Source organism: Dipteris shenzhenensis, chromosome 23 (assembly GCF_047967505.1).
Source record: "Dipteris shenzhenensis isolate YYH24624 ecotype China chromosome 23, Dip_SZ_1.0, whole genome shotgun sequence".
NCBI lineage: Eukaryota > Viridiplantae > Streptophyta > Polypodiopsida > Gleicheniales > Dipteridaceae > Dipteris > Dipteris shenzhenensis.
The window spans coordinates 41290562-41362650 of NC_141618.1; the positions used below are offsets into that span (position 1 = coordinate 41290562).

The window sequence follows — 72089 nt, forward strand, 5'->3', positions numbered from 1 at the left end:
TTAGTGCATGCATTCAAAGGGTGAAAGTCCACACAAACCCACCACTTATTTCCTTTCTTTGGTGTGACAACTACAGGAGACATCCATTTTGAATCATCAATAGGAAAGATGAATCCCACCTCAAGTATTTGTGTTACCTCTTTCTTTAGTGCCTCAGCTTGGATCACCCCCAATCGCCTTAAGCGTTGCACAATTGGCTTGCTTTCTGGCTGCAACTCAATCTTGTGCTCCACAAGAGAGACTGGTCGAACCTGTGAATAGCTTGTTGCAAAGAGACATGGAAAATCATCTAACATATCCAAGTACTGGAGCTTCTCACTACCTGATAGAGAATCACCAAGAAGCTCTTCATTGCCTTGGCATCGTTTATGTGCTCCACATCCTCCACATGAAGTGTCTCTACAGGATCTTCTTGCACCACCATCTTGTTCCTTCCTGACTCATCCCGATCAGCACCAAGATAAAGACCAAAGGCCACTCCTTCCACCTCACCCTCTGAGTTGGACTCCTCGGAGCTACACCCTGTCTCTTCTTCTTCATCGGGTTAAGTCAAAGCTCGAACTCTCTAATGTTGAAGACTCCTCCTTGACAACTTCCTTTTTGCGACTTCTGATGTTGTAGCGCACCTTCTTATCATTTCCCTGTAAGATCAATTCTCCAGTATCCCACTTTTGAACAGCCTTCACCTTGCATAGCCAAGGCCTTCCTATGATCAATGGATAGGCACATGCATCTGGCTTGGTAGGGATCACCTGAAAAGTAGTCGGCACAAAAATTCCACACACATCCACTTCTAGATTCTTCACAACTCCCAAGGACTTTACCCTAGTGTTGTCAGCCAATTTGATGTGATAAGGAGAGATAGTACTAGAATATTTTAAATCAGCATCTATCATGGTCTTCTCACTCATGACATTAATCGATGCACCTCCATCAATGTACACATTAGAAATCACTTGACCATCAATAATCACATCAACCACAAGTACATCATTACCAACATCTATATCTACCTTTTGAACAAAAAGAACGGAACTTTTCTTCTTTGGCACTCTTGTGCTTGCTAGCTTTCCCCATTCCTTCCGTAGTTTTGAAGACAAAGCAAGTAATTGACCAAAGGTGATATGAGCTTCCTTTTCTTTAAGGTCAGATAACAAGTTATAGCTTCTAATGCCTTGTCCTAAAGGAAAGTCTGACTGGCTAATTCTCCTTCTAGATGCCTTCTTTTTCTTACTACGGTGTTCCTCTTCCTGATGTTCCTCATCTACTTCTTCCTTGCTTTCTTCTTTATCTTTTGCTTTACCACGCCCCTATTTAGCCATCATTACCTCTCTTTCCTCATCCCCTGAAGAAGCTTCTAACAAGGATACTTGTTTTTCTTCTTTCTTTCTCAATCTAAGACACTTGGGGCGATAGTGACCTTTTTCATTACATTCATAGCAAGTGACACCACTCTTATATCGAGGCCTATCTTCACTCTTTGGTGCTCTAGGTTGTCGTGCATTAACCAAATGCAATTTCAAATCAACAAACTCTACCATCAATTGGGAGATATTATGATCTAACTCAAAGGACTTTGGTACCCATTACCTCCACCTTAGAACTTGAAGCTGTTGAAGACACAAAAGAGGATTCGATCTTTAGAGAAGTTTCTTTCTTGGTCGCAATGCGAAGTACCTCCATGTATGTTGTTGGATCTTTACTCATTACTTTGAGCGAAGACGAGGCTCCAAAGCCATAACAAATTTGCTCATCTTTAAGTGCTCCATCCCTGAGAGACTTTGAGGGGTCGATGATGCAAAGCTCGCAAAGCTGCCCCTTCATACTTTGTCCATAAAGTTTCATATCGGATTACCAATGCAGAGACCATCTCACCCTCTCCTTGATATAACCGGTCCAACTGCAACATCAAAGCATTTGGCAACTCCACTGCTACAAATCTTTGCTTCATTGTTGCCCACTACCACTTGGTCCCAATCCTCCTTGGTAGAGTGTGGCAAGGCCTCATGCCAACTCAAGGCTACACCTTCAAGAAAATCAGGCAAAATCTCTACTCGATCCTTCATGGACCATCCAGAAAGCCAGCATCCTCGAACAAAATCTCAAAGATAAGACTCCAAGTCTTTCCCTTGGGTCCCTCAGAACACTGGAATCTTCACCATGATGAAACACAAAAAGGAAACACCAAGATCCAATTAATATCCCAAACAAGATCCAAATAAGATTCCACAAAGCCTTAGTATACCAAGACCAACTTATTATGCATAACCACTTTGTTGAAAACCCTCCACAATCTGAGCCTCAATAAAATCTTTAAAAATAAGTGACCACCAACTAGGACCATGAAAACATTGTGTATACATGCATTCAAGAATCACCCTTCTCACAATTGGAAGTGCACATAACAGCTTCAAGATATTGACTCTACATCATTTGCATAGCAAAAGAAGTTGAAAGCATTGAGAATCACCACTCCATCGTTATAGTCAAAAACTGCCCAAAGATTCAACTCTTCTTCACACTAAGCTGCTAGTACATGAAACAATCCCCAATCTATCATTGTACCTGCTAACGGCATTGTCGATTCACCAACATATTCAAGAGTGCAAACATAAAGGATATGATCAAAATGACCGTGCGAATAGCTTGAGCATCACCTTCACAATCTTCAAGTTCTTTTAACCAAGCTACAATCTCTTCTAATGGAGTTCTTCCAGGCATCTTCTTTATCACATCAAAAAACACATGCCTATACTAGGCATGACATGCAATCAAGTACACCCAAGATTGTTTAGTAAGGTGGGATGAATCCAATACCAAACGTACCCAACATCTCCACCAAATGATGTGACATGAAGTTGGGGGTAATAAACTTCACGCACCTCTTCATTTCCTATTGCTTCTAAGGATTCCAACATAGATAGAGATGCATCTTGAGATGGGCTTCGTACTGATATAAGTTTCGTTGAAGACAGATAACCATTGAAGAGATATGGACAGTTTACTGAAAGGAGGTAAAAACTGCCATAGAAATAAACTGTCATATAGAAAGACTCATAACTTCTTGTCCTAGACCCAATGCAAGAAACTAATTACATGCAAGGGACATTTTTAAAGAGAGCTTCGTGCTAATATAAGTTTCATTGAAAACAGATAACCGGTTAAAGAGATATGGACAGTTTACTAAAAGGGGGTAAAAATTGCCATAGAAATAAACAGTCATATACAGAGACTCATCAATTTTTGTCCTAGACCCAATGCAAGAAACTAATTACATGGGAGGGACCTTAAACAGAGCTTCGTGCTAATATAATTTTCATTGAAATCAGACCATCGAGGAGAAAGTTATAGGCCATATACTAACAGGGGGTCTAACTGCTATATTAACTGCCATCTGCCCATGTAGATTTCGCCTAAGCAAACTACTCCCTCAAGGCTCCACAATTATCAACGATCCAATACCCCTAGAATTTGCCTAAAAGAGAGGAAAAAGCTTGCGTGGTGGCTCAGGAAACAGATGGATCATGTGTGCATAGTGAGCAGTCGAACAAGAACTACTTTAAATACTTGAATAGAGAGAGAAAAGAACATAGGAATGGAGACTCAAGGAAAATGATAAGAAGTGACTTTCATTGCCATGAGAGTTAGAATCCACTCAAATACACTCAAAATACTACAAATACAAGGGAGAAGAAGAGGTTTCATACATACAAGAGGGAGCAGAAGCTCCAAGACTACTCATAGAGAGAGAATAAACTAGAGAGAGATGGACTCAAGAGTCTACATAAGAGAATATCTACAAGAGGGAGAGAAGGCTCATTCAAGAGGCTTGAGAAGACTAGAGCTACAGCAACATGAGGCCTAATGGTGGAAGAGATGATGAAGAAGGGAGAGGAGGGCTCCTTTTATAGAGATTTTGTCACCCTCCTTCACCCATTTACAATTGCTGCCTGTAGATTCTTTTCCCCATCAATCACATAAGCCCGTATGTCACCATCCATGTCCTTTTTGGCTACTCTAGCCATGGGTCCCATCAAAAGATGCTCAAGACTCCTAAGATACTGAGAAAGTCAAGAGTCCCTCATTTTGAGTTCATGTAGATATCATCCAAGAAGACTTCCACAAAGTCCCTCAGGTATTCCTTAAGTAATCATCATACATTGGAAAGTAGTTGGGGCATTGGTTAACCCAAATATCATTACCTTGGCTGCATATACTCCCCATTCGATTGTGAAGGCAGTCTTATGTTGATCTTGGGGGGCAATTGAGACTTGGTTGTAACCCAAAAATCCATCTAGGAAGCTATAAGATTACTTTCTCGCTACCCTTTCTAGAACATGTTCCGTGAATGGCAAGGGGTAGTGGTCACGTCTCGTGGTTGCATTAACCTTCTTCAAATCCATGCATACTTTGATTTTTCCATTCTTCTTCAGGACTATCACAATGGGTGATACCCAATCTGTATGCTTGATCTCATAGATGTATCCTGCATCTATGAGTTTCTAGATTTCTTCCCTCACTATGGGTGCATATTTAGGATTCATAGGATAGGGGTGTTGCTGTATTGGCCTGCCATCATCCATCATGTAGATTGTATGATGCACTACTGCAGCCGCCGGTACTCCTTTCATGTCAGATCGGTGTGGAAGTAACTCACAAGCATTAACTCCAGGCGGTGGGGTAAATCGTAATCAGACATTAGGTCAACGGGGAAGCGTTTTGGCATCAAGTGAACAGAGTTTGACTGACGGAATCCGGCTAACATGCCAGTCGGTGGGGAAATGGGTCGGTACGATATGCTACAGCGTCGACTTGGCGGGATAGTCAAACACAATTGCACTGACTGAGATTTGGTGATTTTTGAGGATTTTACAGTTTCTGTTCATGGTTTTTTGTGATGGGGGGGTGCTACACTACCTAATCTACCTACGCAATGAAAAAAAACTTGAAAACAAACACTTTTGAAAGTCGAAATGCAAAAACTCAGAAAAGGGAAGTTCTAGAACATGAAACTACTTCAAAACTTGACAAAACTCCTTAGTTTTATTCTTTTTTTGAGGTGATTAGACCACACACACACCTTAGCAATCAAGCTTACTGTGTTCCTATCAACTTGAAACACCAAAAAGCAACCAAAACAAGCTTCCCAAGCTCACAAACGGCATTCCTACATGAAAAAATAGATTTCCATCCTCTCTCTCTCTCTCTCTCTCTCTCTCTCTCTCTCTCTTCTCTCCTAAAACTCCACTAACAAGCTCCAAGGTAAGCTTGAAAACTTATGCAATGGGTATGTAATGAAGGGAGACGAGTGCAAATGCAAATGCATGCCTTTTCTCCCTAGCAGCAGCGGCAAAAATGTGGTGGGTCTCAGCGGTGACTCACGTGTCGTGGGGTAGTTGAAGATATGCCGACGGAGCTTCCATTCCCAGCTACTCCTTGTGGAAGAAATGCATATGTGCATGAGTCATCCACAAGTGTCACTCAAGCGGCCTCTAGATTGTTGCAATGTGGCTTCACGCAAGAAAGAGGGAAGGGGAAGAGGGGAGGGGAGAGGGAGAAGGGGGAGAAGGGAGGAGGAGGAAGAGACAAAGGAGAAAGGAGTGAAGGGGGATAGAGTGACAATTACAAAGGCACTACAATGGACACAAGAGAACACCCAAAACACTCTCTTGGAAGAGAAGAGGGAGCTTGTATTCAAACTTGTGCATCAAGAATGAAGACCAAAGTCAAACTTTTGGCTTTTATACAAATCACCTTTTGAAGGGAGGGCCAACCCTTTTCCTTTTTAGCACTCTCCCTCACTTTACAACCATGGGCTCTTGGGCTGGGTGCCAAGGCATATTGCTATTCTTACTGACTCACCGTACTAGTGGAAATAGCACTTGGGTTAACCATATTAAAGTGCTTGGGACAAATCCAGTATTAGGAGGTGGTCCTGACCGGTTCCCAAATAGCACTTGTGTTAGCCTCACCATTGCTAGGCTCAGGTGATTTCAAACTCCCTGAGTGCCCTCACACCTTCACCTATTTGGTGTTCAAACCTCATGTATGTGGCTCACTAGAGTGACAAGGCTAGGCTTCCATGAGACACTCAAAGGTAATCCTCAATGTTGCTAGGAAGCCTTTTCTTTGGAATATTTGGGGAACAAACTCCCTGAGTTTGATCTGTATTTGGTGTCACTATTTCCTTTGGATGTGGAGCTGAACAATGCAAGGCGCATGCACTCTTCATGGCCAAATTTATGTCATATGTACACGCACCTACCAATACTCCCCATTTAAGTTCAAGATATCTAGCTCCCATATTCACATTCTCAACCTCAATAGCAATAGAAGGTATAGTAGGCTTATCAATGTCCCATAAAATGCAAAATCTATTCTGAATCCCTGTCAAACAAGAAGGACAAACCACTTTACCAAGAGATGCAGTGGGATGAAAGGGAGATCTTTCTACACGTATTTAGGCAGGTCGACCACCTCCACCCACACTAGACATCTATGTCATATAAGACCTTGATAATCTTTGGTAGGAGACCATGGCAAAACATGTACCATCTGCATGCCAAACATCAAAGGCGATACCTCAAGTAAGATATTTTGATGTTTGGGCTTAGTAAGTAGTACTCCATAAAATCCAGGTGCAGCAAAATACACTCCCTCCACTACATGGCCCTGCAATAGAGCCTTTATCCATTTTACAACATCATCTGCGGAGGGCATCTTTCTCAAGAAGAATATGATAGCTACATTCTCTGAATACTTTGGAACTAGAGATATATTAGGAGGCAAAGCAATCTTGTAGGTGAAAGCACGAATTGGCTTGTCTCAGACAAGTTTGTTGAAAATCTTCGTACAGTACATCATAAACATATTGCACATTTGAGGTTGCATGAGAAGTTGAATTCTTACTATCCATATTGTCACCAAAGCATCCATATGTCGACGTTTGGGATCCTGAGGAAAATCATATCGAATAATAGAGGAGGTCATAGCTTCTTGTTAAGCAAATAAGAGCCTGTTAAAAAAAGAAGAGGTAGCAAGATGAACGAGTAGGGCTAAAAAGAAACCCTCAGGAAAAAGGGAAACACAAGGTAAGGGCAACTAGAAGTTAGAAAGCCTAAGGAAATAGGGGAACACAAGGTAAGTGTAACTAGGGTAAGGGACCTTAGAAGGAAAGGACCTTAGAGGGCATTCCCACGCTTGGGATTTTGTAGCCCTATTTCTACAGATTGGCAAAGAATAGCAGCCTTCCTCCAAAATTGTCTACTCAATCGGTTGAAAAACTCAGCACCCATTAACATTGCGGAAGAGGGCAACATTAAGCATGAAGGTAGAAATGAGAGTTTTTCGAGGACTTTGGAGCCAATGTGCTCCTTCGAATTTGTTGCAAACACTTGGAATCTGCCTAAAACGTAGATAACACAGAGGAGGCTGAGACGTTCTCATGAGAGTCTCTCTCAACGCTCACCCTTTTTTTTCGTCGCATCGTGGGAATATCGTCTTAGGTAGTTACTACAAGAACGTAAAACAAACGAGACAAAAACAAGGTGGAAGAAAATTGGTCAACAAATTGTGATGCTCTGATCCTAGATCCTCCTAGCAGTAGTAAGGGAGAATGATAAGTGACTACTGGCAAACTCAAATAGACAACAAATCCAAAAGCTTGAAACATGCGTATGTGAGAAAAATCAATGCAAAGACCAAACAAGCAAAAAGCCTAACCGCAAAGAGCAGTTGAAGATATGAAAGGCTGAAGGGATGAGAGAAACATGAGGAAGGGAAGGCAAAGTGCAAGGGGAGATGTCTCCCCTTAACGTTGAGTCCCAAGTATATATTCTTGACATTCCAAACTTGTTGGATGGTCACATCTCTTACTATGTGCCATTGTTGGGCTTAGAAATCATACGCCGAGAATAACTACTCTCCACCAAAGTGGTATAGAGATTTGAATGTCTCCTTAGTAGCATTGATTTGAAATTTGACACTAAAACCTAAGATTGAGCCTCATGGTAAGGCCTGATTATTTTTTATAAAAAGGAATCCTACCCCCACCCCTACAATTCCTTCATCACCCGCCCCTCCTACTTGATGACCTCCTCGCCCTCACTAGTGTAGTCCCACACACTTTCTTTTTGGGTGGAAACCCCCTAACCATACATGCATGTGCGCATGTGTGTGCACGCGTGCACACACACACACACACATACACATATCCACCAAAAAGTGAAACACAATTCTGATAACAAATCTTCTCTTAGAAAATAGACAACGGCCCATGTTTTCCAACATATTGTAGTGACTAGTCACTCATTCTAATCATTCTACAACTACCTGCATTCTGCACTCATGCTAATTCTTGTAACTTGAGCTTCCCTCCTTTTGGCCCTCCTCCTCCAATGCCGTATCTTTGTCTCTTTGCCTCTCCTTCTAGCAATCCTCCTCCATTGCCTCTCCTTCTGACCATCCTCCTTTGCCCAGCACTACGTAGCTCTTTGCCTCTCCTTTCGACCATCCTCCTCCATCGCCTCTCCTTCTAGCCATCCTCCTCTGCCACCCTATGTAGCTCTTCACCTCTTGCCCCCAATTGCTTCATCCCGTCTCCTTCTGCACCTATTCTCCACACTTTTTGCCTCTCAATCAATGGGTTAGGCTTGTAGAGATAATGATTCTTAAAAGCTTTCCACTGACTCATGCTTGACTACATCGAGTTTCCAACTTCAAGCTCCAACAAGAAAACATGACAACTCACTTCTTGATCTTCGACATGACTTCCTCCTCCTCCTAATGCTCCTTCCCTGCTCTACTACCTCTCTGCCAGTTTTTGAAGACCTCTCTTGCCCCTTCCTCCCTTAACCGTCCTATTTGATCTTTGATGGCCTCTCCTGACTACAACACTATCGAATCCATTGCATTGCCTCCATTGTGATGCTTCATGGCACCCATCCAGTGTGGTGATTACTAGGTTTTTCCCTAGGCACCTTCCTTCTTTCTACCTTTTCTTTCCCCACAATCCCCATCCAATACAAATCATCAATGTGGTTAAAGTCATCACCGTTGATGCAAAGATGAATTACTAAGATAGTATTTCCGCAAAGTTATGATGTAGCTAGTCCAAAATTAGCTCATGTTGTTGCCTTATCCATACAATGCTTTTTTGATTGGCACCCTTTAGAGGCTCAAGCGACCATGGCCATTTCTAAGGCACATGCTCTAAAAGGAAATGCTTCATGAGGCTCAAATGGACTTTAGGGTCCACAATATCATGCATGCCCAAACTTGTAGTTTGGGGCTTGCAATGCCTCTTCAATTGTGGAAGCCATTGTAGGCTTCCACAATGCCAATAGTCCAAAGTCTCAAACTCTAGGCACACCTCTTGAGGCTCAAACTTAACTTTAAACCTAAAAAGGCTCAAACACAAGTTTTGATCCTCCAAGCAATCTCATACATGCCCAACATGTAGTTTGGTCCTACATTGCCTCTTTAATTGTGATTTGGGCATGCAAGGCAACTTTAATTGTGCCAATATCTCAAATAACTTTTAGAAGCTTGAAAGTTTGAGCCTCCTTGGCTCAAACTCAAGTTTGAGCCTCCATGTCCATCTAAGGCAAATTCATGTGAAAGAAAACACTTCACTAGGCTCATGCTTGAGACTGATCCTAGAGAGCAATGCCAGGCTTCCACATGTAGCATCCACAATCTCATGCATGCCCACACTTGTAGTTTGGGACTTGTAAGGCTTCTTCAATTGTGCCGATAGCTCAAATCAGTGGTGGCCATTTTTCCAAAACTTGTAGCTTGGGGCTTGCAGAGCCTCTTCAAGTGTGTCATTATCTCAAATACCTTTAGAGGATCAAACTTAAGTTTGAGCCTCCATAGCCATTTTTAAGACAATTCATATGAAAAGCAAGGTTCACACTTGATTCTGAGCCTAGACGCGGCCATCCTAGGCTTCCACATTGCCACTAGTTTAAAGGCTCAAACTCAAGTTTGAGCCTCCAATATATTTTGTGAAAAGGCGCACCTCTTAAGGCTCATACTTGAGCCTGAGCCTAGACAACCATGCATGACTGCACGTACATGGATGCTGAGTTCATGATGTACGAAAGGTGCTGGCCAATAGGTTGTACGAAAAGGACCGATGGCTACAATACGGGTTTTTTGATGACCTTGGAGGTGTTGAAGAGTGTACAAGGATGTACATCTCTTTTCCTTTTCTTTTGTATGGGTGGTTGCGAAAGTGGCTAAGTAAGAAGACTTTCATCTTGGCAAGGCGCCCATTGAGTTCATGAATGGTTTGCATTAGCTCATGAATGAGCTTGGCTGAGCTCTGGCCTGATAAAGGGTTCACTTATGCTTTCTAGTGATTTCCCTTGAGTAGTGGGCTGTGTTTTTGGAGGGTCTTGCTTGGCAGGATGATTCACAGTGAATCCTTATAGAGTAAGTTTGTGCTTTCAAGCATTGTGGGCAGATTATTTATGACTTCTCCCATTGATTGGGTAAACCAGTGAGTCAGTGGATATTTGTCATTGTCTGGGGAGTGTGTGGCCTTGTTTTAGCTACAAGTAACTGATTTAGGTTAAATGCAGGTGTTTGCACTCAAGATGGATGCGTGGGTGTGAGAGCAAGGCCCTACAGGGATAATGTTTGTGATATTGATGCCTATTGAGAGTGGGAAGAGAAATAAATGTGAGTGAGATAGCACTCATTGTGTAACTTATTTGCTCGTTTCTCCAATCAATAAAGAAATACCGAATCAGGCACCAAGGCTTTGGGGCCAGTCTATGTCTTGTACTTGAGTAGGAGCACTCTAGGTCTCCCAATCTATGTTTAAAGTGTTTGCTAAATATTCAAATGCAAAGGCCTATGGCTGGTTAGTTGTTGTACCACCCTCTCATTGGCCCTTGAGGCGGGTTTCATGGTTCTATTCCTGGGACATCCCCATTTTTCTTAAGGAGGTGAGCTTGTGATTGTCTCAGGTAAAGTGTTGCTTGTTGTAATTTGGTTGTATCAAGAAGAAAGTCAGCAAATATGTCTTTCATAGATAATGTTTGGGATATGGAGGGGCAGTCCTCCCAAGATAAGCAAGAAGAGTAATCTATGCATGAGGGAGCCTCCCAGAATGACAGAAATGTTGAGGCATAGCAAACTAAAAATCCTTTGGGTGTGAGTGCCTCTCAGTAAAAAGGGTCAAAAGAGGCTAAGAATGCAAATGCTGATGGTATCTTTAAGACACAGTTGTTGGTGAGCACTAGTGGGAGCACTCGCACAGCTCACATAGGACCCAAGGTTCTTTGAGTTTATGTAGACTCCTTTGAGGTCTAAGGAGACAAAGAAGCATTCTCATGCAAGGGAGCCCACTGGGGTTCAAAAACAATCATTTGGTGTGAATCCATTGGATGGACAGCCTCTAGTAATGCCAAATGTACAGGTAGTTCCAGGGTGTTAGCTTTTTCAAGGTCCTGTTATGGTTATGCATGGCAAGCGACTGATTTTCAAAATTTAAATCAAAGGCACCAAGCTTTTCCCCAACCCTTTATGCATCCACGATATTTTGGTGGGGGTTCAGTATTTCAAGCAATGGCTGGTCAAGTTAATGATGATCAAGGAATGCTTGGAAATTACCCTGTTGGTTTTCAACCTGGGATGCAAGGGAGCCCACTGGGGTTCAAAAATAGTCATTTGGTGTGAATCCATTCGATGGACAGCCTCTAGTAATGCCAAATGTACAGGTAGTTCCAGGGTGTCAGCTTTTTCAAGGTCCTGTTATGGTTATGCATGGCAAGCGACTGATTTTCAAAATTTAAATCAAAGGCACCAAGCTTTTCCCCAACCCTTTATGCATCCACGATATTTTGGTGGGGGTTCAGTATTTCAAGCAATGTGGCTGGTCAAGTTAATGATGATCAAGGAACGCTTGGAAATTACCCTGTTGGTTTTCAACCTGGGATGCAAGGGATACAAGCTAATGTATCATGGGACAAGCAGCCTGCAATGCATAACATGATGTATGGCACTATTGGCATGCAACCAAGAATGCAAAGTGAAAGGTCAAGGACCTTTGGAGCTGCTACAAGTATGTTTGGTATGCCTGGGGCTGGTTTGACAAATCCTGTAATGGGTAGTAGCACGCATGACAGGCTTGAGGGAATGCAATTCAACCTCCATTTTTACAGCCACTTGTGTATGACAACCTGACACCCAAAGGAAAGGTAAAAGATTAAAGGTCTCAAACTTCACTGCTTGTGGTGCAGTAGTGAAGTTTGAGACCTTTAATGGGGCTCAAGACAGGTTGAACGTTTTAACTTTTGTGTAGCAGTTTGATGCAACCTTCTCATGGGGGAACTTCACTCAGTCATCTAAAATGTGAAAGGTAGTCACCTTCCTAAAGCGAAATGCTCTACAATGGTGAACAAATTTGTTGGTCCAAAATAGAGCACCCATGAGTTAAGTAGGTGTTTTCAGCTACTTGGTTGACCACTACCTTTCAGGTAGATGTTATGATAGCATGGCACAAGTTGGATGCAACTCGCTGTCATAACTTGGAATAATACAACAAAAAGTTTTGGAAAGCTCTCTTGCCGATCAACTCTTATAAGCATGTGCCCTTGTCAGAATAGATTGAAAAATAATGTTGTGGGCTACCAAAAGAAATTAGGGACTATTATACTAAAATAAGGGTTACCATGTCTTAACTCATTGAGAATGCTACCACAGTGGATGCATTGTTGTTGGGAAAAACCAACGGGCATAAAAGCACTGAGTCCAAGAATTTCAAGAAAGCATGGAATTCAAGGAATGCTTCCAAGCCTCCTTTTATCAAAGGGAAAAGCGTGATAGGCCAAGTTTTGATTCGTTGTCATGTGAGGAAAGGAAAGCCTTGATGGAGGCTAATAAACGCTTTCACTGTTGTAAAGAAGAGGGCCATATGGCATAGGATTGTCCAAAATGCAAGCTTAAAGGGAAAGTGGATGATAGGGAAGAGCAAAAAGGCAAGAAGCCTAAACCACCTGCAAGGTTAATGCCTTATGTTATCAGTGAGCAGCCTAATGATGATGCTACAGAGCTTTGTAGGGCATGGGGCAAAATGAGGGATCAGATGACATTGATTTTCTTTGACCCAAGTGCTCGTGCAAATTTTACCTCCAGAACTGGCAGCAAACTTGGAATCCATGCAAGGGAGATGGGCCCTATGAGTGAGGGAGGCTTGGCTTGTCCTGGGTTTAGCACTCTGGTTACCCTTATCATTGAAAAGCTCTGATTGCATATACAAAGATTTGTGGACATCGATGAACTTTATATAATGCCTCTTGAGGGCTGTGATGTATGTTGGGCATGCCTTGGTGTCACAAAGTTCATGCTTTTGTGGATACTTATAATCGGAAGATCTCCCTATAGCATAGAGGGAAGAAACATGTTTTGGATGTCAAACTAAAGGTAGAGTCATTCCATGTTGTATCTGCTTCAGCTATATGCTCAGTAATGAAACATCATATTTCTGTGTTTTTGGCTTTTGCAAAAGATACTAAGTCTGATGATCCACAATTTGTAATCTCTACGCTAGATAAAGTGCAGACATATTTCCTTAATCAATTTGGAGAGTGTTTTTCAGACTTGTTGTCCGGTGAACTTCCACCTGAGAGCCCTGCGGATCATGCAATTGATATAGTGCCAGGAAATAGTCAACCAAATAGGGCATCTTATAGGGTGAGTCCAGCTCAACAAGAAGAAATCATGAGCCAGGCGAAGGGCCTTTTAGAGAAGGGGCTGATTCAAACCAATTCTTCCCCTTATTGTTCACCGGTCCTGTTAGTGCAAAAGAGTGATGGTTCTTGGAGAATGTGCATTGATTATCGTGCACTCAACAAGAATTGGCATGAAGTACACATGTTTTTGGGCTTATGCTTGTACTACAAGCGATTTATACGCCATTTCGCTGACTTTGCTTCACCTCTCTGTGCTATGCAGAAGAAGGGAGCCCTAAGGGAGCATCCTTTGTGTGGGCTAAAAATCAAATTGCAACATTTGAGATGCTAAAAGAAAAGCTTACCACAGACCCAGTATCAATATTACTAGATCTCCGGAAAGCTTTTCATGTCCAAGCTGATGCATGTGGAAAGAATGGCCTCGGAGCAGTCATTATGCAAGAAGGACAGGTAGTGTCCTATGAAAGTAGAATTTTGCAGGATGATGAGAGACATCTGGGCATTTATGAAAAGGAATTGCTAGCTGTAATTCATGCCCTTGCTATGTGGAAGCATTATTTACTTGGGGCTGATTTCATAGTGCAGACAAACCATTAGTCTTTGAGATATTCTTCATCAACCAAACTTATCTGAGAAGCATGTGCATTGGGCCCGTTTCTTATCCATATTTCACTTCCAAATAGTGCATGTGGAAGGTAAAATGAACGTAGTGGCCGATGCATTGTCAATCAAGCCTCAGGTTTCTGCAATAACCATTGCTTACCACCACATTGAGTTGGATGCAATGAAGGATGAGTATGCTCAAGATGAGGACTTTTCCAGGATTTATGATCAGCTGTCTAATAATCATCAGCATGACCATTATACTCTCAAGGATGGTTTTATCATGATGTATGGATGTCTTGTGTCACAAAGCAAATAAGGCCAAAGTTTATGATAGAAAGTTATGCTCCATCATACACAGGGCATAGAGGGATTGATGCTATGATAAAAGTAGTGGAGCACTTTTTCTATTGGCCAACTTTGAGATGGGCCTTTGTCCGAACATGTATCATCCACCAGTTTGAGAAGCAAAAGAGACCTGACTTGTTGCAGCCATTGCCAATCCTAGATAGACCGTGGGAGAGCATTGCCAAGGATTTATCTTTGATCTTCCTAGGACACTACGGGGAATGATGGTCTCTGGACCATTATATGCCGGTTCAATAAAAGCAGGTGCACTTCATTCCAGTAAGGAAGAAAATTACAACGGATCATATGGCAAGGTTGTTCATGCAAAACATTTTCAAATACCATGGGATTCCTCAACATTAGGGGAGAAATGGGGTCTCCAAAGGGCCTCGTAAGGAAATGATTAAGAGCGGGATTAAGCTAATTAGAAATGAACCCACTATGGTAACCCATGGGCTAAGGGCCCCTTAGCATTGATTAAATTTTGGCTTGGGATAGGCCTCATTAAGAGGGCTTAGGTGACTGCCAATATGTGCCCTTGATCTAAATTAAGATCAAAGGCTAAGATGTGTGGAAGAGGGTTTGAATTAGAGCCATTGATGAGCGAATCAAGATGGATGGCTAAGATCTAGGCGCATTATGGAGGGCTAGGATGGAGAGGCCTTTCTAGTTAGGCCCTTGATTAGGATCATGATGGAGGGCTCACAATGAGGCGCCTAATAGAGGGCCTAGATCAAGTCAAAGCTCATTAATGCCATCATTAACGCTCCTTTTGGAAACAAAGGTCTTAGAAGCCTCAGGGAAGAAAACGATAGGATGGTCACATAGAGGAACGACGCAATCTCATGGGTGGTCAGTCCCTATAGACGAAGGATGCTTGTGACCGTACAACGATATGGAAGGCCATTAATGACTATGTACGGCTATACAGAGCCCAGGATCCCTATTGGTACGGGCTGGTAGTACGAACTATACATACGGACAGTAAGGTTGGTGTACAAGGTACTGCTCTCACGGGCTGAGTGAATGGCCTACAATAGTACATTTTATGTACAAACTGTACAGCAGTCCATACGTGGATGCTCAGTTCAGGCTGTACGAAAGGTGCTGGCTAAGAAGCTATACAGAAGGGACTGATGGCTAGAATATGGATTGTTTGATGGGCTTGGGCTGAGAGGTGTTGAGGAGCGTACAGGCCTGTATGACTCTTTTCCTTTTCTTTTGTATGGGCTCCTACCAAATTGGCATGTCAAGCAAGTAGTATCTCAATGCTTGACCAGGTGCCCATTGAGTTCATGAATGGTTTGCATTAGCTCATGCCTGGTAAAGGGTTCACTTATGCTTTTTAGCGATTGCCCTTGAGCAGTGGGATGTGTTTTTTGAGGGTCTTGCTTGGCAGGATGATTCACAGTGAATGCTTGCAGAGTAAGTTCATGCTTCCGAGCATTATGGAAAGATCATTTATGCTTTCACCCGTTGATCGGGTATCCTAGTGAGTCAATGGACACTTGTGGCTGTTTGGGGAGTGTGTGGCCTTGTTTGGCTACAAGTAACCGCTTCCAAGTTATATGCAAGTGTTTGCATTAAAGATGGATGCCTAAGGTCACATGGGTGTGATAGCAAAGCCCTGTAGGGCTAATGTTTGTGATAATAATGCCCACTTAGAGTGGGAAGAGCACTAAATGTGAGTGAGATAACACTCACTGTGTAACTTATTTGTTGGTTTCTCTAACCAATAAAAAACACCAAAAGAGGGCCAAGGCTTTGGGGCCAATCTATGTCTTGTACTTCAATAGGAGCACTATAGCTCTCCCAATCTGTGTTTAAATTGTTTGCTGACTATTCTAATGTGCCTATGGCTGGTTAGTTGTTTTACCACCCTCTCATTGGCCCTTGAGGCGGGTTTCAAACCCTCTGTCTCTATGATTTGGCCTCCTCAATGACACTCTTGAGTGTAAGTATGTGGCCCATCGTCCCATGAACATGCCGGAAGCTTGCCTGCCCCTTTGCTCTGAATCCATGCATCTCTGCATATCGATTGACCTCCATATTAAGTGCTAAGGCATATATCTTAGACATGACATGCCCAATCATAATGGTCATGTAGTTACTTGGACTCATGGGATCCCCAGCCTTGTGGATAGGTGTGATGGTGTTGAGATTCCATGTGTGTGGGAAATCGAGGCAGACTGCTTCATTGAGGAGCTGCGGCTAGGATAGGGACTAGGATATCAATCCCATATGCAATAAACTGGGTGCATAAATCCTCATGATCCTTCAGTCGACCATTATGAAGCTTCATGACCGCGTCTTTGATGCCCCCCTTACTGAATAGATTGCAAGAAGTCAGCCGTGGTGTGTGTGAGAGATCAAGAGTGGGCTGAATAGATTGCAAGAAGTCGGTCATGGTGTGTGAGAGATCAAGAGTGGTCTGGGTAGGGATGTCATATAATGTGTGAGCGTAGCTATGCCAGACTTGAGTATCCGTGAGTGGTAAGGGGAACCGCCGTTCAAGAAACTGTCACCAAAAGTACTTGGAGTTATTGCTAAACAAAATGTTTAGTACTTTCTCCTAGTTTTGGCGGATAAAGTTCGTTTCTTCTGGCGAACTAGGCCAGAATACTCGCATAATGCTCAAGTTCGCTCGGTAGGCCATGTTTGGACTCGAATCAGAGGTGTCGACAAAGAGCCTTACACAAACCCTAGAGACGAGGCGCAATGAGCTAGAGGGGAGGAGAAGGTGGAGCATGGAGGGTGGCTGAGGGCTGACAGGTTAGGTGGAGGAGTAGAGGACGGAGGAGCATGCATCAGACGCAACTGAGACTACAAGGAGGCTACAACACGACACAAGAGGCTGCAACACGTGCAGGTGGGAGGTGGCTGCAGCATGGACGACACGTCTACAAAGCAACGAGGGAGCTGCAAACAACAGTGTGGACAGGGGATACATGGCAGTGTGAACGACAAATGCTGAAAGCAACGCAACCGAGAAAGCTACATAGGCAAGACAGGTGGAGCTAGGTAGATGGGCAGAGAGAGCTTGTAGGCGGATGAAGCAAGTAGGTGAAGGGGCAAGTAGGCTAAGCAAAAGAGCAAGTAGGTGGGCAGAGGAGCAAGTAGGAGAGGGACGGAGAAGCACATAGGCTAGGCAAAGGACAGGGAGGCGAACGGAGGAGCACGTAGGCGAGAAAGGAACAAAGCAAGTAGGCTTATATTATGTATAGTATATAATATATAATATATATGTATTAATTTATTATATAATAAAACATACACACACCCCATATAAGATAATATATATTAAATGATATAAAATATATAATATATGGTCACTCAACAACAACAAACAGAAGTACAATCGAGAGCAACGAAGATGAGACCATTGTGTGTATAAAGTAACGGCAAAGTTTCACTTATATATCTAGAGCCTAAAAGATGGTATCATGAATCTTAAAGGATGAGGATAGCCAAAATCTTCTATAGAAAAGATCCAATCATACTTACAAAATCAAGATCTAAAGAGAGAAATACTAAAACTAGAGAGAGAAACACTAAAAGACCAACATACAAAAATATCTCTCAATAGAATGAAGCTCTAACTCAGTGTTCAAGTTCACTATTGTGTTCATGTGATTGATCTCCCTTGGATCCATGCTCCCTCAACACTATTGTGTGATAGCTATTAGCATGCTCTAACCTTGCAATCTCCCATGCCCCCGTCCCCCCCTTCTTCTCCTCTTCCCCCCCCCCCCCCCCTCCTCCTCCTCCTCCTCCCTTCTTCCCCCTCCCTCCTCCTCCTCCTCCTCCTCCCTTCTCCCCCCTCCCTCCTCCTCAACTCTTATCCCTTAAAGTCACAAAGACTAGCTCTCCACTCGTCAACCTTGGACACCTCCTAAACCCTACCACCCTTTCTGAACCCTGAAACTCCTAGATAGCTCCCTCAACCTTATCCCCCTTCTAAACCCTTGAACTCCCATGGACACGAGAGCCTCCACCCATTGTTGTGATCTAGCCCTCTTTCTCACCTACGCTAGTACAAGAGCTACTTTTCATGCTTCAACCTATACTTCTCAACGAAATACGACCCCAAGACCTATGCTACACTTGTGAACACCTATGCTACAATGAGCAACGACACGACTATAGGTGAACAATACCCTTGGAATCTGAAATTGGAACAGACGGAGACAATATTTTGGTGCCACTGCCAGGGAGATTAGCACCTGAAGCAAAAGTGGAGCACATGTTTGCATGTATGAAAAAGAACCCTCTTCAAAAAACCATTCAAGACACATACCTCAAGGCAAAGGAGTGAAAAAATGCTTCCAAATAATATTGACATACATAAGCACATTAATATAATAATCACAAAAAAATAATCATTAAACCTCCCACATCCAATAAAGCAACAACCCCCCCCCACCCCTCTTTCCTCACTTCGTTCCCGTCACTTTGCAAGCCACTTCCATCTCTCCTCCATCTCCTAGTTTCATCTCCATATTTTCCATCTCCACCACCACCTCCTCCACTTTCCTTCCACTCCTCCTCCCCCCTTTATCTCCACCAGCTCCATCTCTACCTCCCATCATCTTTCTCATACCACCACCACCCCATTTTCGGTCAAGCACCCCCCTTCCATCTCCACCTCCCATCATTCCCCTCCCCACCACCTTCACTTTCCCCCCCCTCTCTCCACCATTACTTTTCTATCAAAACTCCTCCATCACCTCCACCTCTCCCTTCCTCTCTCCACCCCACCATCATCCCCCTTTCTCCACCCCCTTCCACACCCCACCATCCCCTTTTCTCTCTCCACCCCACCATCCCTCTATCTCTCTCCACCCCCTTCCTCTCTCAACTCCACCATCCCCCTATCTCTCTCCACGCTCTTCCACCCCACCATCCCCCTTTCTCTCTCCCCCCAACCATCCCCTATCTCTCCACCCCACCATCTTCCTTTCTCTCTCCACCCCACCATCTCCCTACCTCTCTCACAATCCTTCCATTCTCTCCCCCCTTCCATTCTCTCTCACCGACTTCTTCCCCTCCTCTCTCCCACACACCCATCTCTATCCCACTCCCTCATCTCTCTACTCCCCCCACACCCACCTCTCTCTACCCCCTCATCTCTCTTTTCCACTCACCCCCCCCCCCCCCCCCTCTTTTTCTAAAATCCCCCCTCACACCCTACACATCCTCTCTTCTCACTCCTCACCCCCTCTTTCACCTTGGGCATAACCCCTCAACGAGCGCAAAGCACCGTTGGCGGGCGTTGGCAATCGTGTCGCCTTGAGCATTCACTGCGATTGACGACCACATTGTCTCAAGCATGCAGTACCGTGAGTGCCACCTAAAGCCCTCCACCCTTAATGGTTGCGCTGCCTACAATGTGCCACCATTGGCGATCACACAGGTCGTGTCGCCCTTGGCAATCGTGCTAAGTGCATTGCTCAATGTCTGTGCCCGTTAGACGATGCGTCTCCATGCCATGTACGCTTTGCCGTCGCCCTCGTCCGTGCTTACTACCGCAACCTTAATGCTACTCGTGAACCACACTGCCGTGCCCACAATTGGCATGCACTTGGAGATCCCTCGTGCACACAGACACACACACACACACACACAGAGGACTAACCCATAGGTTAGAAAAACCAACTATAGTACATTAGGTTAGGTTAGGTTTACACCCCTTTTTAAGGAGGCCCTTATTCAAAAATTGACCATATTTGCCCTTACTTTAGGACGCTTTTTCGTGGTCATTCGAAGCGCAAATTGGACCCAATCAAAGCCCACCTTTCCCACTCTAAAAGAGCATGTTTTGTAAACAATTCCCACTACTTTTGGCCTAATTGTTCGAAGTCCAATCATTGCTCTATTTTGAGGCACATTTCAACATAAAAATTATCATAACTTCGCCAAAACGTACCAAAATTGCTTGCAATCTTCACCAGCATGATTAACCATTCGCAAGTACTATTTCTACAAAAATTTCAAGGATTATTGAGCAATTTTGTCAACTTATCACTCAAAGGGCAACACATCAACAAACTCATATTGTTCTAAAGAACATCATCAACATCCCACAATGGAACCCATATGGGATCAACTTCCCCCAATACCTCGGCATGTGTACCGATAATACAATGGATCAATTAAAGTCAATCCAACAAGAACTTGACAGTCGCTTCAAGACACCCACATCTACAGAGCATTAGACATGAGCACAGTAAAAAGGTCACTCCTATCCAAACACATGTCATAACAACAGAAGTACCACCACCAACAAATGTTTGAACAACCTAATCTGTATCAAGAGATGGATTTTCTCTCAACTATTTCAGAGAGGGGGGAAAGGATGCCTTATCATAAAGAAGAATGCTGCAAAATGCTACCAATCTGAGATTTTAATACACTCTTGACATACGTGATCTCTTTCATGAGGTGTCTGTCCAGATTTGTGGTGAAAGGAAGTGACATATACCTTTGTAAGACTATAATATATCCAATTGTACATTTTCAAGGAATTGACATCCTTGAAAATGTACCAACAAAACGTTTCCTTCTCCTTTATTGTGGTTGTCAAATATCATTTACAGTTTTACCTCTCATGGAAGGGAAGGGGACTATGAGTGCAGCCTAACCAGTTGTATGACATCATTGAAACTTATGCATGATAATCCAACATTTATTGAAGAAAGTTATGACCAAAATCAAGATCAGCACTAACTCTCTACAATGGATGCTCAAAAGGCTTGAAAGTCATCATTGAATAGATGCTCAAGTCATCATTGAATAGATGCTCCACAGAGTTGCACGAATCTCATCATTGCATCCATATAACATATAAAGACAAAACATTAAAGTCTGGAGCAGCAAAGGTGCACAGAAGAGGCTTTATAAGAAAAAAAGGGTCCGAAAGTTGAACACCCTGAATTGAAAGAAAGTAAGAGTTGCCCAAAGTGGACTCGGTTTTTGAAAATCCATTGGGTTCAGATTCAACACCACACAAACCACATGATACTTGACATACATCTTCACTTCTAACTCTCGTGACGCATACAGAAAACCAAGAAAACTTGATCCCATTAACTCTTTGCAGTTGAAAGATGAAGAAGTATCACTGGTGGTAAAATCATTAACTGTTGACGACCTTCGGTGATCCTGAAGGTCCCCAACTGCTCGTGTCAGCTTAGAATCACAATCAAACAATAGGGGAGTGAGTGGGACAGAATTTGTGGAAGCACAGGATTGATCAAGATACCCACCATCCTCAATCATGGGCATCTAAGTAAATGCTTTGATACTAACCTCACCTTCCTTATTTGATAATGGAGATTGGCCTTGTATCTACAAATAAGGCAGCATAACACATCTGCTTATATGTTTCCTTACAGTAGCAGGAAATCCAAATCGTGGGAGAGAATACCACCTGCAAGCTGGCATAGACTCAAGTTTTGACCCTGATACCAGACAACAAGAAGAGAAAACTACTGCGGAGTGTAATAAAGGTGTGGAAGGAGTATTCATATGACTTGAGGAGCAGGCATCTAGACTTGTATTCTTTTGAACGGCACTTCATGTGTTGTTATCTTTTCACAGAAAGGAGTAACTTCAGATGACGTATCTAATAGTGTAGAAGGAATGACTTCAGATGACTTGAGGGCAGGCTAGACTTGTATAATTTTGAACAGCACTTCATGTGTTGTTATCTTATTTTTTTCCCCAATCAAGTGGAACATGTAGACGATGTCCAGCAATATGTTGATGAGGGTAGCTCTGACTTCAACCTGCTGCCCCTGATCACAAGGCTGCACCTAGCAACCAAATATGCCAGGCTATGATGGCCACTATCTTCCAGACATCATCCTCAGGTGATCCTTACCATCCATCTTCTGCTAGAAGGTCTGGCACTTAGTTTCGTCCTTTATTCTGACATGATCTTGGAGCCCAAAGGTTCAGCTCTCGTGATCTACACCAAAGTACTGAAGAAAGGGCCTTTTTGCTTGATGAGAGTAGCTTCTGTTTCAGGTAAATGTAGTTTTTTCAGTTCAATACATTGTGTACATATTTCAGTTTCCAATTTCTCTCTCTCTTGCTACGACACCAATGCACAAGCCTTGTTCTTGTGAATATGCATCCACAAACTACCAACATCACGACAGCTGGGCATTCAAGGCTAACTCACATTTGAAAAATAGCAGGGAGCTATCACAGGAAGAAACAAGGGTGAAGATACACAACGGACACGATGAGACAACCTTCCTCGCCTCAGGCAAAGCTAAAGACAAGGGTAAGAAATGCAGACAAGTCTATAGAGAAATTCAAGTTAGAAGACACTGAGTCTAGCTGTAACTAAAAAGCTCCATCTCATGGGTCATCATTGTGAAACGCATTCAGCACACAGTAGGGTTCCCACAGATCTCACTAGCACTTAGATCTCACTGATAGTTGTGCACACAAGTAGTAAAGACACACACAAGTTTGGAACTCTACTCATTAAAGTAAATAGCATAAAGAATATATTACCCCGCTCCACCAATCATGCACATGAGCTCTTACAAGCTCTGGCATTCTACACATAACAAAAGCTCTTACTGCTGTCGGTAACTTTCCCTCCTTGCCACGTGCCTAAAGCAAGGCTGCAGACAACTTAGGACTGGGGATAGCATGGGCACAATTGCCCTTTAAATAGAGGGAGGGCTTGCTTAAGAGTCTTGGCCATGTACTACAGTTAGCCTTGATACCATGCTAGACCTCAAAGGGGATGTGTGGTGTGGTGTGTGTGAGAGTCGACGAGAGAACTCTAGCTATGGCGATTTCAGCCTTCCACCTGCGTCATGGCCTCTACAGTTGATTCCGCACCCTGCCATCCTGCCGTACAGGTCCCCGTAGGCTTGCTGATGCCTTCTGCCGTACATCCAGAGCTTCTCCCCACCTCTACCTTGCTTTCTTGCATGTGTCGTGGTTTTCTTTTCGCCTAGTCTTCAGCCTCTTGCAACTCCTCGTTTTCTGTGTGTGTGTCGTGGTGCGAATCACTGTTTCCATCCGTACATCTGTACGGTCGCCGTACAGATTCAACGTTTGAACCCGTTTGCTTTCTGTACAGCTCCGTAGGTTTTGCCGTACAGTTTTCTTTTTTCTTGTCTTCTCTGTCGTACAGTTTTCCGTACAACTGTATGGACGCAGTCAGGTTTCTCCGTACAATCCCTGCTCTGGTTTACCGTACAGCCTGTCAGTCCTTCTCATGCCCCGTCTGCTTCTCTCCATTTGGTAACCTGTTCAATCCTTTAACCTCAATGGCAAAAACAAGCAAGTATTATGTCAAGAGAGCACTCTCTCCTGAACCTAAAAGACAATCCAGGGAAACTTCGCCCCCCATAGCTTCTTCATCTGAAGATGCTTCCTATGTGTTTGACATGTTGAATGAGGATTTTCAACAAAGTAGAAGAGAATGGATTCTACCTGCTCCGGATCTCACTTACAAGATGAAGTTGCCTTCTCTTGTGCATCCTTTGAAGAAGCTCTCTCAAACTGCAGTTATCATCTTTTTTCCAGGCAAAATACCCTCGGCTAATGATGTGGGACAATGGGTGAATTCTCTCCTAGGTGGATGCTATGTAGAGGAGTCTATTTTGCCTCCCGAGGATTTTATGAAGTTCATCTTTTGGATGCCTTGACAAAACAAAAGATGCTAGAAATGTCCCCTTTATTTTTTGGTCGTCAAATGGTGCACATCATGCCCTAGTCCCCTAATAAGGACTATCGGAATCTCATCAAGCATCATTGCCCTGTATGGGTTGAAGTGGTTGATTTTCCAGATTACATGAGAACAGAGCTTCCAAGCTTAGCCATGACATTGGGACAAGTGATCTGTCCCCCTCGTCCCACAGGTAATAAAAATCGTTTTTGCATCTTATGGGATACTGATAGACCAACCCCCTCTGCTATTGCAGTTGAGATTGAGGGTGTTAATTTGGGAAAGAAATATTTCACTTTAAAATGGGGCATTTTTGCTGGAGCTTGTTTCTCTTGTCACAAGTATGGGCACCTGGCTTCAGAATGTCCCTCTATCCTTCATTCGCCTCCTCCCGCAGCTATTCCTTTGTCATCTAATAAAGGTGGTCAGAAGACATATGTGGAAAAAGCTGAAGCTAAAGGAGTAAAGCTTTCAGTTCATACACGGAGCCAGGCTAATTCAGCTCAAAACAAGGATAAAGGAAAAGCAAGTTAGTGGAAAATAATTCATCTTCTCATGAGGGATGGCAGACTGCAAAGAAGACGGTGCCTCTCAAACAAAGACCTCTCCAAAGGCATGGGTTAATGCAGTCAAGAAGGGTCTTCCACTTTGTGAAGAAGATGATCTAGTAAGGGAATTGGATCCTGAGGGTCAACAAGACCCTGTGGCAATGGCAGAGGCTTGATGCCTCCCTTTCTTTTTGAGGACTGTTCATCTCTTGTACATATTTTCATGCGTGCTTCTCTTAAATGTATTTCTTATAATATACAGGGCCTCTGCAACTAGAATAAATGGAGGCTCCTATGGCATTATATAAATAAAACTCATCCAGATGTAGTGTCTGCAAGAGCATAATCAGCATTCTTTTGCTGGGCAGCATGGGTTCTTTTCAGGATATGATATATTTTATGCCGGATCTGAACAATTCTCTGGGCTGTGCATTTTAGCCAAACATGATCTGCAGCCCTTGATAGCATATAATGATCTTGGTGGCCGATGGATGATTATCCAATGTATAATCAATGGGGAGATTTTTGAAATAGGTTCCTTGTATGCCTCTCAAAATTCTGCTTCTAGAGCTCAAATGTGGGACTCCATAAAGCAATATCCTTGGTCTTCAAATGCTCTACTTTCTGGTGACTTCAATAATTCTCCTAACTGAAAGGACAATACCACGCATAAATCCCATATGCTGCCCTCTAAAATCCAGCAATGGGAACATATGACTTCATCACTTCAATTTGCAGATTTATGGACAGCAACTCACCCATCAGTTATGGGATTCACATATCATCATAATGCTTTCATAGAATATTGGGCCAGGCTTGATAGATATTATCTTATTCATGCTCAGCAATATGATGAATATACATGTCAAATGTGGACTGATTATTCTCAGCAACTATCTGATCATACTCCACTTTGGCTCTCCCTTTCATTTGGAATGCCTCTGGATGACCTGCAGCTCTCTTCAATCAGACATTTACAGGTCAATCAATTATATATTTCTTATGAAAAATTCCAGCAAATGATCAGACTGGCTTGCAGGCCATTGTTATCCCATGCTCAGGAGGATCTAGACTTTGCTTGGAACTCTTTTGTCCATCGTATACAAAATGTCATTAAGGAATATGGAGGATGGTACATGGCAGAAACCAGACAGCATATCCAGTGGGCAAAATCATTCAAGCAGTATTTGGTATAGATTAGCCGTCAAAGGTCTCTATCTGCGTCTGAGCAGCATTTATTGTCTTGTGCTTCTTCCATAATTGATGCCAATGATAAACGCAAGCTTTCCAAATGGCAAACCAGGACTAGAGTTAAACCTATGCTAGATAAGGGTTGTTCCTCGAAATCTTTCTTTCGGAATTTACATGCACATAGACAAAGTCAATCTATCAAGAGGGTCAGGAAATCTGATGGTCTTTGGACCCTTTGGACCCACCTTGCTTTGCCAAAACTTTGTGGAGTCAATAGTTACAAAGCCACTTGCATGGCGTTTGATTGTTGCATTAGGGCCTCTTTCCACCATGTTCTTAAACCACTTTACATCCAAAACATACACAAAGAAGCGTCGAAAGTCAAGCTTAATAATATCTTGGATTATGCCACAATAATCATCCATGGCTCCATTGGCTTCTTCAAAGCTAGCAATGATGCGGCAATCTTGTGTGTTTCTCTTATCATCAATCCGTTGTGTTCGAAAATGCTTGCCCTCACACCATATAGCATTGAACATAATGCACTACACCAAGACAAAATAAATTAAATAAGCAATCTAAATTATTGAAAGCTCCTAACTTATGCATAACATTCTATATACCGACCTTGACTTTATCTCAGCTAGAAAAACAATGTCTGGATCATTTTCAGCTACTTTTTTCTCAGCCATCTTCTTCTACACCTCAGGTAGTCTTGGCTCGCAACAGATTTATTGAGCTTGTTTCTCCTATTGTTCCTTTGCAACAAGCTTCAATGCTGGAAATATCTTTTTCAGATATTGAATTGGATGAAGCCCTCAAGCATTTGGGTAAACATAAATCCCCCGGCTAGGATGGTTTGATGGTTGAATTTTTTGTAGCCTTCTGGGCTGAATTGAAGGGTCCAATTTTGAAGTTCATTAATGTAGCTTGGCAGCATCAACATCTTCCATGAGCTTGGAAGCATGGTCTGGTTAAGCTTGTGCCCAAAAAACCTTTATGTGAGACAATGGATGACTGGAGGCCCATCACTTTGATGCCGATTATATACAAACTTATTGCTAAAATGTTAGTACATCAAATAAAGGATATCCTTCATGATGGACTTCATCCCAGGCAATATAGTTTTGTTCCAAGAAGGCAAATCCATGATAATATCTCTAATACTCTCATTGCAATGGAATATTCAGCTCAAGATGTTTTGGTCATGCAGGCGGATGTGGCAAAGGCTTTATAGGGAATCATTTGTCTGAGTCTTGGACTCTGGAATGATCAGTTCGACAGGGATGCCCTCTCAGTGCTTTGCTCTATGCCATTGCTTCACATCCTTTGCTTCTTTATATGGATCATCTGGTTGATACTGGACAGTTAGTGGGGCTACAGATTTCTGGTTCACGACCTTTCATTGCTCAGGCTTATGTAGATGATTCATTCTTCATGCCAAAGAACAGTCCTTTGGAGCTTCGCCTATTGATGGATACCCTTTCAGATTTTGGATTGGCAGCTGGTCTTAAAATTACTTTTCAGAAATCAAAACTCTTGCCTCTCAAGCATTGTGACTGGCATGCTATCCTGTGGCCCGGCCAGATTATTTATCCAGAAAACATAGTAAGACATTTGGGCTATCCCATTGGCTGGAAAATCAAAAATAAGCAATAAATATCATGGGTGTTAAATAAGATTCTGGACAAATTAGAATATTGGAAGATATCCACTTGGCCCCTGCATGTACGGCTTCGAATTGTTCAGTCCATTGTTCTAGCTTATGTCCAGTTCTATCTTCCTCTATTACATTGGTCATCTCGAGATCTCACTTTTTTTATGTCTCAAGCCATGGAGATTTTCTGGAAAACTAAGCTTCATAAAAAAGCTTTAAGGTTACTCAAAATAGACTTTCTTTGCTCACCAAGAATGCACGGTGGTTTGAATATAATAAACATCAAATTTCATGTGTTGGCAAGAAAGATCACTATGCTCAAGACTTTTTTTCAACAAGAGCAGCCTTGGTCTATCATGTTGGCAATTCTGTGTGGTCAGATGCGCACAAATGCTTATGGACATTGGCTAGTTGATCCATCGGAAGTAGTACTTGGCAAATTTCAAGGTAAAATCCCTGGTTGTCCATTTTCTACTTCCTTGATTCAAGATTGGAAGCAAGTTCTCTCTCACATCAAATAGTCTCCCCATCCTGCTTCTATAGCTTCCTCACTCAGAATGGAAAGCATTCATTGGAGTGCTGTGTTTTCCTCTCCCCTTGCTGTACAACAACCAATCAGAGCTTACAATCTTATGAAGTTGGGCATCCGGTTCATTGATGATGTGGTAGATACGCAAGGACATTTTCTCTCTTTTCCAATCGCATGGCGCAATACAATCTTGGGATACATCACAGAACTATTTGGAAAGCCATTGCTGATCTCTTACTTCCTTTGGTTCCGATTCCAACATTAAATGTAAGAGACAGGCTTCAAGATTGACACCTTCAATCTTCAAGTCCAGAAATATCCTCTCAGTCTTTGCATTTATTGACTTCTATACACGCTTATCGATTGATATTACCTCCTCCTTGGATTGCTCATCATGCTAACTCTCTATGGCATCTGAATAAGTCATCAGCCTGGTGGAAAGAAAAATTGCAATTGATATGGAAGTTGAAAATGCCATTGAAGCAGAGACTCTTTCTATGGAGATGCATAGTTGGTATTCTTCCAGTGGGAGTGAAATTGGCTCAAAGAAGGATTGCCTCACCTCTTTGTCCAAGATGTCATCATACTCCTGAGAGTATTCCGCATTTATTGTGGTTTTGTTCATATTCCAGAGACCTTCTAGACAAGATCTCCTATTTCTTATCTCTCAGATTTCCTGCACACAGGTTCTATAGGTTTTTCTGGATGTATGGCAAATTATCAGTTTCCTTGTCACAGTATTCTCTTTTCTTTCAATGGATCAGATACTGGGCCTTATGGAGCCTCTGGCTACAGCGAAATCATGCATATCTGAATTCTCCCCTTCAGCACCCTTATGAGTTCTTCCGAGCCTCATTGCGGCAGTCTTTATATGATGCCTTACATGAGGACGATTTGGATGTTTCTTGTATTCAGCTTTTCTTTTACTGCTTCTGATGGATAGGGCATTGGCTCTTTTCTCAAGCACTGCCCTGATGTAAATGAATGTTACATAATATAATTTTCTTGGTTTCAACCAAAAAAAAAAAATGTGTGTGTGTGTGTGTGTGTGTGAGAGAGAGAGAGAGAGAGACAGAGAGAGGACAAAACAAAAAATAAAATCAGGAAGCATGACTAGCCCCTCATCAAAGCAAGGCTTACCTCCAGAGCCACTTGAGTAGATACTGCACCCCACAACTACCCCATAGTCAAAGGACCATCGATGTTTATCTTAACAAGAAAACGTTCTCCATGGCCCAGCTCTCATCTCTCCTCTCAGACACAAGCAGAGACGAGCATGTAGTTAGTTTCCATGAGAATACTTTCCAGCCCTGTTAAGTAGTACTACTTTGCTCTTCTATCTTTGATTTCAGAGCAACGGACTTGTGACAAGTGTTACAAGGCACAGAATTTTTACGCCACATACAGGTGGTCTGCTAATTTGCACAATACCAATGGCCAGCTTCCCACCATGCCGGTATACCCAGACACCGCAACGGTAAAAATCAAGATCATTATTCATTTCGAAAGACAGATCTTTCAGCTTCACACAGTCCACTAGTTCCGTCCTGGCTTTGTCCATTCCTGAGCAATCTCTCTATGAAGTAGATCTTATCGTGATCCCCTTGCATGTGAGCATCCGCATATATATTTGCCATCAAGACATATGCTGCATGAAGTTTTTCATCTAATCTAAGCAAATTTTCAAAGGCATGCCTTCCAATCTCTACGTTTTTCCACTGTTGACAAGCACCCAGCACAGTCAACCACATAATAATATTGGGTTGAAAAGGCATCTTTTCCAACATCACAACTGCCTGGTCCAGTTGGCCTGCATGACTGAGGAGATCAACCATGCAATTATAGTGCTCAACAGTTGGGATGATGCCATATTGTTTGGTCATAGCCTGAAAGAATTTCTGGCCTTTGTCCACTAGACCCACATGACTGCATACAGTGAGAACACTAAGAAATGTGACCCCATTTGGGTGTATGTGTTCCTGCTTCATCCTCTTGAGCAGCTGAAACACAATTTCACTCCATCCCCGGTGGGCATATCCTGCAATTAATGCATTCCATGGTACAACATCCCTTGAGGGCAATTCATCAAACAAATGTTGGGCATCAGCCATGCTCCCACATTTAGCATACATGCAGATAAGGCTGGTTGCCACGATTGCACTACTGTCAAAACCAACCCTACTAATCTGTGAATGGAGTTCCTTTCCGGTTTCTAAAGCGGATGTATTTCCACATACTTTCAGAATGGCAACAAAGGTAAAGCTATTTGGTGACAGACCTTGCAATTGCATTAGTATGTAAAGGCCAAAAGCTTCATTACTTTTTTCTTGCTCAGCATAACCCAAGATCAAAGTTGTCCATGTGACCACATTACGATGAGGCAATTTGTCGAAGACACGGTGTGCATCCTCCATGTTCCCACATTTGGTATACATATCCAGCAAGGTGGTTCCCACAAATACATCCACCTCAAAGCCATTCTTCACTACTTGGGAATGGATGAATCTTCCTTTCTCTAGGCATTCGATTTTCACAAATTCCCCATCAATTTGTTTCCCCTCTTCCCGTGCTGCAAGGCAACTGCAAGCGTTCAGTGCACCAACAAAGGTTCGATCGCTCGGTTGGATGCCTTCCTCGAGCATTTGTCCATACAAATCCAAAGCCAGCCCACCTTCCTGCTTGCTATACCCCAGGATCATGGCATTCCAAGAAATTGCATCACGATAAGTTAAGCCATCAAAGACACGTCTTGCATCCTCCATGCTCCCACATTTAACATACATATCCACCAAGGTGGTTCCCACAAAAACATGTGACATAAAGCCACACTCTACTAGCAGGGAATGGATGGTTCTACCTTTCTGCAGCCATCCTAATTTTGTAAAATTTCCGTCAAATTGCTTCCCTGCTTCCACTGCTGCCAAGCTACTGCAAGCCTTCAATGCACCGATAAAGGTTCGACCATTCGGTTGAATGCCTTCCTTCTGCATCCGTGCATACAACTGCAAAGCCCGTGCACCTTCTTCTTGCTTTGCATACCCTAGGATCATGATATTCCATGACGCCACATTGGGCTTTATCATATTGTCAAACACATTGCGAGCATCTACCATGCTTCCACGCTTCATATACATATGCATCAAAGCATTTGCCTCGAGCACAGGGATTCCATTTAGAATTTCTTTAACCTCGTTCAGCTTAGGCAAGCCCTTGTGGACTACCATTTCTGTATTACAGGAAAGAGTGTAGAGGGGCAGCCCACAGATTGGACCCATTACTAATGAGGAAGCAAGGACATAGTTACTTTAACACCGTCACTCTTGTAGGCGACCTTCGGAGCGTATGAGCTTTGCATTGAGCTAAGTCCGAGCCTTGTATAAGGGGACGACACTTGGATTCTTGTAGTACTGAGAAGCTGGTAAAAGGGCCGCGAAACGCAGGCGCTGTATGAGGGCACAATCGCCCAATAAGCGTCTTTTGTGATACAAACCACGCAGTTGAATGCATTCAGGCACAGTCTGGACAGTGTCCTGGAGTTTGCCAGAGCCCAGCCGAGGGACAACTGCCAGAAGTCGACTGAGGTACGTCGCCTCGCTTCTGAGCTGTTGTGCTCCATCTCAACTATCCACAAAAGACCTACAGAAATCAACTAAGGAGAGAGAGTGCGGGATTCTTTTGTAGTTCAATTGGCGAACGTGTGCCCACAACTCAAGTCTCACAAATTGGGTTCTCTAGGTTCACACGTGGGGCGTAAATGTACTACTTTGGGTTCCGGTGGCCATAGTAATCCATTTCAGCATTTGAGGATTTGAACAGGGTGACACGATGTCCAGAAAGCCGACCGTGGGAAAGGGCCCTAAGAGCCCGGCCACATGCATGGCGTTTGGATGTAAAATGGATGTTTGGAGGCTTAAAGATTGCCACATGCAACCGTGGGAAAGGGCCCTAAGAGCCCGGCCACATGCATGGCGTTTGGATGTAAAATGGATGTTTGGAGGCTTAAAGATTGCCACATGCATTTTTGGCATGCTGTGTCATGCCCCAGATTTCTCTACAATGAGAGAATGTAGATCGCGGGCTTCGAAGTATACGTTGCAGATCCCCCGATTTTTGATGGAGTCCCCATGCCAATGGAATCTCCTAACTAGAACTCCATTGATTGCGCCTGCAACCGGGAGGCAAAGGTTGCAAGTAGGTCACCATGCCCTCATGCATGACCTCCACTCTGAACCAAAATCGGAGCTACAGCTTCTAATTTTCCAGTACGCTTCTCCAATGTACCACCCACAGCGACTTCCAGCCTAGGGTACCCATAGCAACCTCAGCATCTTGCAATGTACGTACAACCACCTTCACCGTCTTCCAGCGAACCTACAACCATGAATCCAGAACTGCTTGCAGCCCTCGCTGCTATGAGCATGGCACTCGGCCTGTGCATACAACAATGGTTGGAAATGATGCGTCATTTGTCAACTGAGGCCTCAAAGCCTGCAATGCAGCACTTCAACGTTGAGGCTGAATCAAAGCTCGCAGAAGGCGAAGAGTAGTCAAACGAGGAGGCTTCAGAGCTGCAACTGCAGGCACTCCTAGTCCATGGAGCCGGTACACTTGTGGACGAAATTCTGAGAATCGACAGCATTCGAAGGAGGAATGCAGTGGGACTATGGTATGTGAAGCCTAGGTCTCTTCACTTGTGGCGACACTTTTTCCATTACGTGGATGAGGACAATGTGCGCTTCGAGGCTGCGGTGAGGCTATCCCGAGAACTTTACCATTTCGTCTGTGAGTTGTTGTGGGACGATCTTTCACAAAAAGAAATTCCTCTATCTTTGCAAACAATTCCCACTAGAGTCCTCACAGTATCGAAGAAGGTTGCCATTGTGTTGCACCGTCTTGGATCTAGAATGAAGCTCATGGATTTATCTGAACAGTACGGTATTGGGAAGTCCACAGTTGGCCAAGTTATGCGACAATTTGTAAAGGCCTTGAACAAACGTATGAAGGACTTCATATGTTGGCCTTGAATAGATGTAGGCATGCAAGAGTTGAAAGAGGGATTCGAAGCACTTTGAGGGTTCCCCAACTGTTGTGGTGCCATTGACAAAACGCACATTGAGATCGAGTTGCCTCCAGGGGAATGGCACACGGCTTGGAGGGACCGTAATCACAGATACTCCATGTCCCTTCAAGCTATGGTGGATTCTAAAATGCACTTCTTGGACATCCTCACTGGATGGGCGGATGGCGGGATCCGTGAATGACTTGAGGCTACTGAGGAACTCCACTCTATACCATTTGGTTGAAAGAGGTCAAATTCTGAATGGGCCTACATTCGTCCATGGGGATACTGAGATACGAGAATACATTGTTGCAGATGGCGGTTACACTCCCTGCCTTGGCTTGTCACTCTCTTCCCGGCTCCTGAAAACGAGAGGTTGAAAGACTTCGATTTCATCCACTCCTCCACTAGGATTGTGGTTGAAAGGGCTTTCGGAAGGCTGAAAATGACCTGGCCCTTCCTACATAATCCAGTGCGTAGGCTGCATGTTAATTTTCTACCTAAGATAGTTGCAACTTGCTGCATCCTACACAACATATGTCTTGACTTTGTACAACTTTGTGACGGACCTTAACATCGAACTAAATAATGATGCAGATGCCTTCGAGGGAGGAGAAAGAACACGCAATGCGCTACTAAACTACCTTCTCCCTCATTGAGAGAAGCATTGTAATCATTCCTCGATGTGCTACAAGCACCACAAATAAAAGTTCTAAGTCTTGCTTTAAACTAATGTACTCTTTAAACTAGTATTGCTTTCATATTACTGTGTACTCTTTAAACTTTAACATTAACATTGAAACTAGTGTAAGAGTATACATGAAGTCTAAACACACGAATGCACCAAGAAAGTAATAGCAAAGTATGCAAGAAGCATACAAGAACTTAGTTCTGTTCTAAAACATACGCATTCTATCAACAAAGTAATATTAGAATAAAACATAGAAGAGTTTATGCATAGTACCATAATTCGTTTGGGACATACGAATGTACTAACATTCGTAGTTGCAAACACAACAATTACGAAGCCAATGTCTGCTTCGTGAACATAAATTAGAAAGACACTATTCTATTCCCTATTTTCTAAGTCCTGCAAGAGACTTAGCAATAGAGTTGAGTAAGCCGCATAGAGCAAGAGTGCTCTCACGAGCAACTTTCTCCATGGACTCTAGTCATTGACACTCAATCTTCTCAATGGAATCCATCCATTCACACTCTCTCGTCCTTGGAAGCCTTTGCTTTTTCGAATCTTGCACCTCTCTCCGCCACCTGCTGCTCAAAAACACCTGCCAAATTCTTTAGCGCCTCTTGCACTTCTCATCTGCCACTCGAAAGCCTTCTAGCCCTCTTTCTTGGAATTGCGGTGCCTGAGTCATCTCAAAAGGACTCCTCGGTTGTGGCATCCTTCGTAGGTGCGGGTGGGGAGCTCTCGGCCTCTGCATTGGACGCATCACCTACACACCAGGGAAAAAACGTCAACACGAAGCAAACGTCCATGGAAGCATAGAGAACGCGTACGAGTTGGAGAGAGGATGAGAAATCGTTCAGTGCATCAACAACAATATTGCTAGGGTTGATCTGTCTGTTGAGGCCAAACAAGCTGACCATCTTCGTGTAAACTGAGAAGTTCTTGGTGGGCAGACGATGACGGGTCTTCTCCTCCTCGTCCATGTCAAAATAGTTGGATGCTCCAAACTGCTGCCTACATTCGAAATCGTAAATCTTGTTCCATATACCAGAGAGTTTCTCCCACTTGTCCTTTCACTATTGTGAAGTGCAGAATACATTTCTTGCCATGCACATCTTGGAGGTCTTCTGCCACCTATCCTGACTCCATTAATGAATTCCTTTCTCCTGCAACACTCCGTCGAATTGTTTTTTGCTCTTCAGAAGCACCAGCACCTCCCATTCTTTTTCCACTTTGTCTTGTCCACCACATGTGCCCCCCCTACGTTCGCTTTCTTCTTGGTTGCTGGTGCACTTGCGTTCATAGTAGCTGAATTGGCCTTCTTGCTAGCACCTTTCTTGCCCTTGGTTGCTCTCTTCGCAACATTCCCCTGCACAACGTTTGTGCCCTTAGAGACCTCACTAGTGATCTAGGAGACCTAGGTTGAAGGAACAATATCCAACAACGACTGAGATTGGAAGGGTGCAAGAACTTCGTCAGGAGTCCACGAGGAGTTTAGGTCCACCTGCGAGAGGAAGGAAGGAGTTGCCATGGTGCTGTAGAGGGAGCAGAGCAGGACGACGCTATGGTGGGATGAATGAAGTTTTGGAGCGCGGGAAGGAGGAGACTGGAAGGTCACTGGTGCATTGCCAGCATGCAGTGCCAAAGATAGCCCGAAACTCTAGGAGTAGGAGTTTCTGGGTGCAGGGGGGGTGCCCTAGGCCACTATCTGAACTGGCAGCAAACTTCCGTTTGAAGGGCTCCATCTTCCACGAGGTGGGTTGGTGGTGGGCTGCATGGGGCCTCCTCATGTGTCCAAAATAATTTGTAGGTAGCATGTTCTCCGGGCCATGGGGACGCGCTCTTGGGTATGGTTGTAGGGCATGAGAAAGGCCTTTTTTTTAAAAGCGTCCATGTGGCAATTTCTTATTGGCCTTAGCAGAAGGGTTTAGTGAGCCTTAAGAGTTTTGAACGTCCCTTCGACATTCCCCTCTACAGCGCCGCTACTGCCGTCTCTCCCTCCTGTGAAATTCTCTTCGTCTGATGGCTTCTTGTATTGTTGTGGAATGAAGGGAATTTGCCCATTAATGGAGGAGATACTCCAATCACAGCTGGAACGCATGGACGATTGGCTATAAGGGCATGTGAAGAAACGTTCTTGTCAAGCTTGTTTTCCTGTTGTACTGCATAGCTATGGCTGAGAAGGATGCTTACCCTGAGGCGATGGACACCGAAAGCAATAACTTTGCCAAGGGTTTGCTTTCATTGACATCTTCATCTTCCACTTTCTCTTCTAATTCTTGCTCTCGAAGTTCTTCTCTGCCTTTGTAATTCATTGTCTTTTCGTCCAAAACTGACGAAACGATACAGGAAGGAGATTCAGGATGAAGGGCATGACGAAATGGGTATTTTCGTAGGTACTTGCATGCAAACGTTTGTTCTTCCTGTGTTGCTGGTTATTCGAATAGGTGCATGCAGAGGAAGGCAAATTGTAAATAGTATGTTTGTATTTTGGACGATTTATGCTTATAGATTCCGCTTCGTCAAAGAAGAGTAAAAACAATGGTGCGAGTGGGTATGTCACTTCTCCTTGCACTCCTCTGTTGGTCGCCAGTTCTAGAAAACATATAGTCTTCTTCAATCCTTCTGTTTACTCTAATACTTCGGTCACTTTTAACCTGCCGTTATGCAAATTCCCCGTCCATTTTAATGGTTATGTCTACCTTCGATGCTTCGTGAGCTTTAATTCGTTGGTTTAGTAATAAAAGGATTGAGAGGATTTTTTGATTCACGATATGTGTGAAGGTTTCTATGACACCGTCGTAGAGGATGTAGTTTTAGGATATTGCAAGGATTGAAAGGAGATAGTGCGTGAACGATCGTCCAATTTCATTCTGCCTTATGAATGTTTATCGTTCATTCGACTGTATTCGAATAGGATTTTTTTTTTTTGGGAGGCAAAGAAAAGTTGATTATATTATAATCATATGTTTTGTACAATGATGTCAAGGTTTGACAAGATGTTCTCCTCTAGAGAGGAATGTTTGTCTTGCATACAAGAAAACCACTATCTAAAAGTGGGAAACATCAAAACTAGTGCAAAAAATAGATAGGAGCTTGAACTTAGTTTGACAGTTTTGAAAAGTAAGTTATGCTCAAGTGTTGATAAGCTTGATGAAGGTTGACTAAAGAGGCCGTGTGTTGCAGATGACTTTATGCTCCACAAAACTGTTGCTGTTCTAGCAGCCATCATGGCTGTAGCACTCATGGTATCCAAAATTAGTGCAGTGGACCTGGGAACAGATGAACAATAATATAGACACATTAGGTGTCAATAGAGGATCTCTAATTGGCAGTTTCAATTTTGACTGGGAAGAGGGATGGAAGGAGTTGAGCTTGCATATCCACTCCTGAGTTGGAGCATCTCCCTGCCTCTTGTATGTGTTCTTCCAGTTCTGCTTGGAGTTGAGATACCTAGTCATTATAATTGTGATACTCTTGGTCTAATAACAACTTGGCGTAGACCACATCGCATAGTGATCAGATAGTAGGAACATAGCATTCATACTAATTAGCAAAGATCTATTCAGCATGCATGATCTCATCATTGAATTGAAAAGCATTATCTAGATATCTAGATAAACCATAGTGCATAAGTCCTAATGTGTGCCCACGTAGCATAAAGAATTTTGAGAGCATCTCCCAAGAGAATAGACTTCTAGTTTATAGGTTCCCTTATTCTTAGTTGCACATATTTTCAAACTTTTCTTACTCTGGGGCAAGCTATAAAAAGATGAAAAGTGTCTTCATTAATGCCAACACAGTGTTTGCATGTGCCATCTCCCTTACCAATGCTGAAACTTTTGCAGTTGGTCCAGACAACCTTGTGCAAAATTAACCCTAACAGTGTGGATAAATTTCTCAGGGATTCTTCTGTCCTAGATCAGCTCTTTTATGAAAAAGGTAGAAACCCAGATTGAATCTAAAGCCATAAAGCTTCCCTTCCCAAAGAGAATGATGTGGCTTTTTATCTGTTCAAAGGCCCCCCATAGGGTTTTCTAGAGTTGGCTCCCTTTGGTAGTGCATAGTTCTGGGTTTCCAATGGTTGCTAAAAGGGGATAGTCCTTCCATCTAGGAGCTTTGTGAGGCCTTACATGCTTGAAGTTCCCGAGGAGGAGGTTAGCCCAATCACTTTTAGGAGTAGTGATGGCTTTAATTATCCACGTAGTTGCTAATTTATAGGTGTTAGTTGTATATTTATGACACCCAAGCCTCCTTCCTTCCTTGGCCTGGTGCAGAAAGCCCACTGAACCTTAGCTATCCTTCTTCTAGTGTCACTCTCACCCCATAAGAAGGATCTGCAGATCCTTATGAACTTTTCTAAACCTATTCTAGAAGGACACCAGCATTAGAGATAACATATGGCAATTGGATATTTGCAATGATTTAGTACTACCCTTCTTCCTGCCAAGTTTGCCTGCAATCCCCTAAGACTGTCTATTTTCTTTTTGAACTTTTCTAGGAACAACTCCCATCTATCTTTCATCTTAACATTGAACCCCATAGGGATACCTAGCAGTTTGAATATCTGCCCATGGGGAATTCTCTTACAACCCAGTTGATTTAGAAGGTTTTGGTTGTCACCAGATAACAATGCATAACCTATGTTGGAGTGATTTATTTTTGAACCAGATGCATTACAGAATATATCCATACAATCCATAGCCCTTTGTATGTCTACAACTGTGTTTCTGATTGTTAGGGTAGTATCGTCTACGAATTGCTGGTTTACAAGTTGCTTTCCGAAGGGGAGTTCTATACCATTGATTTCACCTGCAGTCACATGTTCTTTTATCAACCATCCCAAAGCATCAGCAGCTATAGCAAATAAGAGAGGTGCTAGAGGGCATCCTTGTCTTATGGACCTTCTTAACACGAAGCTCTGAGTCATCTCTCCGTTCACACACACCTTTGTAGAGCCATTAGATAGTAGAAGAGCTACATAAGATGTGAGTTTGTTTCCCATTCCCAAACTGTAAAGTGACTGGAGCAAAAAATCCCAATTAAGTCTGTCATATGCCTTATCAAAGTCTATTTTAATTAGACAGTTCTCTTGATTTCTTTCTTCAGCATGAGTGCAACCTTCCCATAAGTTGACGATTGCTTTGAGCAGATGTGTGTTCTTTATGAAACCTTTCTGTTCCTCCAGAATCCACTTGTCCATTTTGCATCTCAGTCTCAGAGCAATTGCTTTGGCATATATCTTGTAGGAACAATTTAACATAGTGAGAGGCCTCCAATTTTTTAAAACTGTCTTGTCTCCTTTCTTTGGTATAAGCTTAACGACCCCTCCATTTACGTGCTCTAGAAGAAAGCCCTGTTTAGGAGTAAGGAGGGTGTCCCAAAAGAAATTGTAGAATTCTACAATAGGTAGCCCATCTTCCCTAGGTGTTTTGCCATCAGCTATTGCAAAAGCAGCCTCTTTAAGTTCCTGAAGGGAGAGGTCTATTTTCAATGGTTTTTGTCTAAGTTGGACACAGTGGTTTGCGTGGATGAATGACACCTATTTCTAGCCTCCAGGACCTTGTTATCTGTTAAGTCAACTGTACTCAAAAGGTTTTTGACTTGGTTGACTATGATGTCCATATTTTCTCCTTCTAATTTATAATCAATTCCCCATAATCCTTTTGCAACAAAGGAATTTCCTCATGATTTCTCTTTTTTATGATCCTCTTGGATTTCTCCTTTGGTTGGTCTGTCTATCTTACCTGCCCACCAATCTCTGAAGTAGATCTTGGCATTATGTAGCTTGATCTGCTCCTGTACCCTAATTTCTTTTCTTTTGACCAATAATTAGTGTTGGGCATTGAGATCATTACTTCTAGATCTTTGTTCAAGTTCTTAAATATCCTTCTTAAGCTTGTTCATTCTTCTTGCTCTGATGGCAGCTTTGTTTTTTCTGGCTTTCTTTAAGATTGTCGACCCTTTCAATAGCATCCTTCCAACCTTGGGACAATGAATCAATTGCTGCAAAAGACAAGTTCTAAGTTTTTATAATCTGTCTTTGGACTATCTGCAGCTTGACCCAAATCAATACAAGCTAACATTGGCTTGTGGTCTAATAAGAGGTGAGGGAGGAAAAAGTGGATTGCTTGATTTCTAGAGCTTGGTCAATCAGAGATTGAGCAATACACTCTATCTAGCTTGGCTTCTCCTCTCAAATTACCTACATGTGTATTGCTCCAAGTGTAGATGCTGGGAGTCCCAATGTCCACAACTTGCAAATTTTCTTTGAGGTCTTTTCATATTTGTTGTTTAGGTTCCCTCAGCATTGATCCCTTTTGCATCCATCTGTCTTTTCTCCACCATATTGAAATAATACAGTCACTTCCTAAATTCAGCATTGAATCCCAGGTGACTCTTTTTTCCATGGAATTTGTTGGGGCATAAACTAAAAAAGTTGTGAAAGAAAAACTTTTCATTTTGCATTCTAAAGCAAGCCATCTAATGTGACTGTATCTCAATTGCAGTGGCACCTCTTCCTTCCTCATGATCTGTGAAGTATCAAATTCTTCTACTGTCAACCTTTTTTAGTGTGTTCTCCAAGGTGTCATTGGTTACTTTCACCTCTTTAATACAAGAAATGTAGGAGATAGAGAGCTGTCTCTCAGCCACTTGGCTAGTTCTTGACTTCTCCAAGGGTTAGTTAGTTCACAGACATTAACTCTAAGAAAAGTGAATGGTTTATTTATCATTCTTACTCTTTCCCTTTTTAGCCTTGGGGGTTGGGCTTTTAGGTGTGGCACTTTGACCCTTCACTTGGGAGATCCTTCACTTATTCAGAGTAGTGGCTTGAGGTTTGGTAGGGGGCCCAGTAGGATTACTGTGTTTTTGAGGCAGAGGGAGTACTTCCTCTGAGTCCCCCAACTCTGATTCACTCATACTGGTATCTACTTGATTTACATCCTCCTCAAACTCTCTGGATCAGCCAGGTTTGATTTGATCTTCATCCGTTTGTGCATCTTGTATCCACTTCTCAGTTTCTTGGTCAATGACATTTTCTTCCCAAACTTTATCAAGTACTTGCAACGCAGCCCAAGCATATGGCATGTGTGTTTGGCATCTTTTGTGAGCCACTATGGAGCTAAAGAATACTCGATGAAAAAAATGCAAACATGAAAGAATTATCCGTTTCAATAACTATAACAAGAACAAGGATAGAGAGAATCATTTCAGAGAACTATGTCTGCTATACTTGCCTTTTTTTTGTCTTGAGCCCACGCTAACTACAAAATTCCCTACATGGTGCAATCTGTACGAATGTAACAAGGTCCCAATAGAGACAAATAGAGGTTTGTTTAACAAATTAATAGCACTAAATGAGATGGCTTTGAAATCTAATACAACCAATTCTTGGTCATCTTTCCATCATGATTGTCACATAAACAAACAAGAATTTGACTTGGACATGGAACTTCAAAACACAAAAATAAAAACAATTCGTTAAAAATACACACTTCACATACATGCTCAACCAAATGATCAATACTACGCTTTCATCCGCTCCTTGAATTTGGACCCAATGCACAATACTCGAGGACGTTTTGCTCAAGAAACGTCTAAGGTCAACAACTCTCCTGTGCATATTTTATCTAGCAATGCAGGCACAGACAAAACTTTCACATTGCTATCCTAATCCATGCATTGCTAAGACATTACAACCACTGCAATACCATGGATGCTACCCTACCAAGGATACTAGTTATGGTGTACACTAGAAAGGCAGCTTACAATGTGGGTGGCACAACCATACATTCTACACTCCACTTGCCCCTCATGACTTCTATGTACAAAACCCTTTAAGCAGAGACACTCCAAACACTTCCAATGCTATATAAATATTTGGATCTAATAGTTTTTACGAGGGTTCTTTAATTGGACATAACACCTTTATCGTGTGGCAGACATGCGAATGCGTGAGATTAAACACAATCACTTAGAGCTGTTCAGTGGCATGGACGTGTTGCTTTGTGGAGACTTATGTCAAGCAAGTCTTTCAATGCATTTTGAATACTAGTATATGCATCTATACTATTTGAATTTAATAAAGTATTATAAAATATATTTTTAAAAAATTCTCAAAATTTTATCTTCGTGTTGTAACTTCTTGCATTTTGAATACTAGTATATGTGTTTATAGTATTATAATTTAATAAAGTGTAAAGTGTCTTAGAATGTATTTTTATTTTTTTTCAAAATTTTATATTTGTGTATTAGAATTGTGTATTAATTCAGGAAGAGTTTGTGTTTATTATGGTTAAACTCAAACCCATGAGTCATGCATACAAATTTTTATTATAATGATTAAGTGCTGGACAAAGATATAGTGAGAACACAAAGGCAATATTTGAGGTTGCAAGGATGTGGGGAGGTCCAAGGTTACATGACTTCTTGAGTTCCAGCCTCAATGCACCTTCTTTATCAACGACAAAGCGAGGGCAAAGACTTGCTACTCAGTTTGTGCCCGGTATACATGGATATCTTTTTGATGCAATCACTGAAATTTATGAAAAAGAAAAAGAAAAGCATGGAATCATGTCAAGGGTTCCCTGATGCATGGATCTTTTTAGACAAGGCCATAGCCTTATCCATGGTTCCATAAGACTACGTAATGTACTTTGACTTGAAGAAGCCAATGCAACAATCCAAAAGTGAATTCTTGGACATCTTGAACCGCATTCAAATTGGAACACAGACATAAATTGATCTTGCATACTTGGACACCCACTATCATTACGAGCCACCAAGAAGGGTAGAAAGCCCACACCTCTACTACACAAATGCAGCGAAAGACAAGCACAACAAAGATGTATTCCATTTGTTGACTCGTCAACCACACATCCTTAAAGCAACTGACATCAGATACAAAACTTGCAACAAGAGAATCAACCTACCAATTGATCCGAAGAGCACAAGAGGTCTTCCAGAAGAGCTAAAACTTAAGCTTGGTATGATATTTGAACTTTCTTTTGGAAATCTTGACATTGCAGATGGCGTGGTGAATGGAGTGGATGTCATTTTCATGGACTCAAGCACATCGAGAAAACCATTTGTTGAATTGGTGCATATCAATGAAGGAAAGTTGGGAGAAAAACATGTAAGAACAACTCAATGTTCTACACATCAAAGCCTCACCCTTCGTGGATACCAATCTTCTAAGTCACCCATGAATTCCAAATAGGAAAAACCTTTCTAAACACTATATGGAGACACCAATTTTCAATACAACGACACTTTTTTGCGTGCGTGACCCAAGAAACTTGTACATGCTGAACGCTTTGGAGATGAGACACATCAAAGTAGACATGGCTACCTTGCAAGAGATTGAATGCTTGCATACGCACGAGCATGGAAGTTTGACTGCATCAACTTCACCCACCAACACGCCTCATTGCCAATGTTGTAGTCCTTGAACACAAGGACAGTCCAAAGACACAAAGAAGATATTCTTTCCAACCAAAACATTATTGCCTCCCAAATTTTTTGCCTTCAAGAAACACACCTCAACCGTAGCCATGACCCTCAGATTCCATAGTTCAACCATGTCATGCAAACAATGGGCGTTGGAATTTTAACTTACTACTGAGATGAAATGACCCTACTACAAGAACAATACACCTTCAATGGTGGCATTTAATGCTTGCTAGAAATTTTTCAAAGTAAAATCTCACAAACCATAGCTATAATAAATATCTATAAGCCACCGACTATGAAGAAAAAAAATCTTATCCACTCACTGGAACAATTGCTCGATAGTTTTAATACGAACATTTCCACATACCTCTTAGGAGATTTCAACATTGACTATAGAATTAAACCAAATAACATGGAAAAAATCTTGATGTTCATTGGATGCTAAAACACAAACCAAATCATACAAGACTCCAATATAATTCATAATTCCATGCTAGATCATATTTGGACGAACACATTTCTTGAAAACCACCTTATCAGAACATAGTACACATATTGGTTGAACCATTCAATCCAATATGCATCCCTTACAAACAATATCACCTAAATGCCTAATGGGCAGGCCTATTCAATGTAACTCACCTTGTTTAATGTGACTGTCACATTGGTTGTGCCTAACTCCCCTGATTCTGAGCTGTTAACATCCACAAGTACAACTGCCAAATGTATGGTAATCAATGAGTAAAGGTGACCAAGCCAAATGATCTACTTTAACAGGACAAGCTCAAGGAAGTGTGGGGGCCTTTGCATTGCATCATCACTTATGTCATGGTGTAGACACATCATAGCACTTAGTGTGCTACACACACACACACACACGATCGTAGGACAAGCCCTTTATCACACAATTCTCAACACGTGTCACATTGGGAGTTATCCCATATGCATTGGTACTCATATGTGTGTATGTGCTCTATATAAGAGCTATACTTGTCACTTGTTACAATCAATAAAGTATCTCCTTCAAGCTCTTTGGTCTACATGTGAGTACTTTCATTTTGTTCATTGCTCTTGCTATTTCATTTCCATTTCATTATGTCTCTCTTTGAGTATCATTATTTCTATGCCTACCCTACCCTCTCTTTCTCTCCCTCTCCACCATGCACCTTCATGTGGTATCAGATCCTCCCTTCCTATCTTCCCCTTCTTCTTGCTCCTGAGCTCCCTTCCACTCCTTTCTCACCATCTTGTTCTCCTCCTACCTTAGCCTCACCTTTGGAGCTGTTTTGGGTACTCTGCCCACATCCACTAGACTTGACTGATGAGCTTTATCTATTGTTATGCATGATCTACCTGAAATAATAGATAATGATTAGGAATAATAGATAATGGTGGTTAGTACTATAGGAGCCATGTATTGGATTTGATAGATTTGTTTATCAAGCTTGGCATGTGAGTTCTAGGATGTTGGTGCATGTACGTGAAATAGCACAGCATTACAAGAGTGATGTGCATTTCACTTCAGGCGCTATGGGAGCAATTGAGGAGGCAACGGAGCAGATGACAGTAGATCTTTTTGAAGACACGAACTTATGTGCTATCCATGCCAAAAGAGTAACAGTGATGGACAAGGACCTTGCACTCGCCAAGCGCATCTGCTTTGATCCCTCCCTTAGGCCTTAGATGTTGTTTAGGTTCATTTGGTGTAACTTGAATTATTTTGTAAATGTCTACCCTTTGAGGCCAATGAATAAAATATATTTTTATGTTCTATTAATATTCCCATGTTATTATACATATTACGTGATGCTTTCCATCAATTTATGCAAGTTCAGTGTGAATTTGAGTGGTCAAATGATGTTTTTTCACCGTGGTGCAGAAGGCAAATGTGTTCAGCATCGCGCGGGAAGCCCAAAAATGCTAAAATCCACTATGGTGCATATGGGGCCTATTTGACTTAATGCCAACAACAATTAAAGTTACAAAATACAATGACAGTATAAAATAAATTTGGTAAAAGAACACAAAATGGGACACTGTATAAAAAGTATATTTGTATTCATATAAAATAAAATTTCTATACAATAAGGCTTCAGAGCCTTTCTCTCTTCTCTAAAACACTGAGAACATCGAGCTTTGAATTCCCAAATACACTCCTAGCTCTAAACCTAGTCGATAGAGAGTGCAAAAGTATACCAAGAGAGAAGAAATTCAAAGCTCATAGTTTCTTACCACTATGGAGCTCAGAGGAAAAGAAATGTCCAATAAAAGCGTCCAGATGGAGACTTTGCTACAATCGTAGCATCTGCTGAAGCGTGAGCATGTTGAAGCCTTTGCAGAAGGTTGAAGCACATTGCACGTTGGCTGTTTGAGTGACTGGGGCTTCCTTGGTCTCAGCGTGGAGGAGTAGGAGCTGCACTCGTTTGCTTCGCTGCTGCTACTGAGGAAGCTTGGGCTGTGTTGGAGGCTACTAGGAGAGGCTTTGGCATGGATCACTGGAGTTGCTTGTTGCTTTAGTCATTAGAGCTGCAATTGCAGCTATAGAGTCCGCTGGTCGGCTGCTTTTGCAGGCATTGTTGAAGCTATTGCTGTGGCGATGCCTCTTATATGCTTGGCGCTTGCTTTGCTTGCTTTCTTGTAGATAGGTGCACCTTGCTCTGTCTCTTAGGAATCTCTCAAGAAAAGATTTCCTCTCAGAAATATCACGGAACATTCCCTGTCTTTCCTTTCTCACTCGAAGTACAAAGGAAGAAGAACACTCTCTCTCACCATAGATCTTTCAATCTCTCAAGAAGATTATGAAGGAATCGCTCTCTTTCAGAATGGGGAGACAAAATTTTCATAAGAACTCTCCTTTAAAAAAACATCAAGAAACCAAGAAGGAACTCTCCATCTAAAAAACTAAAACTAACCTAGGAGAAAAACATGAGCTCCTAAGACATGCCTACAACTAATCTAGGAGACTAGACCTAAGCTCTAATACCATGACAAAGTGAGGATCGTACTCTCCTAGTCACTGAGACAACATCCTAATACAACACTAATCTAAGGAGGATGCAACCTAAGTGCAAATATGATGAAGAAAGTGCTTTTATAGGTGAGGGTACTTACATCCATTTGCTTGCTCACATGTGGGATATCTCCTCCATGCCATGTGGCAGATTGCCCTTTACTCATACCTTTGCTCTACATGTGCTCATGGCACCACAACTCTCAACAGACACATCATTTTAGGTGGTCTCCTTTCAGTAGGGTAGTGATGGGTTGGACCTCTATCTTGCATGCTCTAGTCATCCTCTATGTCGCTAGCTCCACCACTGTTCACCGTGCATTCTCGCTAATCCATGCTACCCCCATGTTAGCGATATCTCTTTCTCCTCTATCCCAATCTGTCTCGAGGATGACTCAAAGCCATAGAAGTTGGAGATGTGTTGTTGTACTCGATTAGTCTCTTATGGCATTGTCACCTCTTGTTGTTTGATCTGTTGTAGTAAGGTCTCTCTAGGTCACGACATCTCCATCAAAAAGAGGCCAACATAAACCTAGTCGTGGAAGTGATCAGCTCTGGGAGAGTGGTATCTCTCTTGAAAGAAGAAATGGTACTTACCTCAAATCTCATAGTAGGTGGGGAAAGTACATAGGAAGTGCTTCTCTATCTCCACCTTTTCTAATAATGTGCATATCCTACAAATCTACTGCTCTCTTAGGTGTGCCTATGGCTCTCCTTGCCTTGATTCTCAGCTAATGGAATGGGACCCACATTTGCTTGATGAAATTCTACTACTAATGTTCATAGCCTAAGAATCTACTACTCTCTAGATGTTTTTGTGGCTCTCCCTACCTTGATTCTTAGCTAATGGAATGGGACCCACATCTACTCTATGGCAATCCCTACCTTGATTCTCAATTGATTAAACGGGACCCACATCTACTCCATGGCAATCCCAGTGCATGTGAGACCCGTGTCATAGTAGGCGGGGCAAGTACATAGGAAATGCTTCTCTATCTCGAGTTGTACTAATGTGCACAGCCTACAAATCTACTTCTCTCTATATGTGCCTATGGATCTCACTGCCTTGATTCTCAGTAGCTGATGGATTGGGATCCACATCTATACGATGGGAATCCTCAGTGTGTGTGAGACCCGTCTATCCTCCAAAGACTGGGGCCTGGTAATCACTCCATCCTTTGATACTCTCAGTAATTTATCATGGTAGAATTGGATCTTGGCAGGAAACGCCTAGTTCCCAGCCCAGTCTATGATCTATAGAGCTAGAGCAGATCCACCCATATAACAAGGTTGATCTCATCCTGCAGGGTTCGAGGGACAAGGCATCCAAGCTATACTAAAAGGGGGGCATCTGAATATTAATTATCAATCCATTTGGATATGTATGGATACCAAGGTGTATTAATCTCACTCGTGGCTAGTCGTTTGTGTTATATATAGCTTGCCCTAACTCAGCCTAGTCCTCAACTATATATATGCCTATGATCTATGAATAGAATCACTTCCTTGGGAGCAACTCTTGTGTCCGTCTCTCTCCTCTTTCTCTTCCTCTCAACATGGTATCAGAGCCTAGCTACGCTCTCGTGTAACTGTGAGAAGAAAGCAACATGACTTTTGTTACCAGGGGGGGGACTATACAACCAACGAATCCCCACGGTGCGAGAACGTAAAAAACCCTACAGGCCATGCCTTGTAAAAACACTCCCGCCTTTCGATAGTCGCTCTAGAGTCGGATGTCCCGCGCTCCTAGATGGCGCACAGAGTGGAGATGATATCTTGCCAAATAGCAACCAAAGTGGCCGTTAGGCTGTAACGCACAACCCAGATGTTCCACCCCGTGATGCTGGCTACTGTCTCCCACACACCATCCTCAAGAGCCGGGGGAGGATGGTGTCGGGAAGGAGGAGTTGCCTCATGCAGCTTGATCCGATGAATGCTCTATCTGTGTATATTGTAGGCTAGAGAGACCTCCCCACTTTGAAGAAATTGACTCGACCACTGCTATGGCCTGCAGAGGACACCTGTCCTGGAGAACTATCCCAACCGTTCTGCCGTCTACCCAAGTTTGCAAAGCTGCCTCCATGCCTCTGGTATGGCTGCATCTATCTCCCTCTTCTAGTGCTCGGCTCCTCGCAAGTGAGAAAGATCCCTTAGACGTACCTTGGGGTCGCGGATGGGAGTTTGCTCCAAGTCCCAAACGGCCTAGCTGGTCCGCTGTCCCACTGAGCCCAACCTATGTGTGCCCGCTATTCGGGCATACAGCCATCCTCGTCCCGAACCTCCAATTGCCAAATGAGGGGCTGGCCCTCAAACTCCTCCCTGCACTTGGGTTGGGCCCGTATAAGTTTTGCCAACCTCTACAGGACTCTAAAAAGGCTTTGCATCAATGGGGATCCCCTTCTTATGAGAGGGGCCTCCGAGAAGAGCCACCGATGGGACTGTTGCGACTGAGCTCCTGTGAGTGGCATATTCTTGAGAAGCCCCCTCTGTGGCAAAAGCTTCTAGGGCTCTATACTTGGGGTAAGGCCGCGAACCACTAGCTTGCCCACAAGGGCTCTACTCTACATCTCCGGATCAATGATGCCCAAACCACCTCTAGCCTACAGCATAATGATTGTCTGCCAAGCAACCCTGGCCCTGGTGTTCCTTGTGCCATCCGAGACAGCCCAAAGGAAATTGCACACCAGGCGCCTAAGTTGTCCCGTGCAGCCCTTGTGTAAGCACTAGCAAGAAGCAATGTACCAAGCCATGGCTAAGAGAACCTGGTTGGCTACACAAGCCCTCCCTGCTAGACAGTGTTTGGGCGAGCTCCAATATAGAAGCTTCCGTCACACGCTCTCCAAAACCGGGGCAATCAGCTGCTCCACTGTAATGTCAATCCCCACCTGACAACCCAAATATCTCGTTGTCCGCCCCCGCAGGATCCACTAAAAACCAAAGGCTGCTCTCATCTTGAACCTCCTAGACCTCCTCCATCCCTGAGAAGAAGCCGATCGATTTGGTCCAACTGATCCGAACCACGGAGGCCGTGCAATTGATGTCCCAAGCTCCTCTGACAGCCTCTAGGCCCAATGCCGACACTCCACATATAGCGCCATGTCAAGATAGTTCCACGGTCCCAATCTCCAAAACTCCCTCGGCAATGGCTGTCCAAGGCGTGGTCTCGGACTCACTGGCTGAAAGAAGCGATCACTCGGTACCAGACGTGGTCGAAGAGGCTATGTGCTGGGTAGATCTAATCTACTACTGGGCATGGGGAGTCTCCATCTGAGGGGGCAAGGTGGTGAAAGAGTCCCTGACTTTCCCCCCACCCGCAGGCTGAGGAGCCACCTCAGGCCTGGAGGAGGAGCTGGGGGCAGAGGATGCAAAGGAGAGGAAGGGGCTGCTGTGGCAGAAGGGGAGCGAGAGGAGGTGGGGCAAGGGAGAGGGAGGGGCGGGTGGTGACGGATGCTTCAACCGGAGGAGGGGGTGGAGGGGATGAAGGTTGCGAGGGAGGGGGAGGGGTGGGCAGAGGGGAAAGAACAAGCGGGGGAGGACGGCTCACTGAAGAAGAGGCTATTGCTGAGCCTACTTTAACTCTAGTGCCCCTCTGCTGCACTGGCGGCTATGAGTCCCCGGCTATGGGTCCCGAGGCCTCTATCGCGGGCGTCCGGGGGGGGGGGGGGGCTGGTAGATGAGGCAGCTGTACCTATGAGCCCTGGGCCCCAGTCCTCTGTGGGTCCTCCCCGGAAGGTTAAAGAAAGTCTCATCCTGTGGCATCCAAGGATGCGCTGAGGAGATGCTCCCTGATGCATATCTCCTTTGCCTTGACCTTTCTTCTGTGGTTCCGTTGCTATCTGAAACACTCAGTGTCAATATACTTTGGTGCAACGTTCGTTGCCCGGCGTGGTCGGGAATCAGAGCATCGTTCCGAAGGGCATCATCATGGCTCATCATGGGCCATGGCAAGAGAGAGTTGTGACGGATGGGAGAACCATGTATTTTGTCAGCCTAGCAGGCCAACCTGCAACGTGTCAGCCTGACACTGGCCCTGGTCAGTCCTGCCTATATTCTGCCTATATCCAGGCCTGTGTCTTGGCCCAAATCTTGCTCCAGCCAGTCGCCATGCTGATGCAATCATCTCGCCCTGCTGCAGCCCTAGTTGGGCTCTATTCCTGCCCCAAACCAGTCCTGATCTGCCAAACAGCCACCTGCAAGTCCGGTGCATTCCGCCTCTGTCCTGGCCCCGTTCATACCCTGGATCCTCTGGCAAAGTTCTGTACAACCTTGTTGCATGATTTGCTTCTGCATGTTGACGCTGTTCCAGATCAGCCCAGCCTGTAAATGGCGTGTCCAGGCTCCGTACCGTGCTCTGAAAGCACCTGTACGGATCCATACTGTTGCGGCAATTCTGCTCCAACCAGTCTCTGACTGACACGTGGCCATTCTGCTCAGTTCCAGGTCTCCTAAAAAGACTCCGTTCTGCCAGGTACGCATCTAGCTGTGCTGCCCACTTGGCAGCCTATGTGCTGCCCATGTGCTCATAAATTGAAAATTCAACTTGCTTGTGATGCCAATGAACATTGTTATCCATAGAGTGCTTGTTGTTTTCATATTGTTTTCCTTTAATATTGCTCCTCACTACTTCTCTTTTCTTTTTTATGAGTTTCTTTCTTTTTATAGGTTTATTGTCTTGCAAATCAATTTGCTTGTGACATTTATTTCCACGTCTATTTCACAAACATTCAATATATTAACGTGAGAGAGAGCCCAAGAAAAAATATATATTAAATTACTTTTTGAGATTTTAAACCCTTAGGAGGGCCAAAGTAACACTAGCGCTTCGCTCAAAATGCAGCTCATTATTGAAGGGATATTATTACATATTTAAAAATACAATACGAAAGCAGGTAAATTCCAGAAAGACATGAAGACCGCAATTCTTTTCCAGACGACAGCACGTGGGCTTCTGTCCAAATTACCTGCTTGATGACAGTTGGCATTGTAATGTCGTTCTGACCGTCCGCCAAATGAAAATCTAATAAGGCTTAGTCTGATTTATCTTCTCGACCAGTTTCAGCACGAGAGTGAGGCCTCGAAGAAGCAATAATGTCCAAGAAATGCATCGCGGCTTTGGAAAGTGAACATACAATGGACGCTGCTGAACTTGGGCGGGTGCACAAATCAAAGCAAAGTCTTCATTTTCTCTGTCTCGTTCCTTTGCTGCTGCTTCATCCTCTTCTTTCTCCTGTGCAATTTGAGGTGTCTGGGCACCTGCCAAAAGCTCTTTTTGCGCCCTGTATTGGTATGATACTTGGAGGACCTCCTTTCAAATCAGATTTCGTGCAAGAAGAACTCTCACGGATATCCTTGACTCTAAAAATCCGGTGGTTAGTCACGCTTTCCTTGAGATAGCAAGTTATTCTACGGACAGGGGAAGTTTAACGTTTGTTTGGCCCTGCAAAGGGTCTTAGGATTTTGGGAGGTGGGTTAGGAAAGTGAGGTTTGTGGTACTAGTGGGTCAAGTTGACCGACTTGACCGGGTTAGTGGGGACTAGGGTTAGGTCCTAGGTTAATGATGTAGTTTTTGACCCAAATAGGAACTAACCCAGATCTTACTAAATTTTTTTTAGCAAGTTCTTTTATTGGAAGTACTTAGTGCCTGCCCCCTTAGCCTTGCACAACAAGCAATAGAAGAGCAGCAGGAGCAATAGTAGTAGATGGTGAGTGATGAAGGCGAAGGTTCCAAGCAGGGCCACAGTGGTATCGCCACCTTTTTTTTTTTAACACACCCACACCACTCTCACACACCTATGCTCCTATCGAGGGGCACCCCGCCCTGGACCTCGGGTGTTGACCCAGTGCCTTTGGCCTCCAAGGCTTTGGCCTAGTGGTTTGAATGTTGGGCTGCCAACCCTCAGGTCATGGGTTCAAGTCTTGGTGGCTAGGGCATGGAGTTCTAGCTTGTGGTTGGGTGCATGTGTGTGGTGTGCATGAGTGCCACAGCTGTGGACCCATTGACCCAGTGCTTTTACATAGTTGAACTTTTATACCATATCGCCCCTCTGGCTCCATTCGCTAGTTATACAAAAAAAAATCACCTATTTTACTCATTTTGAGCCAATCTGTTTTTATGTTAGAATGAAGGAGTAGTTTGAGACACACTAGATGAGATTTGAAAGCAAGCGTGTATATTATTGCATTGATACTAGGCTCATGTACAAGCGTGTATATTATTGCATTGAGACTATAATCATGTATATTGTCCACCAAGAAGTGGTTATTGTGCGGTTGTAGCACGCGTGCAAGAGGCGTGGGTTATTGTATCTTGGTACAATGTTACGATTCACCGTACATATATATCACGTAGAGGGAACCCCAACAAGACTACCATTCAGGATCCAATGACACACAGGAGTCTGTCCTCGCGTGACACCCAATGCCTTCAACACAAGGTGATCCTTTGGCCAAGCACTTGTATCCGTATTGCAAGCAACTATGGCATGTACCACATCCTTGCCCTTCTTGTCAGAGGCCACAAGCATCACCTCCACATCGTATACTTTAGTTGGGAATAGATAGCAACACGAATGCAACTCGAATGGGAACATTAACTTCTGGCAAATAACAGTTGCATCGCTTTCATTGTTGAGATCCTTGATGGAGAGTATTCTTGCCATGGAACGTGGTGGAACATCCGAGGTGAGAAGCGTGAAGGAGCGAGTGTGAAGCTTGGTGGTGACGAACTTCAACATGGATTCGAGGGAGGCAGGGCAGAAGGTTTTGGAAGAAGGACTGGAGGGATGAAGAGCGCAATGCTCAAGGGAGGAATGCATGGCTTCAACCATGGTTGAGTTGGCAGAGATGTCAAAGTTGAGGAGTAGGCGGGAGAGGTGGGACAGCGAGAGGGGGCGAAGCACCTGGGCGATAGGGTCAGGGATGAAGGAACGAGAGGGGACAGGATTTCGAAGGTCTGGAAGGGATATGGTGGATCCTATAGAGAGTTGATGGTAGAGGAAGAAAAGGTGAACAACCATCAGGTGCATTTTCATCGAAACAACAAAGAAAGCAACAACAATCATAGAAGTCGATATGCCCCCTTGCCGGAAGCTCTGATTGCATAGAAGTTTAGCTTCGTTGCAAAATGTTTGTGCAGAATGGGTGAGAGATCTTGAATTGGCTAACTGATTGACCCATTTATGTGTCTGCTCGGTATCCAATGGTGACTCTGAGACTACGAGCCAAGGTGGGATTTGCTGCTTGTATTCATCCTTGAGCGAGTAGACGCTTTCCTGCATGAATGCATGCAATCTCTTAATGAATAAGCAAAACTCACATATACACACCCCTCCCTCCCACACACACAAAATTTGACAACAACGACATTGGTAGTCGAGTACGTAGACACAACCCGATAGCATTAATTAGCAACAACAATAGTGTATAATTACCATTAACAAAGAGCACCCCCCAAGACAGAGCGCGAGTAAGAGATTCCATGAATTCACCATAACAGCCTAGCTTCGTCCTCCTATGCCTTTCTTTGCATGTAGCTTAGAACAAGGTGATAGAGGGGATAGGACAAAAGAGGTGGATGGGTGGCTACTACAACAATGCAAGCACAAAGTATGGAAGATGGAGGCAGTGAGGATAGCGCATGGGTATTTAACATCAAAAGCAAGAGATGGGAGATGAATGAATATCGCAACCTCTTTATAGCATGAATGGGAAGGTGGACGTGGCAATTTCGAGGACTAAAATGATAATAATCATGGAATTGCACATGACAAAATAATATAGGAGACAAATTTTCAATTGACAAATAGTATAGGAGCCAAATTTTCAATTGACAAACAATTCATGGGCGAACATCCCAAAGATATCAACCTTAAAGATTTCACATTGCATAGTGGAGTCTTTGTTAGGAGAACCTTCTCTTGGAGACATAGGCTCTTCTTGAGAGTATGCAGCCACACTGAGCAAAGGAATCATCAAATGCCTCGTTATGTGTACATTTGGGAAAGGGTAAGGATGCACCATATACTAAATTATTGCTCTCTCGAATATATCAACAATTAAAAGGTTTACAAACCCCCCACGCACGTGTGTGTTCACGCACATGCACACCCACAACTATCATATGATCCCTCGCCTCCTCTAGATTTTTAATAATATTTCCCGACTTGATTACACTTTACAATCACATAAAATTTCCCCCTTAGATTATTAATAATATGTAATGCACTTTTTCTTAATTTATGTTTAGCACTTGGTAGTTACATTAGAAAAAATCAAAGCTCGTTTTGGGGCCTATTAGCCCAGAAGGAAAATAGCCCTCTGTTAATTAGACGAGGGTCAACATAATGTTGGAGAAAATCAAAAAAAGGAGCAAGAAAGAAAGATTGCCGAGTTTGCATTCAATGAGAATATATGAGCTACTTTATTATATTTGACAAGGTGCAGAATTTGGTGTTTTGGACCTCTCTGAGGCATCTGGAACAGGCCAAATCCTCCGAAATGGCTTCAAAAATGCAAAAAACGCACAGTTGGAGGTCGAGAAAAGGTAGAAAAGGGCCCGGCACGTTTGGAGCGGGCCAGAACTCCCGAAATGGCTTCAAAAATGCTGAAAGTGGACAACCGGAGGCTTGAAAAGGGCCTGGGAAAAAAGATGTATGTGAACAAGATCAAATGCCCTTCCCCGGGAAGGGAACCAGCCTCGGTACACATGAAGGACAATGGGACGGATGATTCGGACAATTGGCTTCGAGGTTATAATGTAAACTAGGCAGTTTTCCCTGTTTTTTTTCTTCCTCCGTTTCAGTCCCCCTCGTCCTACAAGTCAAACATGGCCATTACATGTCAATGATATTTGGCGAAATTGGGTGGCAGTGTGGTGAGGTTTTCATGATGTCAGGTGACATCTCTCCTCCTCCTCAATAATAGTTCAATCGGTTTCTACCTTCAGATCAGTTTCTGGTTCCCTGCTTTTCCCTGCGTATGGCGGTAATAATACTCGAGCATGAGAGATTGGTGTACACTTTTTTTCTTGAGCTCTTTTTGACCTTTTTCGGGCCTCTGATTGTCCGTTTTCAGCATTTTCAAAGCCGCTTTAGGGATTCTAGCCCGCTGGTGAGGTAAAAAACACCAAAATTTGTACCCAATATCAAATGTAATAAAGTAGCTAAGGTATCCTCATTGAATGCACGTCTTGCTAGAACACGTACTTTGTCAATTTGCTTTTTGATATTATCCATTTTTGAAGCAAAAACACAAGAGAAATATAGCAATTTCTCTCAGGGCCCCTAAATGAGCTCTCATTTTTCCTAATTCTTCCCCCCCTTAGGATATTAATGTTACACCCCCCATTTTTATTGTTTACACATAAACCCACATGCACTCACACACTTACGCACACAAGCACAACCATTCACATTGGACTCTTAGTTGTGCTACCTAATCTAAATTTAAACCCCTCCCTTTCCCCCCCAGCTAGCTAATTCTTTTCAAATTTATTGAATTCAATACTTTTAATATCATTACTTTTTTCATTTTCAATTCTTCATTGAATTGCTTTTTCATTTATTAAATCAAGTGATTTATTCAATTTAATTCATTTACTCAATTGCTTCTTAATCTATCGTACATTTTTCTAAGGGTGTGGAAAATCCCCCTTCATTGTCTCCCTCAGTTATGAGAGTGGACTATCCCCCTTGGGATTTTTTCTCATGAGAGGTTTAAGCTTGTACCATTGGGTATGCAAACCCCACAAATCTTTTTTTTTTCTCACTCAAGGGTGTGGAATACCCTCCTATGTTTTTTGAAGATATTCTAAAATACCTTATTCTTTTTCTTTACTAAGAATCTAGAGAGATGTCTAGTTCTTAGGTAAAGCGGTAAAGCGATAATAAGCCAAGGAAAACATGCATTACTTGCCTATCGAAATGAAACTATGATGTTCCAACATGTTGATGGTGGTAGGTAAGTGGACCTTGACCTTAGAACCTGGACTACCTGAAGGATTTGACACTTTAACTAATCTTGTGTTTTTTTTGGAAACTTAATATTATTAAAAATTCAATTTTGTCAAAATTTATGGCATATCCCATATTGACAAAAACTATCAATTTGTTACAATTTTATCCAAATTTTCAATTTAGTTGTCTCAAATATTTTGTCCTTGTCTCATGTATAACATTTTTATCCAAATATTTTGTCCTTGTCTCATGTATAACATTTTTATCCAAATGATGGAATTAATTCTATCGTTAAATATGAGCGCACACGCATGTGCGCACACACACACACACACACACACACACACACACACACACATGGTTATAAATCTCTCTCTCTCTCTCTCTCTCTCTCTCTCTCTCTACATGCACATGTGTGTGTGTGTCTGCACGTGTGTGTGTGTGTGTGTAGAAATGAGCTAGATGGGAGGGGGGAAAGACATAAGAAGGGTTATCATAATTAAAGAAGAAGAAATAAGATGCTAATTTCAAAATGCCATATCAATGAACAATAATGAATTCCATAATCTAAATAAAAAAGGGGCAGAAAGGGGGGGGGTTTGTTAAACCTTTTAATTGTTGATATATTTAAGAGAGCAATCATATTAGTATGTGGTGGATCCTTACCCTTTCCCCAATGTCCATATAGTGTGGCAATCTGTGATTTCTTTGCTCGGTGCTACTACATAGTCTCAAGAAGAGCTATGTATCTAAGAGAACGTTCTCCTAGGTTTCAACGAGTCCCACTTTGGTCTTCACTGTGCAAAGACTCCACTATGCAATGTGAAATCTTTAACCTTGATCTCTTTGGGATCTTTGCCCACATATTGTCTCTCAATTGAAAATTTGGATCCTATACTATTTTGTCATATGCAATTCTATCATTATTTTCATTTCATATACTATTTGTCATATGCAATTCTATCATTATTTTCATTTCATATACAATAATGAATTCCATAATCTAAATAAAAAAGGGACAGAAGTAGGGGGGGGTTGTTAAACGTTTTAATTGTCGATATATCTAAGAGAGCAATCATATTAGTATGTGGTGGATCCTTACCCTTTCCCAAATGTCCACAGTGTGTGGCATTCGATGATTTCTTTGCTCGATGCTACTGCATAGTCTTAAGAAGAGCCTATATATCCAAGAGAAGGTTCTCCTAGGTTCCAACGAGTCCCACTTTGGTCTTCACTATGCAAAGACTCCACTATGCAATGTGAAATCTTTAAGCTTGATCTCTTTGAGATCTTCACCCACATATTGTCTCTTAATTGAAAATTTGGATCTTATACTATTTTGTCATATGCAATTCTATCATTATTTTCATTTCAAACTTCAAAATTTCCACTTGCACCTCCCCATCCATGCTATAAAGAGGTTGCAACATTCATTCATCTCCCATCTCCTTCCTTTGATGCTAAATACCATGCGCTATCGTCATTGCCTCCATCTTTCCAACTTTGCGCTTGCGTAGTAGCCATCCATTGACCTCTTTGGCCCTTACCCCTCCAACACCTTGTACTAAGCTACGCACGAAGAAAGGCATAGGAGGAGGGTAGCCAAGCTGTTATGGCAAATTTATCGAATATCTTTCTCGTGCTATGTCTTGGGGGGTGCATGTTGTTACTGGTAACTATACACTATTGTTGTTGTTGTGATTAGTGCTATTGCATTGCGACTACGTATGCAACCAAAGTTGTTGTGCTTGAATTATATGTGTGCGTGTGTGTACTTTCACTATTAAAAAATGTGTGTGTGTGTGTGTGTGTGTGTGTGAGAGAGAGAGAGAGAGAGAGAGAGAGAGAGTTGGTTTTGTTTTTTCATTCAAGAGCTTGCATGCATTCATGCAGGAAAGCGTTTGCTCACTCAAGGATGAATATAAGCAACAAATCCCACCTTGGCTTGTAGTCTCAGAGTCGCCATTGGATAGAGAGCAAACACAGAAATGGGTCAATCAATTAGCCAATTCAAGCTCCCTCACCCATTTCTCACAAACATTTTGTAGCGAAGCTAAACTTCTGTGCCAATCGGAGCTCCCGGCAAGGGGGCAGCTCGATATTTGTAATTGTTGTTGCTTTCTTTGTTGTTTGGATGAAAATGCACCTCAAGCTGTTCACCTTTTTTTCCTCTCGCATCAACTATCTATAGGATCCACCATATCACTTCCAGACCTTCAAAATCCTGTTCCCTCTCGTTTTTTCCTCCCTGACCCCATCGCCAAGGTGCTTCTCCCACTCTCATCGTCCCAACTCTCTCGCCTACTTCTCGCCTTTGACATCTCCACCAACTCAACCATGGCTGAAGCCATGCACTCCTCCCTCGAGCACTGCGCTCTTCATTCCTCTAGTCGTTCTGAAACCTTATGCTCATCCTCCCTTGAATCCATGTTGCAGTTCATTACCACCAAGCTTTGCACTCCCTCCTTCATGCTTCTGACCTCAGACGTTGCACCGCGTTCTATGGCAAGAATACTCTCCATCAAGGATCTCAACAATGAAAGCAATGCAAACGTAATTTGCCAAAAGTTAATGTTCCCATTCGAGTTGCATTCGTGCCGCTACTTGTTTCCAACTAAAGTATATGATGTGGAGGTGATGCTTGTGGCCTCTGACATGAAGCGCATGGATGTGGTACATGCCATAGTTGTGTGCAATTTGGATACAAGTGCTTGGCCAAAGGATCACCTTGTGTTGAAGGCATTGGGTGTGATGCCAGGAGAGACTTCTGTGTGTCGTTGGATCCTAAATGGTAGTCTTGTGGGGGTTCCCTCTGCTTGATATATATATGAATGGTGAATCATAGCATTGTAATATCAACATAGTTGGTGTAAGATTAAGTACTAAGATACAATAAGCCATGCCTCTTACAATCGTGTCCAACCGCACAATAATCACCACTTCTTGGTGAACATTGTACATGAACATAGTTTTAATGTAGTAATATAAAGCTTGTTTTGGTAAGGGGATGGTTATGGGAATTATGCACGGGTTTGTTTTGGGTTATCTTATTATTGAAATCGTGCAAGGGCTTTAAATGAATATTATGATTGAAGGATAACCTTAGAGCGGATTTAAGAGTTGTCATATTTTTAGGGTCACGTTGTCACATCTCCTTTGGAACGTCTAGTGAAATTTTCACTTTGTTGTATGAAGGTCTTTTTTTTACGAGGTTGACCACCCCTTAATATCTCAACTTACACAATTAGAGGTTATGTGACCTCCAAAGCAAAAAAAGAATTCATTGAGAAATGTTACAATTCATCCGCGACTATTGCACCTTGGCCCACTTCTTCTCTATAAGCAGTGCATATTGGATTAGGACATGAGACCTTGGGTGTAGCAATGAAAGCAACAACAAATTCTCAAACTCAAAGGGGATTACTAAAGCCTCATTTTGGCTCCTAAAAGATTGAGAAAGCAAGGCTTTCAAGAGGATGAGTGGTAGCTGGGCTACGTGTTTGACACATGGTGTATCCCGAGGATGGATGTGCACACTTTTCGAGCAAAAACCTACGAGCAGAAAAGTCCGAGTGAGAATTTTTGACACCAACCATGCTTGTATATTTCTCAAAGGAATATACAATTCTTTCTTAATTTCTCATTTATGGAAGCATATACTTACTTATTTTTCATTATAACCCTCCTTTTAGAGAACATCATCTATATATGAACAAATAGTGAACACTTTAGAAACTCTATAAATACCTCCCTACCATACTCTCTTTTGAGAATTATGGTAATTAAATCAATTTAAAAGAGTTTCCCCAATCTTTAGCAATCCCATATTTGAAGCTCTCATATAACAATGTATACCATATTCCTTGGATGAGTAGGAAAAAGATATTGGAAACCTTATACTTGAGGCCATTATAATCGATCATAAATTAATCTCTAATATATGGGAAGGAAAGGAACGGATTTTCAAAATATTCCCAATTCTCCAAACCTAAGTACTTTTAAGGAAATGTGGTCTCTACTGAACTCCTTCCTACCATAGTATCAATTAAGGAGAAGTTGTAACTCTCATATACATCTTGAAATTCACTTTTTCTCTTTTATAACTATAAAAAGTATAATTTTAAGCCTACCTTTGCATAGATCATGAAATTTTGAACATTTTTCCTTTTTACAGCTCCTCAATCTGAGATAAGGAGCAAAAGTTATGACCCCTTCTGCATAGGCTCTCCAAGGGTATTCCGCCAGTGGAATAGGGTTGGGGCAAGCTCTTCAAACCATATTCCTCTAGAAAAATACACTTAGAGGGTCTATTAAAAAAGTATTATATTATTTTCTTAGGTCGTCCTGAGGAACTGTAAAGAGGATATTTGCTCAAAATTTCATGATCCAACCAATGGTGAAAGGAAAAGAAAGGATTTTTGAAAGTGATAAAATAAGTCACCACTTGGACATTATATATGTATATTATATAAAGGTATATTTATATCTATATCTATTTATTAGTATTTCATTTTTACTTACATATTCCTTGAAATAATTTGGATTTTTTTGCTTCCCAAAACTGACTTGAGCCTATATATTTTGACCCCTCCTACCTTTTGTCCACTCATCGCTCGGGGGTTTTTGCTTGGAAAATGGAAACCCGCGAGGATGTATGGCATGGCCAATCCTATGGCACTCTGCATGCAAACAATTTAAAGAGACACTAACAAGACATGGTGATGTGCCATAAGTAAGTCAAAGGTGGTGGTCTCTATGGGAGAAGAGGGAGCACTCAGGAAGGGATAAGAGACACCGTATATGGTGGAGCAAAAGCTACTCCATCTTATTCCTCTATCATATATATATGAGTATATACGGGCCCTGTACAAGTGGGTGGGCACACTACCCTTTACCCCAACAACCTCCCACTTAAAGACAGTGCGACTTTTAAGGGAGTATAGTACATGTACAATACAATCAACCATAGGCTAAAAAACAAGATGACTAGACGGTCATCCTATGCCCATCGGCACTTGACAATGTGCAAAGTGCATAGAGGATAAGCTGCTAGCAGACATCAAGTCTGTAGGATAGAAAATGACAAGCTGTAGATGCCTATCAACCAAGATCTCATGCCAGATCTCACTGGGAGAGTGAACTCTCACCACCACATGCTCCTATGCTAAGTCCATAGCACCCGAACTATCACTGTGCAAAGAAAATGTCTCTGTACCACCTGTGACCATAAGCACATAACCTACAATAGACCTCTATTGGTCTACCCAACTTGCATCACCTGCATGCTGCTCCTGGAAGCATAAGGAACGGATGTCCACAACCGCCTCCCTACTATCAAAATCTACCATAATCATGCTACCAACTCCCATGACAACGGAAGTAAAAACCGGAAGTGTAGCCCCAATGGCAAACATGTGAGAACCAAGTCTCAACCCAGTCATGGATGCATGAAGTACTATGGCTACCATATCAACCATAACCTGCTGCTCAACTGATATCATCAAACCTGTTGTGTTTCAAGTATGGAGCCAATACAAGCAATGGAGTACTTAGTAACTTCCCCCTCTCCATACTGAAACAACCAAGTATCGGAAGACAAACATCATCAAGACCATGCAGCTCCCAATGCAAAGCATCCCTGTCCATAAAGGACCATATGGCAAGTAACTTTAGAAGGATAGCAACCTCTTGATTATTGAGACCATAACCTGTCTCACTGCGCATCACATCCCGAGCTCTCATAACGGTGTCAAACCTATGAAGCCAAGCTCGAGAGGATTGCTTCTGGCCATGGAGGCACTTACAAAGAAAACATATCAATGATTCCTGCCCATGCGCAATATGACCTGAGTCAATAACTACAGAAACCACATCTGTCTTGGCATAACCAGCCAATTGATCATACCGGGCATCATTAGCCAAGGTATCCTCCTCACCATGCATAGCCTCATCCTCATCTGCAAGAGGAATACTTGAGACATCTGACCGTCTCTGACCAAAATTAGGAAGCAATCGTGGCTGTCCCTACTCACCGTGGGAAAAACCTCCCACTCCAAGGGATATGGGTTGCCCCTGCAAAGAATTCGGAGGTATCAGTGCACTTACACCCTCTTGGAACACCACTCTCCTGCTATCCACAGTCTTGGGCTATCTAAACATAGCATCCTCTTTGAAATAGACATTATGGTTGCATATTAGCTCTTTAGCTAAAGAATCCCATAACTTGTAGTCCCTACTGGACTCACTATATCCAAGGAAGATACACCTCCTCGATCGGGAACCATGAGCATAAGCCTCACAACCAAACACACATAAATGCTCATAACATGGTGCCCTGCCTGTCAAGAAGTCAAATGCACTCTACCATCCAGAGATCTCTTGGGTGACCTGTTAAGCAAGTATGTAGCTATCTTACATGCCTCAGTCCAATAGCATTCGGTAAGACTTGCATATCGTAGCATGCTACCAATCCTGTCTAATAGAATCTGATTTATGCCTTCTGCCAAGGCATCATGAGTAGAAAGATGAGGAGTGGTCAACACCCTCCTGATACCAAGCGTATCACATAGATGCTGAAATCTAGGAGAGGTAAACTCTGCATCACCATCAGTCATCAAGCTCAATAGCTTCTTTCCAGACTGATTTTCAGCGTTACCCAAGAAGCGCTGAAATGTATCATATACATCATGGTTCTGACGAATCGGATATACCCATATGTACTTTGTAGTAGCATCAATAAATGTCACAAAGTAAGAGGTGCCACCCAATGAAACGGTAGGCATAGGCACATAAACTACACTATGAAGCAATTGCAATGGCTCAACATACCTCTCACTAACTGTCTTCCTCACAAAAGAGGATCCTGACTACTGACCATCATGACAATCATGACATAAAATCTAAGAGACATCCATAACAGGAATGTATCTCAATGTTGTAAGGGCTTCCATACCTACAACAGACATATGTCCAAGTCTGGCATACCATAAACTAACTGATGGCTACTTACTAATCATAAGCATCTAATCTTGCAGACATGCAATGCATAAGAGAATCCAACCTGTGATCCCCTAGCCATAACCGTAGCAATCTTCCATGCATGATCACCCAAAGAGACACGATAACCTACCTTGACCAACTGCCCAATACTGATCTTGCTCATAGCAAATCCTGGTATATGTCTAACCCTCTGTAGAACAAGAATAGAGCCACTAGGCATAACAAGGTGGATATCCCCATAACCATAGACATCCATAAAATGATCAATGCCCATCAAACTACTCTCCACAATGCATTCCTGATATGCATTGAACCATGACCTATAAGGCCCCCCATATGACATGAAGCAAATGGATCTAACATCCAATCACCGAGAATGGGTACATCAGTGGCCAAGAAGGAGGTGTCAGACATAGACAAAAGAATGCCTTCATCACTGCTACTGTAAGTGGAAACCCTGGCATCCATGCCTTGAAGCTCAACATGCTTCTTCTCCTTCTTCATGTCACTCTTAAAATGCTAGTGCAACCAAATGCCATCTATGCAGCACCCTTCTGGGAATGGATGTGATCTATCGATAGCAGTCTGGGAGAGATTTGAGTGGCTACAGGTGACTATGGGATCTAGGGTGATTTGGAGCAAGCCCTCAGTCCCACATGAGATAGTACAGGTAGAGTCTGCCATGACACCACTATAGATTGATTCCATCTTTCAGACAATGACTTTCATCCACATAGCATGGGACTTACCTCACTAGAGACTACTGAGGCTGTGGCTCTAGAGTCATCTAGACGACTAGCTAAGGGTGGAGTGGACACATGGTATACACGTATATCCACATGGTTTGCTAGACATGGGATTCATATGGACAAGCTCCCCCCCTTTCAGTATAGTTTGGATGCACCCCTTGAGTTGATCTCGCAAGATGACATTAACCATATCATACGGTTAGATCTTCTCCTGCTCCACACATCTCGGGCTTGGGGGGGAGATTAGGAGCTCCCCACCAAGACACAGTTCCACCGTGACCATTTCCTGAATATCTCAAAGGAGGGATTCATCGCCTAACCCCTATATCTCGAGGACAGAAGAGTCACACATGCACTGAGGATTGCCATTGGGAGATGCGGGTTTCATCCCCTCAGCTGAGGATTGAGACAAGAAGAGCACCATGTATACCTAGAGAGCATCGGACCTGCATGATGCTATATGCACACTAGGAGTGGTTGGGATAGAGGAACACTTTCTTTTCACCTGCCTAGTCTACTACGAGATCCGGGGACGATACCACTGTCTCTATTAGGATGGGAGTGGCTTCGACCCACTACACAATTGATCCACTTCCATGACTAGGTTTGCATTGGACTATGTTTGCTTGAGATGCATCGACACAAGGAGACCTTGCTACAATAGGTCAGAGAGTAGCAAACCACACGATGTAGAGGCTGACCACACACAGCAGCACGTCACAGATTTTTATGCATTCAAGTCAGCTCCACAACATAGTGGGGTGGACGAGGAGGAGCTACTATGCTAGCAGTTTGGATTAACAAGAGAGAATTGCAAAGGTCACCCACAACACAAAGAGCACCTAGAGCACACTCGGTCGAGGTTCACACTATCACAGCTTTCCTCAGAGGGGATTGCTTGAGATGATGGGTCACTTTGAACATAGCTCAGTGGGTTCAGAGATCGAGGAGACCAAGCCCCCCTCTAGCACCGCAGCATGAGACAGCCAGACAACAGACTCAAATTTGAGACATTTTCACCGCTCATAGACGATCCACCATAGGGCCGGGCTTCAGTTTTTGAGTTTCCAATTCCAGTTCCAGTTCTTAGCAGCCTGCTCCAAATAGCCGATAGCACATGATATGATATGATGATGTTATGATATGATATATTTTTTGTACTTTTTGCTTGAGCCATTGAGCTTTCTCTATATTTCAGCACAGTACTCAGCAAAGGGTCTTAGCGTGCCCTTTGCCTCAACCTTTTGTGGCTTGTATGAGTTTTTCCCTTTGATGTCACTTTGTCCCATAGGCTCGTGAGGCCTCTCGTGGATGTTAATCTCTCTCTCTCTCTCTCTCTCTCTCTCTCTCTCTCTGCATTTTGACGGTTGCAAAAAACCTAACACCTAGGAAAAAACTTACCACATGATGATTGAAATGCCACATGGTAGTTTTTTTAAATAGTACAAATTAACTTTTCTTGCGTGTTTTGGGTTGTGTATATGTGTTTGGTGAATTTTTTTAAGAAGGAAAACTTATTTGAATGCCATTTCTATCCTAGATTCAACCCATTCCTCTACTGAGACCATCTCATCATGATCAATGTAGTTAAAACTACAGAAGAGAAGGAATTATAAATTTTTTCTTGGATAGCACTTTCTTGATTCCGTATGGCTTGCACTTCATGGGGTGGAAATCTCCCATAACGAGTGCTGCGCGAAGTAACCTCACTTAAAAAGTATGTTAGCTCTTTCCTATGTGAAAGTAATCTATTTATTTCGCTCTAGTAGACCTACTTATTTTTTCTCTCTCCTCCTTCTCTAAGCGCTTTTGAAGAGCAAACTCCTCCTTTTCGGGTGTTGCCCATTGTGATAGTCCTAAAGAAGCATGGATCTTTTTATTCAAGGTATATATATATTAATATAAAATCCTAGCGAAAGTTTATCAAGCTATTTATTTTAGTTTCACAATGTTGATAGCATATAGCACAATTTTGTATATTTTCTTTTGAATTTTGAATTAAAATACGTAAATCCTAGCAAAACTTCAAATATTTTCACATAAAAGTTTCGAATCCCGGCGAATGTTTCAAACAGGCATATGACCCACAAGCACCAACAACTCACAAGCCCTTGACAACCACAACGCACCCACCCAAATTCACGGTCATCATTAGGTGAATACAGTCAGTACATTTTTGCACTTTTTGTATCTTTGCACACTGACCTCTTAAGTCTATGCATCGCCAAGTTTGTCTGCGCAGTTCTCTCTCCTAGACAACACCCTCAGCACACGATAACCCCCTCAATAGGTTTGACAATTCATCTTAAAGCTTAGCTACTAGTACCCCAATGCCTTAGCTAGCTATCCCATCGACCCAATGACTTAGCCTGCAATCCCCCTGGTCGGTGGTGCCCCTTCGGTGCCATAGAGCCATCCCACCGGATCACTGCCTTGCACTATCATCCCACCAAATTGTCTCCTTACACTGTCATCTTGCCCGATCGTCACCTTACAGTGTCATCCCATCGAATCATTCGCCAAGACCAACCATTGCCATACCTGCAAGCCTTTGAATCGTCGTCTTAGTTATCCCACCGGATCATCACCATAATGCTATCCCCCCGGTCAATGGGATATTAAAAAATATAAAAGGACCCCTTATCCCGCTAGATCATCGCCTTAGCAAAAACAACTAGACTCTACTAGCTTTTGCTGAATTTTCTACACCTTCCTATCACCTTCCACACTGCCCACCAGCCTCCAATTGAATGTCCTCTGTCTCTTCCTCCTCGACAGACTTGTTCATTTCGTGCTCATCCTCGTCCTTCCTAATGGATCCTGAAAATGAATTCTTTGGATCCAAGAACTCGGCCTCCACCCCAAGAATCCTACCAGTCCATTGCCCACCAGTCCATCCCAGTCTTAGAGCACTCCCTCCATATCAATTTGGATGCATTCTAACATACCTATTAGCTGAACTACAAACCAAAAAGGATATCAGTAATCAATAAACCACTCAAGAGCCAACAACACCGATTGCCACTCCGCCTCAGCACCAACACAGGGAGAATATAAGGTTGTCAGGGCACTTGCACACTCTCTGCTCGGCAAAGCCTGTCTCCAGCAACTCAACGGCTATGCCATTCACTCCAAATATGCCTATGAGGGTCAAGGTTATACTCTTTATTACCACAACACAATAGCCTACCAAGTGTTGAAGGATCCGGAGGTACAACCAATGATAGGTCTAAAGCCAGTAGCAGACCAACTACCCTGCCACCTTGATATGAAGCTGCTTGGGGAGTTCATCAGCACTTGCAATTCAAATTTGCATGCCTGTGTACTCCGAGATGGAAGAGGGATACGCCACTTCCACCACCTCAATGTGGATGTAGTGCGCACAGCCTTTGGCTTACCACAGTGGTCCAAGAAAAGTATATGCACAAAAAGAAGTTGGATGAGCCTCTCAACAAAGTATCCAATTATGACAGAAAGAAAAGCAAGCGCCGCATCAACTTCTCCGAGCTCACAGTGCCACAACTAGACAAAGATGAAAGAGTGCTCCAGCTATTGACACAAGTCAAACATATGGACCACCACCAATCTATAGTGTCGAGCATACTCGCTAGCTAGCAGAGCCGCAAGTCACAAACTAGGTGGATTATTTCTACACATAGGGCGATGTTTTCTGGCGAGTATGCTCTCTCTCTCTCTCTCTGTCTCTCTCTCTCTGTCTGTCTCTCTCTCCCTCTCTCTCTCCCTCCCTCCATCCCTCCCTCCATCCCTCACTCCCTCCATCCCTCCCTCCCTCCCTCTCCCTCTCCTCTCCCTCTCCCTCTCGTGGCATTGGTGGGATTTAACCCCATAAGCATTAACATGTCCCTAATGGCCTTGGATATATTGGCTTGATTACCCCTCTCTCTCTCTCACACACATCCCTCCTAGGGGGAGATAGAGGTATGTGTGGCTAGGAGGCAAGGGATTGGGACCCCCCTAGGTAGTCCGCATTGTCCTTGGGACACATGGTAGCCATGTATGCTACGAATATGGCATCACATTAGATGTTCCTTGCCACCGCAAGAGAAAAAGAGGTAGTCAAGAAGGGAGTTCTCATCCCCGAAAAAAGAAGGCCAGCAATGATCATAGCTCTTCAACCTCTCCTACATCTTCTTCCATCTCTACCTCTCATCCTCATCATTGTCTTCTTCTTTTAGGTCATTGAAGCATAAGCATAAGAAGAAGAAGAAGTCTTCCAAGAAAGCAAAGATTAAGGAGTTCAAAGAAGGTGGGAAGTCTGTCAAATTTGCTACATTTAATGGCCAGTATGGCCAAACAAACATTAGGCAGCTTGATGCAGCTTTTGTCGTGGAGAAATTTTCTGAGTCCTCTAAGCTGTGAATGGTTAGTTTGCACCTGACAGCAACAACTAGTGCATGGTGGAGCGCACGGACTATAGCTGGTGCTACTCATGCTCTATCTCATAAATGAATCCTGCATCTATGAGTTTTTGGATCCCCTCCCTCACTATGAGCGCATATTTGGGATTCATAGGATAGGGACGCTATCGTACCGAACTGATGTCATCTACCATGGGTATAGTGTGCCGCACAATTTCAGCGGGCACACCCTTCATGTCTATATACTTCTAGGCCATGCAGTCCTTGTACTCTCGGAGGATGGCAATTAAGATTTGCTCCTCGTAAAGGGTGAGGTCATATGCTATGTATACAAGTTGTGGCTCCACCCCTTCTGGTGCCAGGTTCACTTAACTTTGGCTGGGCCATCGCACCCTTGGAAGAAACCTTCTTCTTGGGTTCTCTTGGCCTACTCGTATAAGATTTTGCGATCTTCTATCGAATAGGCCTTGTAATGAGAAGGAACTTGTTGCACAAGTCCCCCTTTTTTTCATCCTCCTCTCCTCCACTTTTTGGGTTGCTTTTTCCCTTTCCCTTACTAGAAGCTTCGAACCCGAAGGGGGCTCCTCCATGGTAGTTATAGAGCCTATTGGAGCGGTACCCTACTCAACCAAGTGGTGAGTAGTAGTGGTCCCCATTTCAACCAATGGAGATCTGATTTGACTCTAACATCCCCCTTGCTCACCTCACAAGGTTCGAACATGTTAAGCATTTGAAGGGGTACCACCGTATTCAACTCTTCACACTCGCGAGTATAATCTTTTATCCTATCCTTTTATTCAATAATAATAAATTTTTATCCTATCCTTTGGTTTTGCTTGTTTTCATTCATCGCTTCTGCAGCCGTTTTTCGTGAAGAGAGAAATAATGCAGATTGCAGAAGGTTGCTAGAACCAAAATAGAAGGATTGGGATACACTCAGGCGCGGCCATTTTTCGTGGCCAGACATGAGATGGGCTATTGCTTCATGGAGATTGAGAAACAAGTTGCTCATTTTAGAACTATTTAGCATATGGTTCAAGGTTGTTGCATCTCGTGGTTTTAGAATACCAGTCGTGGACGATTAAGATAGCAATCGTCTCGAGTGAGCCTCATGCTCCAAGCTCCATACTCTGCTCCAGTGAGCCTCATGCTCCAAGCTCCTAATCCTGACTCCTGCTCTTTTCCTTGTTTCCTATCGCTCTGTGAACTCTCCGCTCTCATCCAGCATTATTGGGCGCCCATATATTCTCCTCTCCTCGCTCGAGCTCACCTTCCTTGGCGCCCTCCTCCTTCGGAACCCACCCTCGGATCTGGGTCGCAACATGTGATGAAGGTTCCTCAAGTACGCTCTTCTCCTTCCCCGTGTCTGCGCTTCACTTTCCGCTCTGTACGGGATAACGCCAACGACTGCTCCAACAACTCGACTCTCTGCTCCAACAACTTGACTCTCTGCTCACAGCAAATGACGGACGCCACACCACTGACCAACGCCCCTGGCAGCTCTCCGACTCCACGATCAACCACGACTCCTATCAACCATGCTTCTCCTTAGCTAAAGCTCGTCCAACAGCTCCTTCAATGAGCTTCTAATCAACGAGTGTTTGCGCTGGGCGCAAATTGCACTTGGCAGAGCCAAATGGCCCAAGATGGCCTTGTGCGGGCTCCACAAGCCATTTGCACTGGGCGCAAATCAATACTGCCTCAGCCAAATGGCCGTAGATGGCTTCAAAGTGGTCCGCTCGCCCTTTGCGCTGGGCGCAAACCACTACTGCCATAGCCAAATGGCAAAAGATGGCCATGCGGCTTGAGGAAGACGGGTTTGCGCTGGGCGCAAACCATATAGTAAGGGGCCAAACGGAGCTGCTATGTAGATTTTGAGTCAAAAAAGCCCTTCGTGCCATTCGTCATTTCGAAGGAGAGACAAACAATTTCACAATCCTGAGCCGAATCTCAGCAAGTTGAAGTTCGTTTCCTTCAAGTTGAAGCTCAGCAAGTTGAAGTTTGCCTCTTGCATTTGGCCATCGACAAGCCTTCCTTAGAGAAATAGACAAGTAGGTGCTATGAATCTGTTAGATCACCTTCCCTGCAGGAAGCACTATTATAATCCCCTTTATTGATTACTGTTCATTGCTTTTGCTTGCTGCTGCAGATGCTTTCTACAGGGATACTCTTTAGCATGTACGCTTTTCATCAAATTGATATCTCTCGAGCCCTTTTGGCGTTCGTTTTTATCCTGGTTGTCATCAATTTCTTGAGCAGCTTCCAGATCTATTCGATGTCGATATTTGACTCCTTCGAAGCAGGCTACACCAGCAAAAGAAACAAGCCCATCAGCCGCCATGTCCGTGTTGCTTTCCGGATATTCTATGTATTCACAAATTTCCTCATTGGGGTCGCCTTTCCTTGGCTTGCTGGCTTGGCCGGGTTGCTAGGAGGCCTCACGAGTGCTCCATTTACATTTGCCTATCCGTGCTTTATGTGGCTAGCCATTAAAAAACCAAAGAAATACAGTTTTAGTTGGTATCTGAATTGGACTCTTGGTCTTGGTGGCATGGTCTTGGCCGTAGCCTTCCCTGTTGGTGGCATTTGGAGCATTGTCGATTTAGGCATGAAATGGCACTTCACAAGCCACTCGTGGGTCACGATTTTTGCCATATCGGGAAGTCTGCATTTTCTCAATTGACTAAGGCAGAAAAGTTTAGGACGCTGGTGATTTTTGCTCATTTTTTGTTGAAGTCCTTTCCTCGAAAAATGGCAGATTGAAGCCAGGACAAGCAGGAGGTGTTCACTGTGTGCTCAAGATGGGATTGAAGAGAGAACAAGCAAAGCTGTCACTCACAGATCTTCAAATTTCCATATTGGGATGCAGCCAGCACACTCATTTTTTCCCTAATCTTTGAATGTAGGGGTTTGTTGCTTGAATCTGTTTATCAAGTTCTTCTTCCTACTTAATCTCACCGCTTTTGTTGGGTTATACATGAACAGTTTTGGATTGCTAACTTCTTGCAAGCATCTTCAACTCAAACCCCCTCGATGTATGACATTTAGAATCCATCCCATTGATCTTAGCTTAATTGGGCTACTACCTTAGAACGCCCTTTGAAATTAATTGAATTTCTCAAGCCTCTTCAATTCCCTTTCTCATTAAGTTGAGCTATATGTATGGAATAATTTGTTGAGGTTAAGGGCCTTGAATTTCTCACTTGACTGTGAATGAAAGAGAGATGAGAAAAAAGTTGAAAGATAATTATTAAAGGAGTGAAGTATGGAGTTAGTAAACTTAATCTGACCTTGAGAGATCTCAGTACCAGTTCTATAACCCCTTAACATACCACAGAGGTCTGGGTTTTGTTGAATACATTGTTTTGCCTTATCTGGGTTGTTATGCCTTGTCTACCAGATATAGAGCAGATTTATCCTTGCCTTAAAAAAGTGCCATGGATAAGTAATAAAGTATCTTGGTGGCGCTTTTCAGTTTATCTTTAGAAATAGCAATTACATAAAGTAAATACAATAATAGAAC

General features: G+C 43.1%; 1 protein-coding gene across 1 annotated transcript; it reads right to left on the reverse strand.

The window, feature by feature from the left end:
• Nucleotides 1-29769: 29769 nt before the first annotated feature.
• On the reverse strand, nucleotides 29770-31500 carry LOC147887381 (pentatricopeptide repeat-containing protein At2g34400-like). Its single transcript, XM_087394295.1, has 3 exons — nucleotides 31134-31500; nucleotides 30407-30845; nucleotides 29770-30202 (listed from the first exon to the last, which is right to left on the reverse strand). The coding sequence occupies exons 1-3, from the start codon at nucleotides 31498-31500 to the stop codon at nucleotides 29770-29772; spliced, it is 1239 nt and encodes a 412-aa protein (XP_087250421.1).
• Between the last annotated feature and the right edge of the window lie 40589 nt (nucleotides 31501-72089).

Excerpts from the sequence above, each read along its gene's own strand:
- LOC147887381 (XM_087394295.1), bottom strand. The coding sequence starts at position 31,500 with ATGGTAGTCCACAAGGGCTTGCCTAAGCTGAACGAGGTTAAAGAAATT. Across the intron at positions 30,846-31,133 it reads ATTAGGATGGCTGCAGAAAG|CACGGGAAGAGGGGAAACAA; the intron begins GTAGAACCATCC and ends GTTGCCTTGCAG. Across the intron at positions 30,203-30,406 it reads GCAACCAGCCTTATCTGCAT|TCATGTGGGTCTAGTGGACA; the intron begins GTATGCTAAATG and ends CACTGTATGCAG.